The 65,000-nt window shown below is 42.2% G+C and overlaps 3 protein-coding genes across 3 annotated transcripts in view; 2 read left to right on the top strand and 1 right to left on the bottom strand.

Annotated features, from left to right (window-relative positions):
* clybl (citrate lyase beta like) overlaps nucleotides 1–8,845 on the top strand; it is an 81,003-nt gene extending 72,158 nt beyond the window's left edge. The window contains exons 7-8 of the mRNA XM_084084002.1: nucleotides 2,030–2,154; nucleotides 5,907–8,845. Coding sequence (XP_083940128.1) covers nucleotides 2,030–2,154; nucleotides 5,907–6,002 — 221 coding nt within the window. The 3' untranslated portion in view covers nucleotides 6,003–8,845. The remainder of the gene's footprint in view (nucleotides 1–2,029; nucleotides 2,155–5,906) is intronic.
* Nucleotides 8,846–24,098: 15,253 nt separating this feature from the next.
* zic5 (zic family member 5 (odd-paired homolog, Drosophila)) lies at nucleotides 24,099–27,087 on the bottom strand (the record flags this gene model as incomplete). Its single annotated transcript, XM_084083850.1, has 2 exons — nucleotides 24,099–24,538; nucleotides 26,040–27,087. The coding sequence occupies 2 exons, from the start codon at nucleotides 27,085–27,087 to the stop codon at nucleotides 24,099–24,101; spliced, it is 1,488 nt and encodes a 495-aa protein (XP_083939976.1).
* A 5,071-nt stretch (nucleotides 27,088–32,158) lies between these two features.
* Nucleotides 32,159–34,936, top strand: zic2a (zic family member 2 (odd-paired homolog, Drosophila), a; the record flags this gene model as incomplete). Its single annotated transcript, XM_084084430.1, has 3 exons — nucleotides 32,159–33,134; nucleotides 34,304–34,467; nucleotides 34,742–34,936. 3 exons carry the CDS (start codon nucleotides 32,159–32,161, stop codon nucleotides 34,934–34,936), a joined length of 1,335 nt encoding a protein of 444 aa, XP_083940556.1.
* Between the last annotated feature and the right edge of the window lie 30,064 nt (nucleotides 34,937–65,000).

Consider the following 65,000-nt stretch of genomic DNA (forward strand, 5'->3'; position numbering starts at 1 on the left):
GACTGGCCATGAGGTCTATTTGCAGAATTGCCCCTGTCGTCCAGTTTCCCCAGCAGCCCCCATAGCATAGAGCATAGCCCATAAGCATGTTGCTACTTACGCAATTTTCATGAATCTGTTAATAGTTGTCATCCATGCATTGGTTGTCCCACACAAAGTATCGCGAGGAGTGGACGGAGTAGAGCGTGATTTCACCCCACGTTGATATGTTTACAAATGGCTGGCTGGGAGACAGAAATTACGCTCTACTCCACTCCTCTCAAGACTTTGTGTGAGACAACCAAGGCATGGATGTATTCATGAAAAAAAATGCTCTATGCTATGGGGGCCGCTGGGAAAACTGGACGACAGGGGCAATTCTGCAAATAGACCCCATGGCCCGTCATTTGGGATCAATATAAGTAGGAAAAAAAGGTCATTTTAGTCGGAACTTGTCTTATAACATTTTGACCCATAATGGTAATTTTCTGTACTCTATAAGAGATCAATTAAACCTCAGTCAGATTTATTTTATTGCGCGGTTCATAATAATATTGTAACTCTGTTTTCAGAGGTTGCGATTGGGGATAATCTTTTCATTGAAAATAACTACTTATGTCATGTATATTTGATGTAGAAATGGTTTATTAGAGTGTGTTGATTATATAACTTGCTGTGAGGGTGTTTCTTGGGGGGTTAACTGGGGTGAGGGGAGAGGGCTCCTCTTGTTTCCTCTCCTTTCCTGGATTAACCACTTAAACCCCAGCATTCATATTCTGTGGGGAACATTAGCCAAAAATAGCTGATCTGCAAGCATTGTGGGTGTTTGACGAAGACATTTGGTGTTGATGGCAAAAAGCGGTCCAAGTACACAGCCAACTCGGGTCCAGTTTACTAAGTCTAGAGGGTTTAAGTGGTTAAATTCTGCTAGCGCAGGCCGCCTGCTCGGCCACCTTGAAGGATTTGCTGTCAGGAGACAGAGCTAAGCTCTAAACTGATGAGAACCTGCTGGCTGCCGCCAGGCCGTCGTTGTCGCCAGACGTTTCATAACCTTAACTTATCGCTGCAAGTTTGATCCGCAAATGTACACGGGATTATGTCTGTGGTGTTCGTCCAGATTTAACTGCTGTGAAGGAGCAGAGGGAAACTGAGGATTGTGTCAGATGGAGTCTGCCTTAACTCCTCGTTAGGCTCCTGTCTCAAATGAGACCCAGGTGACCGTTCCACCATTATCCGCTCAAAGGTTTGGAATGGAAGTCAATGGGGCAATGCATAAAATAATTTATGCTGGCGTCAGAAATTTGCGGTTGACAAGACCGATTTCTTCAAATTCATTTGTTTCTGTTCACGAGGTAATCCATATTTTAGCAAAGCTTAGGAAACGATGCGCAGTGAAAAAGTTAATTTGCTACTGTTTCACTGCAATTATTAAATGTAACAAAATTGTATCTTGTATATATTATGATGCTTGAATGTGTGTGTGCACGTTTACGTGCATCCATGTGTGTCCATATGCAAAATGCACTTGTGTGTGTGTGGGTGCATGCACAGCCTGGTTTCTCTCATGTCAGGGTCCTGTTCTAGATGGCGTCTGTGTTAGATTGAAGTGTAACTAAGCATGCAGCAAGGTTTCAGTGCTACAGCGGGGCCACACGGGGCTCAGAGGACAGCATAGAGGGGACACCTGATGTCACTTGTAATGCATAGTATCCTGTGGCCCTGCGGTGGCTCAATGACTCACCTTAATGCTGACTTAACACTTACTGTAGAGAGAGAGACACACACACACACACACACACACACACACACACACACACACACACACACACACACACACACACACACACACACACACACACACACACACACACACACACACACACACACACACAGAATACCTGCCGGCTGGAACCCAGGGAGAAATTACCCTCAGATAATCTAACTGTATTTCCCACAGCAATTGCCTCATGCTGTAACATATACTCTGTGTGTGTGTGTGTGTGTGTGTGTGTGTGTGTTGCGTGTTGCCTCTGGGTTTTGTTCTGTCTAGGTAAGCAGGTGATCCACCCTGGTCAGATCCAGGCTGTACAGGAGGAGTTTTCCCCGAGCGAGGAGAGGTTCCAGTGGGCCAAAGAGCTCATTGCAGCCTTTGACCATCATCAGAAGGAGGGGATGGTAATGTCAGCATATTTCACCAAGCAGTAATTTGCTGTCATTTTTACTCATTCTGCAGTGTTCATGGTTCCTGCTGACTTGCCTTTACTAACATGGATGTTTTGGATACAGTGGAAGCTCACAAATTAACCAAAAGACTAATAATAAAATAGTAGACAGATTTGTTCGGTAATTCAGATGTACAGTATAGATCAGGCTTTACGCTCCAGAGTTTCATCACTACGGTGCTGCTGGCCAGCTAACACACAGCAACAGCAGCGCAGCAAACATGTTACTACCTTTTTGATTCGTGAAGCCAGTTCCCTCCTTCTATTGATTGATTGAAATTGATTGATTGATTGATTGAAATTTGTATTAGGCAAAAGAATGTAAAACAACACAGTTACATTTATAATGCTTTTGTCTAAAAGGTCTGGCCAAAAAAGTCCTTGCGGGCTTGTTTCAGTCTATGTGACATTGAACGCTGGAAAAGCATCTTCTCCGACAAAGCAACTGCAATCCACGCAGAGAGGAAAACCATCCCAGCAGTCCTCCTTGATTTTAATGTCTGCCCTGACGTGATGCTGGGAGAACCCCTCCCTGAGAGAATGCTGAGAGAACGGAGACACAGATTTAACCCTAAATAATCAGTTGGTGTGTTTTTGGCCCACAAACCATGACAACAAAAAACTAATAAGAGTGTTCTGCCTGACACCAATGATAAGCTAAAACTGGCTCATGAAGAACAAGCAGAAGAAAAGTTGTTGGGTTATCACGCTGACACTGTGCTGTGAATTAAGCAACGCGGTTATCAACATTCAGGTTTTGGTATCCAGCATTTGATCATGTCAGTCAGCTATTATGGCAGTATTGTGACATCAGGCATGCCCCTATTTGGGCAAAATCATGCACTACTGTGACATAACCATTGCCTAACAATGTCAGCTGGTGCTGACGGAATGGATCTCCCTATATGGGCATAATCTGGGCACACACACCCACGAGAATCTTCAAATATTTGCGCTGACGTCTCACAGAATAAGCTGTTTGGCATTAGCAGAGAAGATTTGTCACATTTTTCATGGCCGCAACCCACATACTCGGCTGCGCTGATAATACAAATTTGGTTTGTTCTGTATCGTCCCTTTGTATGACATTTGGATCCCATCTGTCATTAGATCCCACTGCCCCGAGGAGATGGTAGGCCGATTTCAATTCATACATCAATTGTTCCAACAAAAAAGAAGTTTGTTTTCGTTAGCCTGGAGACCAGCCAAATCTGCAAGAGCTAGAAAGTGTCTGGCCAAACCAGGCTATGTTTTCTTTTGGTTTCATGTCGATCCCATAGAAACATGATCAACATGCCCACTCAATCACTGTGAATTTGCCAGGCAATAGCCTGGTCTATTCCCACATTGAGCCTATGGGGCTCAGTCAAACATTACACAGATGATGTGCTAGGGAGCTGGCAGCGTTAAATCCATTCCAAATCCAGTACAACGTTTTGGACATTTTGCGTTCAAACATACGCCCCTCCAGACAATGTCTACTGAGGTTCAGGCTTTCAGTGCATGTGTGAAAGCAGCTTAATATACATCGTACAGAGACAATGACAGCCTGCAGATGTATAAAAGATTAAGGTGCAAAGATTAAGCCTCTCTGGGACCATTATGAATCTGTCTGTTTTTCACCAGAGACAGCTTGAACAAAGAACACTCACCACATGTGTTTGTGAAAGGTAAAACAACGTTAAAGCCATATACACATTTGAAGAAATGATCTTGTATTGTTATTCTCCTCTGAGACTGTGTGAACGGCCTCTTGTAGATGTAATGCAATTCTGCTCATAGAATCGGTAAACTGAACCATCTCCTCCACAAAATCTAGCTTATCCAGGTCTCCTTACTACTAGATAAGCATCAGTTGTGCATGGTTCTTCTGCAGAGAGTGAGGATAGATTTTGGAGTCATTTGACTTTTATATGTGATAAATTTCTGCCTATAGTCATATTCATGAGTAACGACATTATGAGGTTGTCATTTGCAGTTGTATGGCCCACACATTTGTGTAACAAAAGTACAGGTACTGTGCTGTGTTTGCGTGCATTTGACTGTGTGCATTCTGCCGGGAGGACAGGAGTTGAACTTTCAATAAGCCTTATTGGCGTGTATGGGTCTTCACCTGGCTTCCTGTCCCTCAACTGTACGTGAGTCAATGTTATTGACAAAAAACAAGCGTAAGCACCACAATTTAATTTGCAAGAAGACAGACGTGATGTGGACAAGCTGGTGCAGTGATGGGCAAGGGGAACTTTTGAATTTGGTCCATGTGTCTGTTATCTTTAGTGCATTACATTTTTTTCTTTTTTTATGTTGGAACAAACTGCAATTCAACTACAATTACAATTCAAGGTACATTCATAATATATAATAATAGTCATTTACGTGTATACAGGCACTGTGTGTCAGGCAATTTTGACAGATGGCATGTTGATGACACAGGCCTTTCCTCCTTTGGGAGAATAAGACTGTTCCTTTGTGTACTCACTCGCACACCTCTGTGGTTCCACAGAATCTCTACTGTACACCCCTGTGTGTATACTCTCAGAGACAACATAGGAGGCTAGGGGGAGGTAGGCCAATTAAGTGTACAATATTATTGTTCCTAATTTAGTGCATGGTTGGATCCTGTGTGTGGAGCTCTGTGGGCTATCTGCTGAGGTAATACACAATCTGCCCACACCGCTCTCCCTGCCAGGCCTGCTCCCACTAAGCATCGCCCGAGGGACCCATCCTACCCATCCCTCTGCCACCAACAGCGTGTACTCTGTGTGACTGTGTGTGTGTGTGTGTGTGTGTGTGTGTGTGTGTGTGTGTGTGTGTGTGCGCTTGTGCACGCACGCACGCACGCTCGCTGTTGATGACAAGGATTTGAACAGAGAGCATGGTGGCTCGGGCATCAACTTAATGTTCTTCTCATGTTTAGTTTTTTTGTCTATGCATATTTGAACATGTTTCTATATATTTTGACTTTGCAGGACAGTTAGTAGTAGGTGGTAGAGCTTTTATATTATGTCATTAGACATACAGATATATTTGTATTCGTTTTTTGTCTATCTTAGTTTTTTTCTTTTTCTACTGCTGCAAATGTATGAGAAGTACTAGAACCCACAAATGTAATTCTTAACCTTAACCTTAAAAGGTGTATCAATAAAGAAACCTTGAACCTAGGTGAGGATGATCTGTTGAAGCTATTTAGTGTTTTCAGCAGATGCTGATTGTGTTCAAAGAATACAAGAATAATATAGCTAAATCATGTATTTAACAAAAAACTAGTCTTTGCTAATGAGATATTTTTTCAAGATTTCACTTTACACACACTTTACTTTACTGTACATCACCATATGCACACAAGGGATACTCTCCTTGATCCTTATATGAAAATCCTACATATTTTCATCTTTGCATGAATATGTTTGGGACAGTAATTTAAATGTTCCTTTATAGACTCTGAGTCCGTTGACCATATTCACATGGCAGCCATGTTGCGCTTATGTCATACTCTGGGGGGAGGGAAACCCCATTCCGACAGTGGGTGGGGTATCCCGCTCCATCCAAGTATGACGTAAAAGCAAAATGGCCACAGAGCGAATGGTCAATTTATGCTCTGGGAAATGCCTTCAGTTGAATCACCTGCATTTAACTCTGCTCTACCTTTCACTTGCTAATGTTGCTCTCTCTCTCTCTCCTCTGCTGTTCTGTGATCCTGTCCAGGGTGCGTTCACCTTCCGTGGCAGTATGATTGACATGCCCTCGCTGAAGCAGGCCCAGAACATCATAACGCTGTCTGCCGCTGTTCCGGGAAAATAAACCCAGAGAGAGAGACGGACGTGACAGGAGATCACATGACACCAGAATCTGTCAAAACAATGGGTCTCTTTAAGGAGAATACTGTGTGAGAAACTTAATGAACAATTCTGTCAGTAACAAATATAATGGGACACTGGAAACGGGTTGTAAACTTGTTAACAAAATGTTATATTTATGTTAATTGTGTGCTGATTCAGTTAATTCAGTTTTTAGTTTTTTTTTGTTTTGTCTTTGCTGCTAAGGTAAAAAAGAAAATATAAATGCAAATTCTATCATTTTCAATGAGTTAAGGACATGTAGCAACAATCAGACATCTGATGGCGCTCCTGTCAAAATGAAGTATCTGAGATTCTTCTGTGGGCACGGGCACTTTCTTGGCAAGCCATTTAATGTGCTTGCTGGCGTGTCATGTGGTGTGCGTATTGTGTTTTCTTCCAGTGTGTGTGTGTGTGTGTGTGTGTGTGTGTGCCTGTGCGTGCCTGTGCCTCCCACCTCTCCTGGGTCACGACGGATGCTCTCCCATCTCCAGGGTCCAGGCAGCTGAGCAAAAGGGTAAACAAACACAACAAGCCACTGTTGTCGTGCTATTCATCCATACCACGTTGGGCCCCAGCCTTAAAGCCAGGCCTCAGCGCTGGCCTCAGCCCCCATGCCCCCCCTGTCCCCCCTGCCCCAACTCAAAAAACATCAAAGTCCTGTTTGCTAAACAGCCTCAATGAATTTAGTTAAACCAACACGTTGTGTTTTTGTTTCAATCGAGCCATGTGGCTCTTTCTCCATCAGCAGCGTGCCTGTGTGGTTGCTGCACTACAGGCGTGTGGCACCAGACCTGCGGAACAGTGGCACATGCTGTAGCTTTGTCCTTTACCTGGTCCATCAGCGGGACAGAATTCTAAGTCTGTACAGTACACGCATCCTTCAAATTAAACCAAAATAACATGTTCCTGCTAGTTCCATTCAGCACAATTAATTCTTTTTTTCTGACTATCTGTGGCCCTGTAATTATTGACGTTTGTTTGGAGAAAAAAAAGGATGAATACATTGGAAGAAAAACGTCACCACCACACAGACCAGAGTCACGCATCATTGAAGTGCTTTTCGTGGTGCCAAGTTACAAATAAAATGACAATGTGTCTGGGTAAAGTGCTTGTGTTTGCCTGACTTTGAGAAACAGTGAAGTGGGTGTGATACTGGAGTGGGACAGATTAGTGGCCATGTTGCTCCAGCAGACCACGACCAACGCTTTGTCTCTCTGACTGCGGATGGGAGGATAATTGGGGAGGTGTTGAATGGTTAATAGTGCCATTGGTGACCATGGTAATGAAAGGCACTACACCACTCCACCCCACCCCACTCTCGTTCCTCTCTCTCTCTCTTTCTGTCTCTCTCTGTGTACTAGTCAGGCTACTGTATGATCTATTGTGTCTGGAGCAGGACTGCGGTCTGTGCCAGGCCAAGCCAGACAGAAAAGATCGAAACCACTCCTGCGTCCAGCTAAAGGCCAAACAATAAGCAGCCTCCTTGGCACTTGGCCACGTATCCCTCTCTAACCCCTGGTTCACTTTTCTCTCCTGCATTCATGCCCAATTTTAAAATGTATGTTTTTTGTTTTTAGCCCAGTCCCGGCCATTATTTTACTATGAACTTGATGCAAAGTGGGTTACTTTGTGAGACATTTAGTTAAAGCCTCAAACAGTGTTTCGGAAGAGCGCAAGTTCTGCGGAGTGTTATGTTTCAGAGGTTCCATATTATGTTGTGGTGTGAATAATTTAAACTGTGATATATGTACAGCATTTATTTTCCGGATTGAAACACTTGAAAGAACACATGAAGTAATGATTATAAGATAGCTTTACTTTTATAATTGTACATTCAGGTGGATCTTTGTTCTATAAGCATAGTATAACCCCTTAAAAGTCGGGAAGGTGATGTGGTTCAGAGTGAACAAGTTACACAAGTCAAAGCACATCATTAGGCTAAATTGTATTGAAGAAATTGTATTACACATTGGCTTTCATTAATTTATCATTTAAAATGGCATTTTAGCTAATGTTTCTGAGCCAACAAATCAAACCATTAATTCCAATTTGAACTGATCCTTGGACAACTGTCAAACCAAACAATCATCTGTATGTCACATGCAGGAAAAGGAAAAAGAAAAACCCATCCGTCAATTATTAAGCAACTTGAATCGGAATTATTAAAGGAATGTGTTTATTTCCTAATTCAGATTCATAGATTCAGAGTTAAGATACATTATTCTAAACAAAGTTTTTGATGCTAGTGACAACTTATTGATCAGATACTTAATAAATACAAGGGCTTTAAATTAAGAACAAAAGTCATGAGATCATGTTCAACCTGTTGTCCCCGTGTCATACATACAGTTGTAGTTGATATTAACAACACATTTTATAGTTCTCAACACATACTGTGACTTTTCAATACATTTCACAAAACAAAGTTATGATACAATGAATCTTTTCGTGGTTATAGGCCTACTCTACATGCAAGAAAGTCATGTGACCCAAAGAGTCCTTGATGTAAGAACATTTGCTTTGTAAAAATGTGCTACATAAATATAAACATAAATGATGTTACATCAGCTACAGTGTAGCCATGGATGAGGTGACAAGTGTGTTACCTTGCTCCAACATGTGCTAAGGAGAATCCGCTGATTGGGCAATATATCATCTTAAGCCCTTTCCTGGAGCAACAAACAGGTGTCATAAAAAACATGCAATTAAATATACAATCAAATACTTGACATTATTCCGAAATTGATCATCTAGGGATGATTAAACAATGTTTTTAATTGATCATCTAGGGATGATTAAACAATGTTTTAAATCACATCTGAGTGTAGTCAGTTTTTCTTTGAGACCCTTTTGGGGTTTATTTTCCCTTAAAATAAGTTGAAACCTTAAGATGATACGCCCCCCCCCCCCCCCCCCCCCTTAAGCTTTAGTACATCTCTCCACTGAAACTTTTTTGTTTCTTTCTTCTTATTAAAATTATACTGTTTCCGTTCAAATTCACTGATTTAGGCTACACATCTAGTTTCTCTCTTTTCGTAGCGTCTCAAGATAATTGTAACATTATATATCGGGAGAAAAAAGTCATTGATGTGAGTGACATCTTTGTAGATTAGTGGAATGTTTCTTTCTTTGTCTGCCTCTGCTGTGTAATTGACATTTCTATTTAGTGTGTAATCTTTTGAGTCCACTCGGCAAATTTATTTAAATACATTTCTCCGGTATTCCCTGAGAGTAAATTACAATTAACACGATTATAACCTCACAAAATTGTGACGGGAATCAATTAGGCTGCAAGCACTATTTCACAGCCCCGTAATGTGTTGGTGAAGATTGCTTTCATAAATTATGAGGTACAACGCATGCGGAGAAAATGCATGTATGCAAAACACTGTCAGAGGAAAATTAAAACGAAATGTTTTACATATTTTTCCATTAATCTAAATGGGACCCGTGTGGCAAAGATGGTTTTATTCTTCTAATTCCTCGCCCGGGGACGCCCAAATAATGACTTCATTGTTTTAATAGTGTGCTAATGACAATATATGACAAACTAATTTCAATGGAAGATTATTTCGGAGCAACGAAACCTTGCGTTATTGCAGATATTCGCCGTTTGAAAAGAAAAGTGGTAGGCTATTAGGCAAAATTGCTTAAAAGAAAAATGCGCATGGAGTTTGATCAAGAAATAACAGAAATGTTTTTTATTTCAATAGGCTATTTTATTGATTGTAAGTGATCAGAAAATCTCCAATTTACGTACACTTCTGTGATATATAGGCCTAGACATATTCAAGAAGCACTTTTTTTTTTTTTTTTTTTTTTACAAACCTTTAGCTTATTACTCTATTAATAATGATTACTTTTCGACATTTCGTATTCTGTATAGACAGGGAACTGTTTTAATATACAAATATTTTATTCAAAATAAGAAGGCCTATATTATAGGAAATTAATTCGTTTCACTTTCCTTTCTTCTGGAATGAAAACCATATTACTTAACCATATTGAATTTTAAACTGCAAAACGAGTTAGCTGCAATATAGAATCAACACACTAACATGCCCTAATTGAAATATTTTGTAAGAATGATACAGGTTTGTTATTGCAACACAACACGTTCTAACTTGTCTGTTTAGTAATGCATGGTTTTCCCCCCGTTTATTATTTTACACAAAATAACACCTATCATTTTGAATTAGCCAACCAGGTCATACTGTCAACGTTCTCATTTTTTGCTCACGTCATATTCCTGAATACAAATAAACACTTGGATAGGCCTATAACTTGTGAATGTGCACTTTTTTTTCCTCCAGTAATTACAATTTACATTTAGCAGACGCTCTTATCCGGCTTTACAAGTGCAAGATCAGAGTAAATGGCATGAAACGCATCTTTTCCAGTGGTGATGGGCACATGACCGCCCATGTCCAGCCTCTCTTTCATTCAATTTGCATGCCGACTGGTTGAGTGATCTGGCACATGTGGACCATTACCAACTTCATTTGAGAAGATCTATTGTCTGACGGTTCGTGACAGTCAGAGGGAGCAGGACACACGAGGACAGAGACCATTATGTCCGGGGCATGGCTGTCTGCTCCTGCCGCCGGCCTATATATACAAAATCCTATGTGTCCTAAAACTCCTAAAGTCATCGTGGTGGGATGCATCCATTTGATTTCTGTGTAATCTACCACTAGACCTATACAACTGGTTCGGGGCCTAACTCGGCCTTGCACGCCTGCGTTGGATCGTTTGCGCAAGGATAGTTGTTCTCAACCTTTTCTGTATCAGGGCCGGAGGGCCCACTTGAAAATCTTTCATTCACGGCCCATCCAGTCAGTGACCACTTAACACGGCATGGCAGCCGTGCATTCTCAGAACATGTTAATGGATTGTGGAGCAACATACAGTAGTGTATCACAAAGAAAACGTTTTAAATAAAAATACTATGTCATTTAAAAAATGTTTTATGTTATATTATCATTAAAAGTGGTTTGCCAGTTATTTTGGGCCCCACTTGCAATACCCTCGCGGCCCGGCCCACTGGTTGAGAATCACTGCGCAGTGCGCACAGTGTCCTTTAGCCTTGCTTTAGCTACTTGGGCCTTGTCTGGTATGTTGAAACAATTCTTCATTGTCAGTGGAGTTGCTTATCGACGTGTGAAGTTCTTGGGGAGTATAGACTGGAATGGTCTCTCTCTAGTCTACTCGGCCGGCCCCCGGCCGGGTGCTTTGGGGCTGACAACCTCTACTCTCTTCTCCTTAACGGGGACAGATCAAAGGCTGACCCGGCCCCGACGGAGACCCACTAAAACCCGGCCGCTTTTGTCTGCTGTTGCTAGGAGGCTAGTAAAGTGAGGCAGGGTGTCGGGGCCATAGTAATGAGACTCGTTACAGTGTGACGGACTGACTGACGAAGTCGCTCCAACGTTTCATTTTTACGTTGTGGTTGTGGTGTCAGTGGTTCTCAACCTTTTCAGGCCGCGACCCCCCAAAATAATCATATTTGAACTGGGGAACCCCCCCACCCTGACAAGCACTTGGAACACACACACACACACACACACACAAAATCACGTGGGGAGTCCCCCGGGGTCCAGACCCATAGGTTGAGAACCACTGGTGTTTAGAGCTGTAGGCCTATTGTATAGCCTACTGGTTTTCAGATCTGGCTGGGCCCACATCTACTACTGGAATATGGCTATCTATGGCCAAGGGGTGTTTATCGATTGATTTACTTATAGCCAACTACCTTCATAACCTAATTAGATTAAAGTCTGTCCCGAACACTACATGGAGACTTTAGGCGGGGAAAACATTGAGGAAGACCGACTGTGATGTGTACACAGTAAAATCCTCACATTTTGTAATTGTTTAGACACATTTTTAATTTCGAGAAAGTAGTGCCATAAAAGGGGGAAATTAAATATATGACAGTATGAATGAGAACTATGAGAAAAATATATATAGGCAAAGGTTTTCTTTCTTGAACGTCTTACCATATTAGGCTATATAGACTATTAAACAGTAGGCCCATACGAGACACTTATGACGGGACAGGGGCGCTTGCAGCGTGCGTGTTTGTTATTCTGTTCCACATGCTGTTGCGCGCTACTATAACGCAGTAAACGCACCAGACAAGATATATGTAAGTTGTTCAGGGTGAAAAACAAACCAGCAGCACCTCATAAAGTGAATGGATCTGTGGTCTTTTTCACACCCAGTGCTTCTCAACCTGTGGGTCGGAACTCGGAACCCCCAGGAGCATCCCCACATGATTTTAAGGGGGGGGGGGGGGGGGGCGACACAGATGAGTTTCCATATTTTGTTGGATATTACTACCTATTTGACCAATTTTATCTGGGCTTATTTACACGTCAAATAAGTTCTTAAAGAAACTTTAAACACCACATCACCTGTCCTGCAGAGTGTAGCCTATATGTAGCCTCTAAACAGCAGATAAAAGGTCAAAGGGCCAGTGTGTTATTTGACTAAATACACCCAATAAAAGCATCCAAACTGTTCAGCCCACATTGTTAGAATGAAGGTGTTCACGCCTTAAACACACTGACAAGCTTCACTGAAGGTCACATCCGTCGCCTTTAACCATCCAGCCTAAAAGGACAAATACACCACATTTAGAGCAATGCTGTCATACATCATTTCTCATTTCTCTCACTCTGACAATAAAAAAAACAATTCGGCCTCAGCTCACCACACGCGCACAATCTCTCTCTCTCTTTTCTCTCTCTCTCTCTCTCTCTCTCTCTCTCTCTCTCTCTCTCTCTCTCTCTCTCTCTCTCTCTCTCTCTCTCTCTCTCTCCCCCTCTCCCACTCTCTCTCTCAGAACAGGTGGAGGCCGGGCGCGCGGCATGGGCACCTGCACGCTCAGCTGCGCGCGCCTTGTTATTGCTGCCGCTGCAGCGACGGGCGCGAACAGCGATGCTCCGCCAACAATCACTGTCCCGCACTATTCCCTTCCAATGCAGAGTTGTGGGCAGCGTTGCCATGTCCGCTCGTTATAAGCGACTTTGGGCTTTTTTTCTGTAAAGTTGCTTATCGGTGCATGGTTGCGTTTATTTTGGGCTTAAGTTGTTTCTAAAATGTAGTTGCTTATTTTGGGTTTCCTATGTTGTTTAAACCAGTTTCATTTCAGGGACCCCCATACAAGATTTGTGGTGTTAAAATGATTTTTAAAGATTCAAGATTTTTTGGGAAAATGGGAGCTCTAGCGCTTGTTTTTTTTGCTTCTTTTGGGCTTGTTTTCATAGACCCGGTTGCTTGTTTCTTTCGCAAAACCTGGCAACACTGGTTATGTGCGCTCCACTCATTTCCACTTTGTGTCTAGTGCAGGCTGTTTAGTTGTGCTTGTCTCCTTCTTTCAGGTCGACAACAGGTTAAGGGGAATGCAGACAGAAAAGATAATGATTTGGGTTCCTGTCCCCATTTCGCTGCCTCAGCGGCATGTGCATGCAGTCATGGTAATAATGCCACAAACTTGACTGTTTCGTCGCAACATGTTGCATTATACGACGGGGGGCATGGTTTAATGGTGTAGTTACTGTAGTATAGTTTAGTTATGTTCTTTATTTTGGTGAGAACTCTTCGTGGAAAATATGCCTTTAGTTTCAGCTAGTTTGAGAACGAATTGGACATGTTTTTTCCCCCTCCTTTTCTTCGTAAGCCTGTGTATGCCCCTCTTGGTTGTCAATGGCAATTGTTTGTCGTGCTCCAGACCTAACCTCCAATATGATACCATCTAATCCAATTAAACATGATAACCCTGAACTCGTGCGCAGGACACCTATATTATTCTTTTCTTTTCTCCGTCGAGTTGCTGACAAGCACTCTTGGTTTCTGTATGAAAGAGAGAGTCAAGAGCCCTCCTTAATCCCGAGCAGAGGCAGAAGTGATTGAAAAGTGAAAGGAGTAAGGATTCCCTTGTAGAAGTAGGCTACTTGAAAATGAGATAGCAGGTCTCTTGTATGGGCCTATACTCCTGCACTCATGTTGAACAATTCTCTATGGCCCTGGATCGTATAATTGCGTGTTAAGTTTGTGAAGGATAACACGATTTTATTTAATCCATGACACTTTATTAATATTATAGTAGGCCTATGTATAATTTGTCTTACTTTGCAGGTGTTTAATGCAAAACTATTTGGGATAGGGAGAACACCCACTATTTGGGTTTTGGATCAAATAGATTCTCATCCAAATCCAATTATAAATTAGACAGGACTTAATATATTCGTTTGTTTGGTTTCTGTTCCTGTCATGAAAGTATGATAAAAAATGTCCCCAGGAGGGAGGGGAAAAAGTTGTTGGATAACCATTTTTTTCAATGCTTCTATGCGACTTTTAGAGACATTTGCTGCCATACGTAATATGCTAAGCATTACATGTAACATCATTTAAATCTTTTTTTTTTAATGGCATAATTTTTAGGTGTTAAATGAAACTGATTCGATATTGTTTTTGACGAAATGGCTTCATGCCCTCGTTGGAGCCAAGCAGCAGCCTACATAACATATTGTAGATGTTCCGAAATGACAGGTAATTGACATTAATCCGCTCTCTCTGAGACTCAGGGGGGAACTAAAGTAAATGGGGATACGGTTAATGAAGCACCACTTGCCCTTTGAATCTCGGTCAAAGATATGCAGCGGGGAAGTTTGGTCGAACTTCATTCGTTTACACACATGCATCGACGATGATGTGGACACATTATGTGGCCCATATTACTGTTTGGCCTATACAGTAGGGACCTGCAATAGCAAACAAATGCAGAGGAAATTATAATTAACAAAAAATTTATTTGGAACGAATATTAATGCCATTTCAATCGCTGCATTTACCAAGAAGTAAAAGCAGTGACGGTAAATTTGCAGAGCCTATACTTTTAAAGTGATGATTAACTATTATAATATGCGCATTGTTTGCTATTAGGATATAGGCCTAGTGAATGAAGTAAAGCAGGTTATCATCCTTATTATAATTCATATTAGGACTCTTCCCTATAGGAGTTGTGACAGGCAGACAGGGGCCAGGTGGGAACGGGAGACTTTCAGTTAAGGAGTCGCACCTCCTCGCTCCTCTGCACGCAGCTCGGTGCTCCAGGAGTCAGCGTAATGAGGGTACCTGTGGGGGCCTCCTGGATGGAAAGGTTTCCTAACCTCGCCACGGCCAGTCAGCACCGCTGCACCACCACCTTCACTCCACGGCTCCCCCGGGCAGCGCCTTGCCGCAGCCCCCTTTCACCGACAGTTCACATTCAATGCACAACTTCTGTTCTGACAACTATAATGATCTGCATGGTGATGCTGAAAAAATGGAAGGAGGGGTTGTTGGTTAGCATTGTCCTATAGGAAAATAAAAGGAATTTCCATGAGGGCCTGCATGGCACTTTGCATCAGGACCAATTCCAAGGGGCTTTATGAGGCTGAGTTCACAAAACAGGGATCACAAAACCCAATGATATAAGTCACACTTTACAGTCTAGAACCGTGAAATTAGCTATAAACTTAGGAAGGCACATTGCCATACCCTAAAAACAGAAAAGAGAGGAGTTATTATCCTGGAATGATCTGTGGTTACTTTTCATATTGACCAGAGTAATCACTTTACAACTTTGCAATTAACATATATGATATATCATGGTTTGTACTGTTTCACTTGAGAAATAAATCTCGTGTTATCTTTACCTTTTTTCCCCCCAGGAACCATCAGTCATGTTAAGCAAATATTGCTGTCTCTCTAGGCTTTGTGTCACTAAGATGGATCGGCAGTGATAGTTTGTGAGATATACTGTCATTTACTATGGCAAGTGTCAGGGAAGGGCCAAAAGGTGCCCATCCCCAGCGGAGCTGGCCTAATTATACAATTAGTCTTGTGATTGGGACAGTCCAGAGCTAAGTGTCCTATGGGACAACCAGACACATTATGGCTGTCATCGGTTTCTTCACAACAAGTAAAAGAGCCTGCCCTAATACGTAAGCTGCTCGTCCTTAGATGGGGGACAGGGTTATTGGATATTTTATTTAGCATTTGAAATATTGCTCATCATTGTGATGTATTACCTACAGGTTGGGACTGAGCATTGGAGTGAGACTCATGTTGACTCCACAATAGACCAAGATGGACTATAGAAGGCGAGGTAAGAGGTGGAAAGGTGGACGATGATCTGGATAAGTGCATGCTTTTCACTGGACAACATTCATAACGTAGGTCATCTCGCTATTAAATCATTCATCTCTTAAGCCTTGTCCGGGGCTTCCATAAACTAAAATAACATCTCTTTGAAGACACCAGGCCAGTTGGAGACCCCATATCTCAATCCTATTGCCTATCCAGCCATATTTCCTTTCTGGCTTATCCCTGGTCAGTTGGAAACATCAAGACACCATATTTCCTTCTGCCCAACCAGAGCCATATCTTTTATTGCCAATCCAAAGTCAGTTAGAGAGGATGGGCGTGAGTCTTATGATGTTTCCTATCCACCAAGCCACATCCATGAAGTCAGGGGGAGGTCTTGGCTCTGCATGGTTGGGGAGACAGTGGACAGCCACACAGGATACTTTGCTGCACTGGCTTATCACATATGGGATTAGGGCTCCAGGAATGGACTGGTATAAGGGAAGTATTTGGTGACCACACTTAACCAATTTGCCCATGATAAACAATTTAGAAGGCCCACAATGTGAAATCAATCAAATATCTGCGGGTAAGAGCTTGGGGAAACTCATATCTTACTCATACGTTCACTGTTCCTGTGGACTGTTCCTTCTCACTTTTGCTTTATTTATAAGGATGTGTTTTATGCCTTTATTTTTCTCTATCCTTACCTGCCTTTGCCTTTCACCTCTGTCTCCTTTCTTAAAGGATAGTCCATTCCCCTTTCCAGCTGTGAGAGAATGATTCCTCCCATTCTGAATGCTGACCTTTTCTGCAATAAAACAGGATGCATTCAGGGATGACCCTCTGATGTTGCAGGTATGATAGTTCCACACAAATCTTCCATGAGATACCAATCTGTGTCTATCTATAGAGATGCGCTTGGACTGTGATGTTGGCACAAATTTGGCCCATCACAGTATGAGTCCTTAGATTAAAGAAGGTTAAAGAATTGGGTTGCAAGGATTTCAGGAAGTCATAAAAGGTGAAGAAAGTAAATAATGTTCAATTGTATTTTTCCTTTGGCCATTTTTCACATCAAACGCAATAATCATAATATCATATTAGATTTTAAGACCAATATCATGGGAATATGATGAACTTAATTGATATACTATTATTTTTGTATGTTTTAATAATGTATCACCATTCTCATCTTTCAACTATATGCTCACATATGCCAACCAACCTGCATCAAATAAAACAACAGGTGCCCACATTGTTCTTGAATCTCTGCTATATAGGCTACTTGGCTAAAGTAGTTAATTATACCCTGCATTAATTGTTTTCAAACTCTATACAGAACATTATTAAGTGTTCTGCCCCCCCAAAAAAGGCACATTTTCTGGATGATTCTTCTACAATCATCAATGGGAATTAGTCTAAATATTACGCTGGACCTCCCCAACACACACACACACACACACACACACACACACACACACACACACACACACACACACACACACACACACACACACACACACACACACCTGGCCAGCCTAGTTTCCTGTTACATTCAATGTTACATCTTGCATTTAGGGGCTTTTAGGAAAGCCCTGTCACTCAATGAGAGACTACCAGGGCAGTGCACTTACGCTTATCTGCACTTTAGTTTCTACCTTCTGGCCGGTGGGCTGTATAAGGGCCAGGTAGCAGGGCCTGGCTCATGTGGTTGTCCGTGGACGACCTTGGTCTCCTCACCTACTGCCTTGGAGTGGCTCCCAGTCCTCGGATGGGGCTTTGGACCAGCACCAAGTCTCTACCCCCACAGATGTTCCTGAGCCGCCAGATATTATGTCAGTTCTCTGAGATGGAGACAGGCAGGATTAGAGTGATGTATCTTGCTCTTCTGTAGAGCAGTGGATGAATGTAAAGTAGACACTAGACAGTAGTGTGAGTATATGGAAAACACATTTTCTTAATCCCCCAAAACTCTCAATGAAATATAAATATATGTATATATATACATTGTTTTTTACTTTTTCTTTCCTTAACAAAGAAAATCTTAGTTTTCATGGTCTTGCCTTCACATTGTATATTCAGAGACAGCCAGCCACAAAATGACAGTACAATCCAGAATGTTCATTTACTCTGACAGTGGAAAAAAATGCACTTGTATACTACTTTAGTAGTAGTTAAATTACAATTCTTCATTTTGCTGTCCACCTATTTTACCCACTACTCAGCAACAGCAGAAAAAAGCAGAACATTTCAAATTAAACCAAATGCTTAAACACAAGTTAAGAAATGTAAAAATAAAAACCTTGGGTTTCTGAAAAATGTGTTATACATTTTTTTTACAAATGAATGCAAATCAAAGAATAAATAGCTGCAGAGGAATGTAACAATTTGGAAAATATTATTACTTTGATTTATTATTGTAAATATTTTGTGTAGATAATAACCGGAGCACTGAGAGACCTATATCATGTGAGCCTGGTGCTTTTGCAGTTTGTTTGTTTTTACATGTTACTGTCTCCAGGAAATACAATATTGTAGCCTATAGTTGATAAAAAAAATTAACAACATAAATTTAAAGGTGTTAACTCTCTGTAGAATGACATGTTGCAATATGCACAGTACAACATTCTAAAAGTGTTCATTTAACTTGTGTCCATTCTTACAAATGAACACTGGAATTTACTGTGAAAGTGCTTTACGTTTAGGGTTTGTAAATCAATTTAATTAAATAAATTGTCAATGTGTCTATGGAGCAATATACAAAGAAAATAAATGTTTTTTTTAAGGCTTTGGGATTTTTTTTACCTTACACAACATAGTTTAAAATGACAGCTGGGGTATAGAATAGCCTTTTGTAATCTATGTATTTGTTGAAATATGATAATAGAATTAGGGAATTAATGTATCCTAAAATTAGACTATACTTTTATATGGGGGCTTTCCCCATAGCCACGTATACATGCCAGAGGAAACGAGCCTTTTCCAGAGATAATTACAAATAAATTATGATAGGCTCACTAAGTAATTGATTTAATGAAGTTCCCATGAAACTATTAAAAACGGGGTACAGGTCAGTCGAGTGAACCCCCAGTGAGCCCATTGTCAGGTGTTAACTCCCGCTCTCCTTTCGGAAAGACATCGGGGCTAATAGGTGAATCCACAGCTGCTGAAGTTGGGGCTGTGATGAGCACATTTTTCCTACAAACGTCCGAACAGTCCGCACCAGGCAGTCTTCGCCCAACTTCCAAAGTAAAGGGACAAAAGCTACTTAATTCTACCGGTGCGACAAACATCCATCGTATTAAGACTAAAGTTCATGCCCAAATATATCAAAGTTGTAAGTCGATTGTAACTAAACTTGCATATTCCCCTTACGCTTATCGTGCATACTCACTGTTCGCTGAGCAGAAAGAAACAGCTTTTGTCGGCTGGGCTTGCACAGAAAACGTCTTGTTCCGATAGCAGTCTTGTGGTTCAGAATGAGGCTGAACGTAGCGTGTGCAACTGGAACTGGTTTTCGTTTTCTCACTTGTTCGCGAAACTTATAAGATAGCCAGGTAGGGTGCTTGGAAATGTTGGCAATTTGCCTAGATAATGACAATCTGCAGTTTCATCGGGCACTCTATCACACTGCGACAGATAATCTAAGTAAATTATGAAATGGCATACGATATAATATAATACTATATTGTGCAAATGTTGTTTGTTGTTGTAATGAGCACGATGTTTTCCTGGTGTTTCTCCAGGTGTGTGTGTGTGTGTGTGTGTGTGTGTGTGTGTGTGTGTGTGTGTGTGTGTGTGTCCTTGATAACAGGTGATATAGATTATAGTTAACACTGGGCTATAGGCATATTTTATGATTTTGTAATCAAATATGTTCTAACAAGTGGCTTCCCAATTTGTTTGGAAGTATAGGCCAATCATTGATTGAATCAATAGTGTAAAGGTCTGCATCATTCCACACTCCAATTAGATGTGTTCCTTATGTTGTTGCAAAGGTAAACGAAATGTTGTGTATATATATATAATTTCAAATATATATATATATATATATATATATATATATATATATATATATATATATATATATATATATATAATGTATTTATTATATTTTGAATAATAACAGTTTTTCTTTACCATTTACAGTGGTCATTTGTTGTTTGTTTTCCACAACAACTCATTTCAATTAAATTAGCAACAGATTGGCATCATGCATTGATTATTTTCCCAACATATTGCCCCTAGGTAGGTAGGTAGGTAGTTAGTTAATCTTATTAATCCCGGGGGAAATTTCACTGTTACAGCAGCAATAGTAAAAGCAGCAAAAGTAAACTTTACACTAACACAAATGGGTTCTCCTCCCCATTCTTTTTCTCTCATATTTTGAGCCTTTTATTCCTGTAGTCAAGTTCAACTCTTTATAGTTGTTGAAATGGAATCAGAGACATTTGATCTTCGGGGATTGTGCCAAAGCTGTCACAAGGTGCTGCTGTTCTGCTGATATTCGTTTTTGGGGGTTTCCCCCACCTGCTTTCTACAAAAATATGACCCAAAAAATGGCTATAAAGTGACAGAGAAGAGATGCTTTTGTTGCAACAACAATAACACCTTTCTCACGGCAAGCCAAGGAACGCTTGGCACAGGTGCATTGGCGCACCAGCCTTGACTACCCACATTATAACAAACTAACCTTTGTAGCCCAAAATGATCACCCCACAAAACAGTCCTATGTGCATTGTTCTAACAGTATTCAGGAGATGGATAATGCTTGTAAAATCTGACAAGACAGCATTTGTTTGGGTTCTACGGTCGTCTGAGAAATTATCATTCAGTCCCTTAAATGGTGGAATGAGAGAGCGAGCATCGTTTTCACTGCGACTTCTGCTTTGTCCTTTCCAAAGTGGCGTCTGCATGTCTGACTCTGCCAGTTACTGATTTGCAGGCAGTATGTTAAGGTGGCCCATGTAAGTGATTTCCACGGGCATCCCACTAAAGGAGAACAAATCGCTGACAAAGGAGTGCCTTTCCTATTCAGCAGCGTCGTTAGGACAACCAAAAAGTATTTCTCAGATAATAAGTTCTACTTCAAAGCGTTTCTCATTGAAGGGTGACTGCTTCACTCCTTTTATTAAGTCCCCCCTTTCATGCCAAAGGGGCTATCTCTTTGGTTATTTTTCATCGTGTTTATTTTGTAACATTCATGGAGCACTTGTTTCTAAATAGAACCTACAATATAGGTTACTCTATAGGCCCTTGTCCCAAGAAAGAGTTCATGAGCAATAAAAAGGAACTCAGGACTCGTTTTGAATAACACGTCATCAATGTGTGGGAAAAAAACGTTATGATGGCAATAAAAGCTACCATAAGCCCATAGCCTTTATAATGTAACTGCTATAATAAAGGCTATACAGTATAGTGGCCTTGAAATAAATTAGGCTAATTTGGTTCTTGTTCATATGAAGTTTGTTGATCTTTTAATTGTCATGCATGAAAGAATACTACATTGCATGCATGTATGCTTAGTCAGAGTGTTCTTCAGGTTAACCCAATTCAAATATTGCACACATTTTTGGGCATAATGATTTAGGCTCACCATATTCACTCCTCATTCTCACCAGCAGCCAAGACGGCTGAATGCTACCCATCATGCAGGCCCATGTTGTTTACCTGTCAACATAGGCATAGCCTTGTGATAACATATATCAGACATTTAGGGAGAAGGTGTGCCGTACGCTTTGATTATAGTTAATTTAGTGGCAAGCTAATGGTTTTCAACCAGACATATTCAAATGTAAGCGTCTCACCACCCAATTGCCTTAGAAATCCTAACGCACCATGAAGACTGTCAACGCGACCAGCCTTCCGCTCAGAAGTAGCAGCCTTTGAAGTGGTGCAGGACTCGCGTTGGTCAATTTTAATTCTATAGACGGGACAGGGAACACTTTGAAAGTGAGATTGTGCGTTTTAATGGAGGAAATAAGAGGGGGGACTTGTTTCATACACTCCATACAAGGTCTTGCTTATTGTCAGATAGCTTTTATCTTTTATTTTTCCCATGAATGATTCATGCCTCGGCAGCTTTGTGCATGTCCCGCCTTTCAGAGGTAGCGCCATCAGGGGGCTAGAAGTTCCCCCATTAGACCAGTGATTGGTTTATACCATGCTAGTCTCTATTTGGGCCGTTACATATTTGTGAGATAACAGTGAAAAGTGTGTAGAAATGTCAAGGTATGAATTTTAAGTAAGGCCATTTTTTATGACTTATCACTTCATTTAACAATTATATAAATATTTAGGAAGCCTATATTTGTTTGCTTGTTTTCCCTGCAAGTCACTGAGAAACAGTGATTTTGTATTGTGTTTTGTTATTTAAAATGTGTCAATCATACACCTTACAGTCTAACTAGATTGTTGAATGGCCAGACTATTCTGTCTCTGATGTCATATTGGCTGTTCAAAAAATATTTATAAACCAGTAATTTGACTAAATGAGACTGGCTGGCTCCTCCAGTCTACTATTCAGGCTACTTGTTATGCCCTAGGTGTGATTATTTAGCTTTACCACTATGTAAAATTAGATTTTGAACATCAAGGGTCTGCACAGTCATACTGTAACTGATTCGTCATTTTTTATATATATATAATATCCAACAGATTCAACGGCACCATGCACCTCAAAGAGAAAGACAGATTACTACAAAAAGGGCATGCGAGAAGGGACTTTTCACATTACACAGCCTATTCAAGTAAAAATTATTTTCTTTTACAGAACACAATAAAAAGCATCAGTATACTACATGTCACCAAAACTGATATTATTATTCTTTGGTGTGTCTGTAATTCCAGTACAACAATGATACCAGCAAATAAATTACAATGTACAAAACGACATTTTCGTAATTAAAACTACGACATTCACGAGCATCAATACAATTACATATATACAAATCCTTCAGGGACAAAGCCTGTCAGTGTACACATTTAGGGTCTCGAGGGACTTATTCGTACTCTTTAACGAGCATAGCACTGGCGTATTCTTTTTTTATTTTATTTTTTGCATAAAATATAGTCTTAAATAGTTTTTAAATATTACAAAATTCCATCCAAACAAATGTATAAATCTCGAAAGTCATGTGTGAACGTTTAAGACACTCAAATGCTTGGATATATATTTATTTTCCTCGTGAACGAACGACCAGTGTTTGTACCACATGTATATAAGTAGTCCCAATCACATGGAATATTAAAACTTCAAAGTGATATTAGCTACTGAATATGAACTATTCACTGCCACTTAAGGGTTTACAAACGATGCCAATTGTTTTCCCTTGGAATGTTTGGAGTTTGACTGACAGTGACTGATAAGCAACTTATTAATTTTGCAAGGGAATGGCGGGAGATCATTTTGGACCAAATGTCAGTTTAGGAGTATAGGACACCAGTCACCAGTCGAGCTTACATGTTTTGAAAATGTGGTTTGTGGTTAAATTGTCTAGCTGTCTAACATGGTTCCTCCAAACGTCATGGGTCTCTCAAATAATAAAGCTTTTCTTTAACAAGGAATATAGGCTAACTCCTTTAAAAGTTTTTTTTTACCGATCCAATTCCAATGTAGGCTATATAGTGTCAAGTAGCTGAAAGTTGTGATCTATACATTCACTGTTGTAAGGAAAGGAGCAGGGCACACATTGCAGTTGCTCCCCATATTATTAGACCTACATCCACAACGATAATTAAGTTATTATTACACGGTTTAGCACAACCTTGTAATATTACATAGGCTAGTTGTGGTCTACCGTTGATATTTAAATCATTGATATGCCATTGGTCAATTTCCCACATGCACATGGGCCAGTATAGGCCTACACATTTAAACAGAACAACATGGGCAACACTTGTATAGCTGTAAACATCTTCATCAGAGCATTGTTCTTGGGTCTGTGTTTCTGAAAGAGTCCTCGTCGTCTGAATCTGACGTTGCCACCTCGCTGGAGGGGGTGTGAAGGTGGTTGGGTCCTCCGCTCCCCTGGCACACGTACCACTCATTGAGGTTGGTAACCTGAGGCGAGAGGTTCGCGGATCGGTTCCTGTGCGGTTCAGAGTTGGGCGAAAGGGGGTCTCCTATAGTGTTTGTGGAGGAAATGTAGGCGGCGTTCGTGGAGGGAGGCGGTGGAGACTTGCAATGTACTTTCATGTGCTTTCGCAGTGAGCTCGGGTGCGTGTAGGACTTGTCACAGCCGCGGACCTTGCAGTAGTAAGGCTTGTCACTAGTGTGAACGTGAGAGTGCTTCTTCCGGTCGCTGCTGTTGGCGAATTTCCTGTCACAGCCATCAAACTCGCATTTGAAAGGCTTCTCTCCTTGAATGGAGGGAAACAAAGATTGATCAGTGCATTGCCATAAAATGTAATTTCTGACACACAGATACACATTGTGTAGTAGCTATTCATATATGCTCGATTACAACGTTTATGCTAAACACTATACACATCATATCATTAGATACGTACGCCTGGCCAACCAATCTGTTGGGCCCCTCACTGCTTCTTAGCATACCGCGTTTAATACTTAATGTCATGAAGGCCAATTACTCAATAAATGGTTGCTGTGGCAGCCCACTTCCTGTACATCATAGTTTATTTATTCATATATGTGCCACAGCCACATTTACAAGCAGGCTCCTGTCTGAGCACGTGGACCATGTCAGAGGACCTCTTGGCTATACTCAGAGCACCACCACGGCCACAACGAGCCGTTTATGTGCCCCATGAAGTGGAATTAATACGGGCATGCTTCACACACAAATACACCTTCACGAGGCAAAACAGTCGAATATACAACCATTCAAAATGTGCTGCTGCAAGTATGCTTTGTAATAGAATGGCTCAAAAGTCGAAACAGAAGGGTATTTCTTTTCCATTGTTGAACTTCTGATCCTTAATAATTAATCACTATAGAGAATGCATACTTATTCGTGGCATAGCCTACGACTTTGCAACGAGACAGTTCAAAACACAGTCTCAAGCCACTGTTCAAAAGAAGTCCATGCCCCAAAAAGCTCTTGAGGACCAGCAGATCTAGTAAGTAACATAGGCCTATATATACACAGGTTTGGTAGTTAACACACTACAGTTAAAAGTTTAGCTATTTTGCATAGCACGTGCGACTCTTCACAACATTTCATTGTGTTGTTACTATGGGCTGCACTGACGCCATTGTTGTGGTTAGACCATCATAGCCTATCTGAATGCATAAAGCCAGCAGCACAGCAAAGTTTGCACAAAACTACGCGAAGGAGTAAACAATAGGCCTAAGTAAATAGTTTAGTTATATTTCATTTGTCTTTAACAGTTCGAGTGCTAAATTGTGCTGCTTATACATATTTTAATCCAACGTCATAGGAATAACAGCAGTATGCACAGACCTTTTAATCACAAACTCCCCCCACCCCATAAACCAGATGTGTAAACGTCTAGACTATTATGGATAACTCCATTTACGCTTAGCATTGAGGCGCACTGTTTTAGATGTACGTAAGCACGTTTTACAAATCCTATGCGATAATCCCCTCACGCCTACTATCTACGAGTAAAGTTTATGATTCAGAGAGGAAATGATGCATGTTTACTCGCGTGAGGCGATACATTGTCAGAAATGTGTCATTTACTTTTTAAAAAACGCATTTGTTCGTTATTACGCACAATTACGCACCGTCATACTCTGTTCGTGGACAGTCAGAATGTCAACAACAGGGAGACAACAAACTCAAGTGCTACAATAGCCTACATTACAGACGGTAGTCTGTGGACGGTTATACACGCAGCTCTATGCTGTTAGATCGCTTCTGTCTAGGTTACTGACCTGTATGAGTCCTCTTGTGAATCTTAAGATTCTCCGATCGAGCGAAGACTTTTCCACAACCTGGGAAAGGACATGGGAACGGCTTTTCTCCTGTATGTACTCGGATGTGATTGATCAGTTTGTACTTTGCTTTAAAAGCTTTCCCCTCGCGCGGACATTCCTCCCAGAAACAGACATGAGAGCTCTGCTCAGGTCCCCCGACGTGCTCTACGGTGACATGGTTGACCAGTTCGTGCATCGTGCTGTAAGTTTTCGAGCAGGGCTTTTTCGAAGTTTGTTGTTCCTGGTCGATCCATTTGCAGATTAACTCTTGCTTTATGGGCTGCCTCATGTATCTCAAAAACGCCCCCGCCGCTCCGTGCGGAGCAGAAGCGATGTTCACATTGAGGTTCATGGAGTTGTAGCTGTGGAGAGAAGAGGGTCCATAATGTTCTGGCCTGTGCCCGAAGTGCTCCGGCCTGCCGTAGATGTCCCCCGGTATACCCAGGCGCATCTGCCCGTTGAGGGCATGGTGGTGATGGGCACCTGGGGACGCCTGGTCATGAAGTCCAGTGAAAAGTGGATGGGCCCCACTTTCCGCGTGCCCATAAGCACCTGTTGGGGAGATGAACATGCCATGGTGATGAGGGGAGGAGGCGGAACTATGCTGTTCGCCAAGTGCATGCATAGCAGAGGCTGATAGTTCTCTCCTGAGGATGAGGTCCCTGCTGCTCGAGTAGCCTGAGTGGGGGTGAGCCACGGGGAAACCAACTGTGGTCTGAACACAACTGAAAGATGCCGCGGTCTGAGCTTCGGGATGGCTCTGAATGTGCTGAGATGGGCTAAGTTTGAGAGCATTTGTCTGTGCCATGTGCTCTGGTCCAAATGGAGTGAGTGCCACTCCAGGGTCGTTGCCCAGCTCCCCAGGGTGGAGGTGGGCATGGTGGGAGAGAGGGTGATGCCCCCCTAGCCCCGGGAAGCCTGTCATATTCTGATGAGGCAGGGGTTGAGTCGCTGCCAAATCCGCTAATCTTATCGCCGGATTCCTCTTGCTTAAAGGGGGTTCCATAACTACACTGTCAAGTCCATCCACACTCACCGCTATTGTTTTTACCCACACCACGCAATCTAAAACATTAGAATATATGTTTATAAGGGTCTATAACTTCTTTTGTCCTGCTTCTAACTCTGCTTGCTCCTTTTCCCACTCTGTCCTCAAGCGATTGGCAGAACATACAACAGTTGGAGGACACAGTAGGGAATACAGTTTAGAAATGGCACTGCGGGTATTGGACGGATTTCGGTGACTGGCAGTTAAGAGAACGAAGCGATTGGCTGTCGTTCAGCGCAGGGTCTCAGCAGGGTTCCGCCCCCTCACTCTCTTTATCGCTGTTGACTCCAAAAAGTTGTACTCACAAAGTTACCAACAAATCTGTTTGTGCCGCTTATAGTAGTGGTGTATGTAAACGACAGAAACATTAGTGGATTTAAGGACTATGAGTGATTTTTTTTGTATTTTGTATTTTTTTTGTCCAATATTTTAGGGGTATCGTGGTGACATTTCCAACCACTAGCCTTTTGGAGGTATATCAAAATGATTAGCCTAAAATAGTAAAACATGAAAAAATGCATTCATCGCACCTACTGACGACATGAGGGCTGTGTTGGCAATTGTCATTTTCATTACCATTTTGTCTTTTGTGGTTTCCCAGAAGAATTTGTCAATATCTGCTGCACATAATCTTTTTTGTAATGTGCAATATTTACATTACTTCAAATTAATTAAATACATATCATACCTGACATAGTTTTCCCATTGTAAAATCTGACATTTAAGCATTAAAATAATGATTTCATTTTTATGCCATGTTGATGAGTTAATGGCCATTTTGACATATGTAAGCCTCTTAATATGTGCTCTGCATTATGATAATTATTATAATAATGTTCAACCTATGCCTTGATGTTGCTCGTGACTCTTAGTAGGCTTAATAGGCTATAAGAAGCTTTACATTTTAAACTCAGTTTTGTGATAATGTGATAACTGTATGGTTGAGACGGGGCAAACTGAAAAAGCCACAATAATTGACTTCAGAATCTTTCTTTTATTATACATGAATAATAATAAAACGTATGTTGACATAATTTAAATCTTGATCACAATAATTTACAAATGATACTTTTCACTATACCAATACATTGGTAATGAGTGAAAATAAATACACTTTGTAAAACGTGCACGGTGGCATGACCCAGAAGAGCTGCCATCAATGATCATCACAGAATGTCCATGGGTGAAGTGTGAACAAAGTTTTTGAACTATGTAGATATATAGCCTAAAAGTTGACTTTTATTTTAAACATCACGCCCCCTTTTCTCAGCAGGTGTATCTGTTATCGATTTAATGTCTTAATTTAAAGACCCTTTTGGAATCCATTTCTGATATAGCCGCAGCCAACCTTAAATAGTTGGACATTGATGTTCAAAGGTCTGATAACTTTAAAAGAGCTCACCTTAAAATGTGCAACAGCTGTCTATAAATCTCCAACTTGTGAGTTTGTGTTGCACTTAGTAGGCAAGGCTATATCAGGTGTGAGGGAGGGTTAGCACAATACTGTCTGGATAAAATGATTTAATTCACCAGACTATTGCATATATAGAGTTCACCAGCTAGCCTACATTAAAATAAATAAACAAATGTTTAACTGCAGCTTTTCCACTTGGAAGAATTAAACCAATAATATAGCCTAATAATGTTCCATTAGCCTATAGGCTACTTACCTATAAACTAGTTTGTCAGTTTTGTTTATATGCGCATTTTTACCCTCTGATATGTGATTAATTGTTTATGACTGTTTGGCTACATGGACCCGTCCAGTTAAACGGTAAATAAATTAGCAATCAACATTTTCAACCACAAAATTAAGTTATGATCAAGTCCCTATATAGCCAATTAAGAAAAATATATTTTTGAGTGATTTTCCCAGCTACTCAGGGGAATAAATTTGTGTCAATATTATGATATTGTATCATATGCCTACATTTTTAGAACATATTAAAGTATAAAGCTTCATGTTAGCATGAGGCACATGTTTTAACATCTTCGTCAATCAATTAGTTAAAATGGAGAGGGAAACGCCAGAGCAAACTCAACAACTAATGAATGGGTTCATCTCCCTTAACTTTTAGTTTTAACATCACCCAAAGCATGTCGATGTCTTCCAAGGAGTAAGGGGGATGCCTTAAACGTTTCCCCCTTTAAAACAAAGACGCTTTGTCATAAAAAGGGTTATTTTACCAAAAGTGTCAAGAGGGCAACATATGTGGTCTTAAGGGGTCATGGGTCAAACATCCATGAAACACAAGGTCACGGAAACCACACAAGTAACCTTCCAATGCGTCAACATATTGATATTGTCAAATAATAGAGAAGTGAAATACGCCCCGCTTCTCTCACCCTTGGCCTGCGTTAGGCACAGCGCCATTATAGAACTCTCTTAATGTACAAGCCTTCATGTTATTCACTTTAATTTATAATTGTACATTTTCCAGTTCTGAAATAGCCGCATGCTTTAGATTATATAATAAATAATATTTAATGCGTACGATTGGTTTAGAGCAGTTTTGTCGTCCCGACGTCCCCTATGCCATGCCCTAAAACCTGTTGAAATAGTGGTCTTTGGGGATTTCATTATGTTAGCCCCCTTCTTCTCGTAGCAGAAGGGAAACCCACAGCCATGTGCCTCTGGCCGATTGAGTTTTCTTTCTTTTTAATTTTCTTTTTCTTTTTTTCCTATCGGGAAGGTTTTGTGGTTTTCTACAGAAATAAAGCAGTTCTTATAGAGGTCGGCAGACGTGACTTTGAACTTGGATCAGCTCCTAAGTTTCCTGTGGTGCGGGTTGAAATAGACTTGGAAGAATGGCGTGTATGCTCAGGCTGCCCCACTTTGAGACACGGAATTTCAAAAGTTGTAGGCCTTATACGTTCAACTCGGCTTCCCGTTATTTACCGCCTGGAGCACCGAAGGGTTGAGAGAGGCAAGAGAAAGTTTGTTGTGTGTTGGAACAACTGGAGTGCTCAAGGGACTTTAATTTGATGAAAGTGTAAGTAAACCTCCTTTCAGTTAAATGTAAACATTTGAATGGGCAGCTGTTGTACATAGCATTTAAACGGAGATTCGTGTGCTTTGAATGGAAGATTGCCAGTGAGCCCTTGCTTTGAGATATTGACGCTCTACTTCAAATATGAGGTCTCACATAAAACAAACTGGAGAGCTTAACTGTACAAAATAGGCTAGTGGTTTAACTTGTAATAACAGAGTAGCCACTTCGGTTGCAACATGGAATATGTTTTAAAGAACCAATACAGCAGCACCACTTCAAACCACTCTTATTCACTGACTTACAACTTTTATTTAGACATTATTATATCAACCGTGTTAGTTCAAGAGAGCCTTGAGCCTTAATCATTACTTGTAAATTGTTTTCTGAGCGCACTTCACAGTCATAACATGAGACTTAATTAGGTGTAGCTGAGTTGAAAAGCTCTGGAGATTCACAGCAGGTTGATGGAGAACCAATAGTCTGTGGATCCAAAAGAGTCACCGAGAACCACTGACGGTTGAGCCATTATAGCACCTCGTCCCATCGTGGTTCTACTGAACCACAGAACCACAGAAGACACATGATGCCTTATGGAGCCCCGCGGGGTGGTGTGGAACCACGAACGCGTCTTCTAGTCAAACAGAATCCTTTCTTCAAATAGGAATGCTTTTACAGCGTTTACCACAATTTCACCCACAAAGAGCGTCTTAAGAACCACATGTTCATCGTGTAGTACTATACAGATCATCAACAACATTTAATCAGTTTTAGACTATTTTGGTTTGGAAATTTGATTTTCACACAGAGGAAAGCCATTTTTCTTATTGACTATCCATATAGCTGAGACGCGACAGGGAGGTTATGCGTCATGATATTCGTTCCATGTAATATGTCTTAGATAAACACTGTAGGCTACGAAATTGGGGCTTGATGTATCCAGTTTTATGGGATATCCAGTAACAAAGATTTATTACGGAAATCTGTTATGTTGTTAAAGCTTAAGTTGCTTTTAAATGATATTAACAGTCCATGGATTGTTTCATTTTAGATGACATTGTGATTAATTGCCAGGGCTCAATTTGCATACTTTAATGGTGTCTTTCCATAAACATTTCCATGAATGCAAGATTTGTAAGCAAAGATAAAATGCAGTACAAAATATAAGGAGTTGTATCATGTTTGGGTTATGCAAACAAAATAGCGTCAATTGTCAACGTCACCTCGAAGTTATTTGCTTATATTAAGGCTATTTATGTATTTCTTTCGAAAATAGTAGTCTATATGTCAGCGCCCTTCTGATATCACCAGACGTCGCATTCGCATTATCTATACATTAACCCATTACCCACTGGAGGAAAAAAAACAATTGTGTTTTCTGATATCTCTTTCTTTCCCCGAAAATCCTCTTCTAAAAAGTAGGCGGTAATTATTAGTGGAAAATGGCGATCATCTATTAGTCGCCAAAGCGGTACCTGCTATTGGAGGGGCACCTGGGATTGATGAGCCGCAGTGGCCAATGAGACTGCGTGGAATGAATGCACGGGCTCCAGTTAAAGGGGGCGTAAGAGGAGGTAGTGCCAGTCCACGGAGAAACAGGGACCGTCCGCGATAAACACAGGCGAGCGAGAGAAATAAACATAGCAGTCGGAACAACAATTCTGAGATGCTTCAGCACCCTCTCTCAGTGAATGCGAAGGACACCTAGTAAGATCATTATTTAATTTTTTTAAATGTATTTTAAAAACAACCAACTGTCACTGTTTCGAGAGGAAAGGGCTAAAGGAAACTCTTCACTTCATTACGTTGGGATTTTTGAGTCATAAGTTAACTACAAGTGAATTCAGACGCCGATAGCAAAGCCAGGCTATTTTTCCTCATGAGCGGATCGCCGTTTTGAATTACGCCTGATATGATGTTTCCAACGTTGGAAGTTGAAGCGTTGCGTGTCAGCATTACCATTTGAATTTCTTCCCGTTACTTCGTAGCCTAAACCAGTACTGATTCGAGCAACAAAAAAAAATACGCTAACTGAAAACATGTTACTGGATGCTGGTCACCAGTTTCCTGGACTGGGAGTAGGCTCGTTTGCCAGACATCACTCAGCAAGCGAGATGCAGGAGAGAGACTTGAGTTTGGCACAAAATAGCTTTGTAGACTCGGCACACATGGGTGCATTTAAGCTGAACCATGATCTTTCTCCGGGACAGAGCTCTGCCTTCAGCGCCCAGGCGCCGGGCTACCCCGCTGCGGCTTTGGGGGCTCACGCCGCTCATGTCACCTCGTATGCAAGCTCTCCTTTCAACTCCACCAGGGACTTTCTTTTTCGCAGCCGTGGCTTCGGAGAGTCCTCTCCGGCGAGCAGCCAGCATACTATTTTTGGCCCCACGGCGGGATCCCTCCATCACTCCCACACAGACAGTCAAGGCCACATTCTGTTCCCTGGGATCCACGATCAGCATGGGTCCCATGGATCCACGAACGTACTCAACGGCCAAATGCGGCTGGGACTACCGGGAGAAGTTTTTGGACGGTCCGACCAGTACCACCAGGTCTCCAGCCCGAGGACCGATCCATACTCGGCCGCACAGCTCCACAACCACCAGTACGGCTCCATGAATATGAACATGGGGATGAACATGGCAGCCCATCACCACCCTGGTGCCTTTTTTCGCTACATGAGGCAACAGTGCATCAAGCAGGAGCTCATCTGCAAATGGATCGACCAGGAGCAGCTCAGCAACCCCAAGAAGTCGTGTAACAAAACTTTTAGCACCATGCACGAGTTAGTCACGCACGTCTCAGTGGAGCATGTCGGGGGACCGGAGCAGAGTAACCACATCTGCTTCTGGGAGGAGTGCGCCCGCGAGAGCAAACCATTCAAGGCGAAATACAAACTGGTGAACCACATTCGGGTGCACACTGGCGAGAAGCCTTTTCCATGTCCCTTCCCTGGATGTGGGAAGGTCTTCGCACGGTCGGAAAACTTGAAGATACACAAGCGAACACACACAGGTAAACATTGTTCAATTTGTTTTGAAGATTGCATAATGCATTTTCCTTAATAGGCCCATTGAATCGAGCATGTGCATAGATACAAAAGGTTTACTGTGTTATTGTCATACAATTATGGAGTAGATACACACATTGTGTTAAAAATCACAACCAATTCAAGCAATCTAATTACATGTGGCTATTTTAGCCCTCCAAGAACATTATTCTGTCAAATAATATTTAGTACCGTAGTAGGGCTAACATAAGAATAGTTATCTGTCACGGGCCGCATATATTGGGTTTGTTTAATTCTAAGAGAGAGTGGTGTCGCAACTATGTGTAGTAAATTATGTAACCCAGTCTGTGGAGGTTTTGTGCTTCGTAAACTTTAAAAATGGGTCAAAGGCGACACGAGGGCTGTGCTCTGCTCGCATCGCGTGCGCCGTGGAGCGCAGCCTCGTAGTAAATCTCATCAATTGGTTTAATGTTTACGCCAGACTGCGCTTTTACAATTCATGCCGCAGCTCCCCCTCCCGTTTTATCCCATTTATCCATCGATAAATACTGAATATTTATCGATTTTTAAAAATGTATATATAGGCTATATTATATTTTCGCTATTGTTTTGGAGTTGCTTTATTCGTCTTATGTGAATTTGAGCCAACCTAAACTCTCATCGAGTGTCTTTTGTTATCGTAGGCATTGCTTTGAGGCCAGGTGCAACCAAACTATTTTCTTGGGGTATTCGTTGTGGTTTGGTGCCATCTAATTGGACAGGTGTTAATTAAATGTGTATTGTTTCCCAACAAATGGTGAGCATTATCTATAGGCCTATCGGCCGAATACGTTTACAATAGCAAAAACCTACATGGATCATTTAGGCAAAATATGGGAGCACAACTCATTTATGTTCGGTTATAATGAGCTGCAGTTTCGAAGTTTAATTTCATGTTTGGTTGCCTCTTGTGAGGCTTCTTTGAATTATTCTAGTCTTCATTTAACGTCCACAATATACAGTAGCATTCAAATGGTCAACTTTGTACGGTTGAACGTCATTAGCCAACTGTACAACTGTAATGCTATGCAAGGGGCCTCTCTGAATAACAGTGTTGATGTCTCTAACCATCTATTGTTATTTTTTTTTTTAACGTATGTGTCTTTCTTTTTTTCCTTTTTTCTTTTTTTTGCAGGAGAGAAACCGTTCCAGTGTGAGTTTGAGGGCTGCGACAGGAGATTTGCTAACAGCAGCGACCGAAAGAAACATATGCATGTTCACACGTCGGACAAGCCATATCTTTGCAAAATGTGTGACAAGTCATATACGCATCCAAGCTCTCTCCGCAAGCACATGAAGGTAAATAAATAACTGAGAGAGACAGAAACAGGCAGTGTGACTGACTGACTGACAGAATGAGTGAGTGAGTGGGTGGATGCGGGTATAGTGACCACAATGTATTCATGATAGTGTTATGTGTATTTTGGGAACTCATCAGCTTAGCCTATGGTTAAACCATATCCCATGCTCCTCCTTTAAATACATGAATTACTAGGCTATTGTTTTCTGGGCCCATATATCATTGTATTCATGTCTATCTGTATTTTTGTCCCCTTTCCCCCTGTTTTCCCAGGTCCATGAAGCTTCTCCACCACCACCACCATCTGACTCATCACCGGCAGCCAGTTCTGGTTATGAATCCTCTACACCACCAGGCCTGGTGTCTCCAACCACTGAGACTCACAACAACCTGTCCCCCGCCTCAGCTGTGCACAATACCAGCAGTCACAGTGGCCTATCCTCCAATTTCAGTGAATGGTATGTTTAGGACAAAGCTGAAATGAACCAACACAGTTCATTTCACAGCACTGGACATAGAAGATTGGAACACGGACACACAGAAACAATTTTGGAAATCATTTCAATTCACCAGGGAAGATGACAATTGCCACCAGAGTTTGTAATATAGTTAATGTGTATTCAATACTGTAAATAATTACTAAACACTCTCTTTCCCATTGGTTGTGATAGAATTTGTCAGTCTTTGGTGTATAGATGTTCCTTCAATGGTAGCTATTTCTCTAACTGGACTTTTAGTGCACATACTACGATAAAATTGTACCATAATGTTGAATATTGTGATCCTAAGGCAAATTGATTGTACTATACTAAACATCTATAAACTGGAAAGCGTGCCAAAGTCAACATTTAACTCAAAACAGACCACACTATTTTGCTTGTGAATGTATATTTTAGTTTGCTGGGCTTAACTTGTGATGTTTTGTGCTTTGCAAGTTCGAATTGTGAAATACTATCTCGAAGATTATGAAGAAAATAAACGTTGTGCCGTTCGAATTTCTGTAACTACACCCTTACTTTTGTAAATATCAACTGCCATATTTATCCATTTGTAATTAAATTATGGTATTTACTTGCTACAGATGAAACAATATTTATAAAGAATGTTTCTTTACTATAAATATGTACAATTATGAGCTAAACATGGGCAGTTGTTTTGTTGTGTTTTGTTCAAAGTTTTAAGAGGTGTTTTCTTCCTTATTGTGATAAGAATTTTACTGCATACAAATATAATAAAAGGTGTTGCAAGTGTTAAATATTCCCTTTGTTTTTTTTTCTTAATTCCATTTGTTTACATGTTTAGGTTTTCCTTGTTTTCTATCATGTAACTATGGCAGAAATGTTTAAAAACATTGGCAGATGCAGGTCTCAGACATTGAAATAGTTTATTCAAGGAAAAGTTTGCCCTTTAAAAAAAAATTATATATATATGTGTGTTTGTTTCAAGCTTTGCAAAGTGTGGCAATGGCTGTTGCCTGTTGGTGCTTAAATGTCATAACTGCTACATCATGACCAAAAGTATGTTTTGAAATTTAAATGAGTCATCACTTGTAGCTGGATGTTACAAAGTAGGCTAACAAACTTGGGGTTTCCTGGAAATACTTTGTTTAGAATGATAAAAGCTCAAATACGAATTTAAACAAGATAGTTATTGTTTTGGGCCCAATATTTTGAGATATATGGCTGACATCCATTTTCAGTGCTTGTTGAGATGGATGCATAGCACTCTGCTTTTGGAGGAAATGGCACATTTTCCAGCCTATAGATTTTTTTTTAATATCATTTATTTCAATCTAATTCTTCATCTGCAGACAGACCTCTGCATAGGCCTATACCGAAAATGCAAATAGCCTCCCCCTCCCCCACATTGGTCATTTGAGAGTAGGGGAGTTGCGCCAAACAGCCGTGAACTTGAACTTGACTGGGGCTGTAGTAGCCCTATACACTGAAAAACGAGCAAGCCATTATACGCCCATGATAGGCAATTGTACAGTTCATAGACAGTTGTCATATAGATTGTGCATGACAGCGAATGCTGTGTAAATCAGATGAATTTTAGGCTTAAACTTTTGTCTTGGATATAGGCAGAAAGAAAGTCTGTGTGAGATATGTTTTTTTTCATGCGAGAGGACGTGCTATTTGCTTCTGCGGGAGATGAGCTGTTTTCAGTGTCTGTAAACTGCACAGTGCTGCCGGTGTCGGTGTCTCCTATGTTGAGAAAAGCATGGGTCATCTTATTGTGTTGGGGGACGGACGGGCGTCCGAATCGGTAGCCTATATGGATTAATAACGGTGAACAGTTAAGAAGAATATTATGGGACTTCATAGTGGTTCATATGAGCTATACGGGCAACCACGACGATTCGCTTGGTAACAAAGTATTTCATCTGTAGCCTGTAGCCATACCAGCTTTTGTTATTATTTGGCTTACAGCAGTGGTTCTCTAAACGTGGGAGCCTGCAGGGACCCTCAGTGTTCCTTGAGGGGGTACCAAATGGACCCTACAGGGTCTGTAACTCTGAGAGTGTACAAATGGAACCAAATGGACCCGTTTCCCGGGTCATTTGGTTCCATTTGTACACTCTTAGAGTTACGGTGGTCCTTGAAATTAAATAGTTTGAGAACCACGGGCTTATAGAGGCTTGACAACAGAAATAACGGAATATGAACTTCATATGTAATCAGGGTCCTAATGGCCTTTCATGCGCGAGGGTTTCTCACGAGCATGGCTCGGTGTTGTGACCTCTCTCGCGGAGGATGATATGACCTGTGGGGAGTGGAAAAGGTCAGCCCCACGCGGCGCGTCGATGCCGTTTCCTCCTCGGCACATGCTGTTCTGATATTGATCCACAGAGAAGGGAAAGGCTTTTAGAAAATACTACTATTCTTCAAGGAGAAGAGTCACCTGCTACACTGGGCTTTATACGATATGATTCCGTTTGGACACAATTATCACAGACGCACGGTCACCTCCTCAAGCTGGACGATTTAGATTTCCTATTTCAGGGACTTAAATGGAGTCAACAGTATAAATCGGACAAAGGGAACAAAACGGCATCAACTAAAATACATGGGCGCTACATACAACCCTCTCTAATAAATATTAGTAATTTCATGCGTATAGCCTACTAAACACACACTGTGTCCAGACTAGTCCACACGCCGTTTGTGTGCGTGTGTGTGTGTGTGTGTGTGTGTGTGTGTGTGTGTGTGTGTGTGTGTGTGTGTGTGTGTGTGTGTGTGTGTGTGTGTGTGTGTGTGTGTGTGTGAGTGACTGTGAGAGAGAGAGAGAGAGAGAGAGAGAGAGAGAGAGAGAGAGATATGCCTGTGGGTAGGGAGGCTTGTATCAATCTCGAGGGCTCACTTTAGTAGATTTGCGTCATAACTAGACTAATGGTCCGCCCATAACCATAACTATAATCCAGGAGGCCATGATGCACGAGGAGCACAATAGCTGGTATTGATTGAAGAAATTAGTAGCACGAGTCACGACCAACGTACGTTGCCTCTTGTGTTTTAACAATGGTATAGTCAATTTCATTATTTTCATAGCGCAACCACGACCCATTAAACACGCAGGCACACACGCACGCACGCACGCACGCACGCACGCACGCACGCACGCACGCACACACACACACACACACACACACACACACACACACACACACACACACACACACACACACACACACACACACACACACACACACACACACACACACACACACACACACTTTCTCTCAACCTCAAAACTTGCTATTGATTTTAATGCTATTGTAAAATGTGTTTTCAACATGATTGTTTTCCACCTTTTTCTTGTGTTGCCTCTATTGAAAAATACAACGAAAACACAGACCTAGGCATAGGAAGCACAATGTCTGGGCATGATTCAGTGTGTCCTCATAAAATATTGTTGGCAATCTTTCATATTTCACACATTAAATAATGGGGCACAGAACACATATTTTCCCCCTCTAGACCTAGGATAGATAGTTTTAGCCTGTTGATTTAGAAAAGCCTGTTTTAGTTTCAGATTAGATAAACGTGTTTTGGGTTGTAGATGTCTGTGTTCCAAACATTTTATAGTTTATGCTTATGATACAGTTTACACAGGCCTAATAATAATAAGTTATGTGCGGCGTGTATTGTAGCCTTCCTCAGCAATGAAAAAAAATACTGCATTGGTTATTTATTTATGTAATATATATATATATATATATAAAACTATTTTTCACATTTCAAATTAGCATTGTATTAATTAATAAATAGTATTATAGCTATTTAAGCTACACATTTTGCAAAGTTTTAATAATTGTTTTTATTTCTACACTGGCCGAATTATAAGTGGCATGCCGGTCTTTATTGAGAAAACAAATTACATGTGGAGTATTTATTTGCACTGAAAATTAACGAACGTCTTGTAGGCTACTTTTGACCATTTATTTCCTGGAAGATAAACCTGTTGAGTGCTTCAATACATAAGTCAAAAGTCGTGACTTAATATTTCTGTAGACTTATTTTAGATCTTATTTCGTTTTACACTAAACTCACAAGACTCACAACAAAGAAAATGCTAATTAATTAACTTCAGGAAAACGCAGCCGTTTCAAATGAATGGAAATGGGTCATTGAATGCAGGCCTATAATATTCCCCTTTACATGACGGCCATGCCATTGGATTAGTTCACATTTTGTCAAATAAATCTGTTGATAGCCTATTGCAAATTTGTTTATTCGAAATGGTCCACACACCATTTTTGTGTGGACTAAAAAAAAATGGGAAAAAAGTGTGGACTGAAAATAAATAAATACTTATATATATATATATATATATATATATATATATATATATATATATATATATATATATATATATATATATATATATATATATATATATATATATATATAGTCTTCTTTTCTTAACAAAATGGGCAAGAATATATTATTAGAATATGATGGTCACCTGTTGAGGCAAAATGCATGTCACATGAATGGTATGCCTATTTTTGACATAATTTTATTTTTTTAACCAAAATAGATTCATTATGTCGGACTTCTTTTGTACTGGTTCCTTCCTCATTCCAGCATGCAAAGTTAACAGCTTTGTAGTACGATTCAAGATAATAATAGGACCAGCCCAGGACAAGTTTATGGATATGGGAGTGCGGGTTATATGCGCACATCACTTGTGATTTTGGCATTCAAATATACATGCCAGAAGTCTTCAACAGGGGGTCCGGGACCCCTAGGGGTCCGGGTCCTCTAGTTACTACAGGGGGGCCGCCAATTTTTTGTGTGACATGACATTTTTTTTTACATTAACCACTTGAACCCTAGGCCTATAGCATCCCTTTTCTGATGAGAAATTTAGCCAAAAATAGCAGATCTACAAGCTCACAATGGTGATGAGCTTGTAGATTGGCAAAGAGGTATAGGTGTAGAAGTAAAAAAAAAAAGAGCAGTCCAAGTAAAAAAATAAAAAAAACTTTGATCTAAAACACAATTTCTACAATATAGAGGGGGTCCCTGGCCTGAAAAACGTTGAAGACCCCTGATATTATGCATTTCGGAGTCAGCTTATTGACCCAAACAGATGCCACTTTATATGTAAAAAAAAAAGACAATTAAATAAATAAATAAAATAATACACACTCTCGTCGCTCCCTCCCTCGACGCCCCCCCCCCCCCCCCCCCGCCCCCCCCCCCCCCCCCCCCCCCGCCCCCCCCCCCCCGAGTCTGACATGTTGAGTAACCTATGTACAGTCTGCCTTCCTGTGTAACGCAGCCCCCGTGGCCTTTCATGTGAGCTCAGCGGCTGCCTGCCTTTCTCACACACAGATGAATGTGTTTCTGTGAAAGAGCCGGAATGGCTGTCACTTGTCCTCCTCCTGGCATGGAGGAGAAACAAACAAAACTCCCTATACTCCTGTATATGAGGAAACTGGCTGCAGGCAGGCGCCTCCCATCGGACACAAACACCACAGAGTCATGGCGCACAAATATAGCCTCCAAAGCGTATAACACATAGAACAGTGGTTCTCAACCTTTTCAGGCAGTGACCCCCCCCCCAAAATAATCATATTTGAACTGGGGACCCCCCAAAATAATCATATTTGAACTGGGGACCCCCCAAAATAATCATATTTGAACTGAGGACCCCCTAAACTAATCATATTTGAATTGGGGACCCCCCAAAATAATCATATTTGAACTGAGGACCCCCCACAATAATCATGTTTGAACTGGGACCCCCCATCCTGATAAATACTTGGGAGGTAGGAGTTGAGGCATTCAATTATAGTTTGACACATAAATATTGTGAAACAGCCGATCTACAAGCTCACAACACCTGGTATTGTGAGCTTGTAGGCTATTTTCACAATGTTTGCCTCATTCTTATATAATGTGACAATTTGGCCAATGTTTGACCAGTTTTTATAGAATAGTTTGTTGATTACTTTATGCAGTATAATTGTCTTTTTCTTTTGTTTCCTTCTTTTTTTTAAGGAATAAAAAATGTCTTAATTGTCACTTCACTGTCATCTGGGGTCTGGGGACCCCCAAAAATCATGTGGGGACCCCCTGGGGGTCCCGACCCACAGGTTGAGAACCCCTGCGTCTTGCGGAGACAAGGGAATACACGTGGAGAGGTGCAGAGTAAATTGCTCGATGTGGACCAATAAGGTGGATTCATTGTTTTGCCTGAAAAAAAGAAAAAAGAAGAAGAAATAGGCTAATTCCACTAATCCCTGACGAACGTATACCAATCTCCCCTGCTAGCACTTTGCGGCGAGGGTCTCTTGTGATTAAACGCCACCATCTTGCCCATAGACCCCTTTTCATCATATAAACATGAAATAGTATAGGGTAAACATGCTACCATTATATATGTCAGACCTTGTTTTGAACTGTATTTTCCTTTTTTTTTTGCAGACTACTAGTAAAGTATTCAATCAATTTAGCTTACAACTCCAAAGTTCAGTTTCATTTATTGTAGAACCTTTACAGTGAGCAAACATGCACAATAGCTAAAGCTCCGCGGAAACGTAATTAGTAGCATCATTGGTAAACCGTAACACCTGTGTTTACCCCATTATTTCATGTCAAAATAGCAGCTGTGAAAAGGGTACATAAGTATTCACCACCACTAGGAACGCACGTTGAATATGCGGTGTTTTCAGGGTTATAGGCTATTCTTTCTGCGACAGACAGCCGAGGCCCTCCAGGACAGGACAGGAGCAGGTGGGCCATCAAAGGCAGATCATCGGTGAGCGGAACAGAAACGCCAACAAACATGGTGGGGATAATTCTTTTGATGTTTAAAAAAAAAAATGTTTCAGTTATTTTATTCTTAACAAATGATGGGAGTCGGGACACACATAAAACACTGTGGCAAATGCAAAAGCTTATCCTTTTCCCTCCCTCTTATTAGCTTTGCTTTCATTTTAATCAGAGAAGATCAACATTAGCAGCTATACTGATGAGAAGAAGCACATATATAAAGCATATCGTGATATATACAGTGTGCTGAATGGGGTAGCCTGCGTTTGAATACCCCCCCCCCCCCCCCCCCCCCCACACACACACACACACACACACACACACACTTCCTGGCTCCAACCTTTCCAAACACACTGAGCCAAGGAAATTTTCAATTTCCCAACACCTGTAAACGCGATGTTTCACCTCAGTTCCTTTGATCTTCAAACAGGCCAGTGCTGTGCCCTGAGGGACAGTGTGCATAGTAGAGGTGACTAGATGGGTGTGTGTTCTGTGTTTTTATATGTACTCTGGGAAGTCATGGAACATACCTAGTGGCCATTTTGTCTCTCAGTTTGTTTTTCTCCCCTGCATGTTGGTAAATTCCTCTGTGCGGTGTTGTGGTCCAGACACCGGCGGTCCAAGACAAGTTTGAGACCACATCCAAAATCAAGATTAAGGAAAACCAATGCGAACCATTCAAAATATGTTAATGCCCCATTAAAATGCCACAATGACAGTATCAAGACCAAAATAGATTTTTGACCTATTATTGATTAGCAGACTAACTTGATTTATCAGAAAGACATCTGCAATCATTGTCAGAGACCAGGTTAAGGTTACCATGGTAAATTCGTAATGAGACTGAGAGCACCAGTGCTTAAGTTCAACTGAGTGCATCTAATGTGAAATAATTCTGAAAACACAAACATGTGATTTTATAAGCTTTGTTTAACCAGGAAGTCACAACGAGCTTAAAGGAGTAGTTCACCCCCCAAAAAACGTATTTTTCTATCAATTACACACTCCATGAAGCCTTGAATTCATCGAGATTTTTTTAGTTTTTGTCGTATTCCTAAGCCAATAATTGGATGACCAGCTGAGACTCAAATGCAGGTCAATTGAGTCTCCTACCGGAGAGTCCACCGGTCATCAAATTATTGGCTTAGGAATGCGACAAAAACTAAAATATATCCATGAATTCAAGGCATCATGGGGTGTGTAATTGATAGAAAATAACTAATGTTTTAGGTGAACTACTCCTTTAAGGAGGCATGGCCAGGGCAGGGCCAAAGCAGTATAAAACAAACAAAAACAACAATATCAACAGAAGCACTGAAAAATGACACAAACTTAAATGATAAAATATAACAAAAAAAAATCAAATGCAACAGCAGGGTTTAAAAACAAGAGCAGGATACAGACAGTCCGTTATCCGCCAAAGGCCGATTGTCTGTGAAAAGTTCTTGAATTTCTTTATTGAGAAGACAGCTTTGAACAAAAACAAATGACAGCCAACTGACTAAGTAAACCAGACAAGATTGTAATTATGTATGTATAGCAGGATACTCAATGGCATTTGATTTGGGTTTCTCTGACAGGAGAAGACACTTGTGACAGGGTGAGATGAAGCCAGAAGTTTACTAATAGCATGTTGTAAAGATGTGAGAACCTTGAGCTGTATAATCTTAACAAACATTGAAACTCAGTCGATGCTGTTTTTACTGATCTCTCCCTCTGAACCTTCTCTGAGACACTTGAATGGTTTCTCAAGGTCTGTTTTCAGAACAACAATTCATGCCAGCTATAGCCCAGGAACACGTTGTACCTGCCCCCTGCTGTCACTCATATTCAATTCAAGAGTGATCAGAAAACACAACTCACTGCTAATATTCAAATAGATTTATATGACTTGACACAGGAATGAGTGGAAAATACCCCCTACCACTTTGAGTGTGCATGCACGAGCGCGCGTGTGCACGCACACACACACACACACACACACACACACACACACACACACACACACACACACACACACACACACACACACACACACACACACACACACTATCCACCCAACCATCTGTCGCCTGCTTAGTTTTTCCCCCCTTCAGAATCTGTTCATTGATTTGTTCAAGCCTTACAGACAACCCTTGACATCAACTTAATCTAAAGGAAGACAGAAGGATGTGCTTTCAGCAATGTAGTTTCCCCATTGCTTTGAGGATTTACTTCATGATGTGTGCTGACATGATTGTGTTGCATGTTTCATGTCTTTTAAGCACATCAGTGGTACAAAAACAAAAGGGCTGTCTGTCGTCCACAGGTTCTTCTAATAAGGCAGAAATGAAAGAGGACAGGGATCAAACCCGTTACGGACCCCGCGAAGCAGACTCCTGTTCAGTAAGTCATTATCACTCTGATCTTTATATCATTTTGATTGTCTGCGTCTCTCCAGAGGGCTCCGCTCACCTGAAAATACAGACAAATAAACAAAACAAAAAATAAACATCATGACATAGGTTTTGTCACATGTGAAACAGCAGCATTCAACATTCACAGCGTTTCCATCAAAACCAGTGCGTGCTTGTTGGTCAGAATAAATCATCTGTGCCATCTGTAATTCTTTAAAAGTTCCCAAATATTGTTTTTATTTGAAGCCTATTCGATCATCAGTTCATTTTCCTGTACGTCTCTCTCTGTGGGGTGCCTCTCAGATTGCACCCCGTGGACATTGTCAGTTCTCTCTGAGGAAGGCTTTGACTGCTTGCCTTCGGTTCTTCAGTTAGTGGGCTGGAAGGAGCTAATTTGATTGACTTTCAGCTCCAAGTTTTTCCACACTGGAAGCTACTACCAGTCCCCTGACAGCTAGAGACCTTTCTGGTCAGTGAATGTATCGACGGGCAGTCAGTTAGCACCTGACACATGTCAATGTCCGGACCAACAGACCTGTTAAAGTCAGGGTTATATTAGCTGCATGAACAAGTGATACGGTTCAGGTTATTTTTTCATTTTTTTCATTTGGCTGGTATATTGCTCAGATGTAAACAGTATATTAGCAGGTATGATTAAGAGATTAACTAGCACTTATTACTATTTTGTTATGTTATGTTTTATTTGAACATACATTGCACCTTAAAGGCACCTTAACAGTATCAAATTAACATTGGCCCACATTAAAAGTTTGATACCCCATTAGTGAGATAAACTGGCTATATCAGCCATTAATTTGCTTTGTTGTTTTTCCATCAGCCCACCTCCAAATTAATCCCAGCCATTTGTCATTGAAATCTTAAGCCAACCCCCTGTCAACAAATCTCTCCTTGGTTCCAGATAAAACAAAGGATTGCTGACAAAGGTTTCCAACTTTTAGAGATCCATTTGCGTTTGTAGATGTAGAGGTGATAGAGGTGTTTAAAAAAGCAAGATGGTATAGTGAGCGTTAATGCAAGCAGCATCTCTTTGTTTGCTGATAGGCACTTAGTATTTCTGGGAATATCACATTTAACATGGCCCTGTGCAGCCACACCATTACTCTCATAGCTGGTTTCATCATTGCACTAATTTCAGTAGCAATCTTTATCAGTGCATAACAACTGGTATCATGCTGATGAACTGTAGTGTACCTGTGTGATAAAGTGCATGTAGGCATGTGTGAGCAATATTCTATGCATTTGCGTTTCGGTGTGCGGTGTCAGTGCACACATTTGTATCAAATCTACCACACATTTGTCAGCATGCTGTTGCTGCTGCTGTTGCTTTTTTTGTCAAGTTCATGCATGCCATTTCTGAGTAATCCATATTTGCCTGGCAGAACATGAATATAAACATGACTCCAAAACGTTCGACATACGCTCCTTCAGCGCTCCACTCAAGACTGACATCCCCTCCTGTCTCGTGCTTGTCTCGGCTCACCTGCAAAGGAGGTGTTGATGGGTGTACGGGGCTCTGTTTGATGGGAGTCGGCTAAGTTTACTTCCCACCCAGAGTCTCCCGAGCCGGGGGGAGCCGAGGCACCACCAGCCCCCGTGGAACCCCCCCTCCTGGACTGGGGCTGCCAGGCGGGAGCCTCCATCCCGCCAACACTTGACAAATAAATCAGACGCACTGCTGACAGCCGCTTACAGTGTAGCGCGAGGATGGGGAATAGCATGAAAAGAGGGGTATTCATGACAGGTATTTTCATGGTTGGAGGAAAAAAAAAAGAGCAGATTTGGGGGGAGTGGCAAAAACAGGTTGCTGCTACAACACACATGAGGTTGAATGAGGAAAAAGATACCCCTAGTGTTCAATATGTGGGACGTGTCGTGGCTGGCTGTTGATAAAAGGGTATCTTGCCGTATCCAGAAGCTACAAGGATGACACATTGAGATGCATATCCGCGTTTTGTTAGACAGATGCCACAGAGAGCTTTACCAAGAATAACAGCTCTGCTCGCCTCCTTGTGCTTAAACACTCGACACTCTCAGGCTCCCTGACTGCCTGAGATATGCCGTATTTAATGGAAAGGCCACGCACAGGGTGGTGCAAAGCTAAGGGTGGAATTACTAAAGCATTAACCCTGTTCCCTTTGGGAGCAGGGCCCTAATCAGGAAGCTGGGGTGATAGAGTCGAGAGCTAGTGGAGAATTATGACGATTATGACATGTTAGCACATGTCTGAGGGTGGAGTGGACAGACAGACGATGAGTTCATCAGTGGCTGGATTAGCTGGCTCCCATGCTGATCGGTAACTATCACCCAGGCCTCGCTACGTCCCCGCGCTCAATGGCCTCTCATTAGCAGTGAGAGGTGAGTAATGGCCTATGTATATATAGATTTTACTGATTTGTATAATCTAGCCATGCCGAGATTGTGTTAGTGATTATGAATATGATTAATATGGAGATGCAGATGATCGTTTGTTTTAAGCGTCGTTGTGGATTCCAGGTGGAATGTTTTGATGTTTTTTAATCTACTTGCGCCTTTAGAACTGTAGTGAACCTTATCGCACTCGCTGAACCGTAAGTTTCCGCCAAATAGGTGGACATGTTCTGTTGTCCCTTAAGTCACACGTCACAGAGCATGCGATGTGGAGAACAGCTCTCTGTCTGTTTGTGACTTTGCTATGTGACTTTGTGATTATAAAAAACACAACACAGAAAGATAACCTTTGAAGGAGCCTTTTCCGACACAGAGCGACTCGCTCGTCTGTCAACGTGTGTGAAAACATTTCATGCTTCCTGACCTCGAGTGACCCTGCAGTGTCAGAGAAAAATGCACTGTAAGCTGGTAGCCATGTCAGGTCCCTGCATGGGGTCCTTACTTGTGCTATAATCCCAGCCGTGGCCTCCTAACCTTCTATGGTTCACCATACTTGCCACTGGTCTCTCTACTCTCTCTGCCTGACAGTGGAACATGGCAAAACAAATGGAGACCTTGAAAACCATAAGGCTTGGCTTGTTGCCCTCTAAGTTGTGCTTTAAAAAAAAACAGAGGTAGCTTCATGGGCAGTTTTGTCTCTGTAGATCTGTTTGTGTTTTGTGTTAAAAAATACAATATCTGTAGCAGACTTGACTTTCTAAATTTACATGTAGCCGAGGGATAATATTGATTTGCTGCTCAGAGAGTCTGTCTTGTCTTATCTTTGATATGAGGGCTGCAGTTTTTTCACTCAGGTGACGTTTCCCCACCTGTTAGAAAGTCTGCTCGAGGTGTGTTTGTGTGCTTGACATTAAAGTATGTCTTTGGTTACAGATTTGTCTTTTATTGTGTTTTTTTACAGATTGCTTTAAAAGATACCTGGAGGTTGTTTGCTAAATCTGTTTTTAATGTCTCTAACAGAATGTCTTTAGGGTAGATGGGATGCATCTACCCATTGTTTGTGGTGTTTTGTTTCCATGGGAAGGCTAATGTTAATTCAAAGCTGTGTTAACAAATTAGTTAATCCTCCATTCTTTGTATTAGAGACGATTGTGATGATTGATCGTATGATTAAAATCTGCAGTCATATTTATCATTCTAACAACCTCTGTGAACTTGAATTCACTTCTCTCTTATCTCCCACCATCCCCCCTTCTTTCACTAATAAAGCCGCGTTCCCTGCTGATGGAAAATTGTCAGTTTACCTCGAGCTACGGGGGGCCTGGCAATCAGTCCTTAAAAAAGCAGTGCCAGGTTAACCTGCTGTGATAGGGGACTCAAGGGACAGGGCCCCACCTCTGCTTGACATGCAGTGGCTCTGCTCACCAATGAGGGACAGGCCTACCATACATTAGAGTGTTACCAGTCTCCTCAGCTTACAACAGCCATCTCATAAGACCTGTGCATGATCAAAATCAATTAAACATCTAGCGTTTCTCTCCTTTTACGCCAGCAGCATCATAGTAGAAAACGGAAGGCTCAAGTAATGTGGCGTGTTGATAGAGCATACCCCTCCAAACCGTTGTATGATTGACGAAATAACTCACAGAATTGCCTTTTTATTCAACACAAGGTTGCTAAATTTCTTTTTTTCCTCTTTTTTTATTGAAGTCCTGCCATATTGATAAAGGACTGTCTTTCCACATCCCCATTTCATATAAACGCAAATGCTTGATTGTTGTGATTGTCTTTTTTCAGTCTCGTACTTCCTGGTTGCAGAGCCAACAATAGCAGCATGCATTGGCAACACAAAGGAAAGCTTTTGAGAATCAATCTCCCCATCTCCTGGAAGAACTGTTAATGGGACACTTACAGTATGGGGGTTCACAAGTCTGTGATGGAGATGCACACAATAGACAGAAGCATTTTTACACCTCCCCAATGAACCAGGCTGAATATAGGGAATTGCCTGGCAAGTAGACAGTAATCCAGTGCCTGAAGTGGTGTTTTACCAGAGCACTCCGAGGCATTTCTGATCCAGATGGTTCCTTAACCATCAGCAATGCAGCACGGTTGGGAGTGCGAGAATTGAGCAATTTTCCATGTTTAGATTCACGTCTGCACATTTTACAAGAATATTTGTGCCACAATATGCACAATATCATTGGACGCTTTGCTTTCGTGTAAGAAGCAACAGCCTGTGAATCAATATTCATGCCCAGCACACTGACCATATCAACATTATATTTAGAGCAGAATCCTAGAAAATGGTGCTCTTATATGCAACTACAGTATATAGCCAGAAGGCTGTACCTGGCCCCGTGTCAGGAGCCAAAGTGTCATCTGGTACCTAATTGCATTCCTCATGTACCCCCCTAATACACGCACGCACGCACGCACGCACGCACGCACGCACGCACGCACGCACGCACGCACGCACGCACTTTCTTGTACTTGCACCCGCACCCCCCCCCCCCCCCCCCCCCCCGCCCCTTCACTCCCTCTCAACTCTTCCCCGTTAATAACTTCAGAAATTGGAATCTATGCAGTGCCATTGTTTACCAGTAATTACATGAATATACAACAAGGGAGTATAGGCTTTATATACTACCCAGTATTCATTAATACTGTGTGTGGGAAGTTTTATTACAAATTAAGTTAAAACATCAGGATCACTTCAGTATTCCAAAGTCCAAAATAGGAAACACTTTTATTCTAGAGTTGAAGTTTGTACCAAGAAATGTAGCTATTATTTTTGTGGTTTCACTATTGGGACAGCATCTCCAATACCACCAAGACTGACTGCCAGTGCAGAGCAGAAGTGCACTCCACTTCTGGGGGAGCTCCAAACATAATATTCAAATACATATTCGAGGCAAAGATCACCTGGACAAGCCCAACTTGTTTTTTAAGAGCTTTTCTTTTTCGTATACTGTCTCGGTGCATTCCTAGTTCAGTGCACTGTGAGTGGGACTTCATATGTATGGCGTTAGGACTGGCTGTCCACACTGTTATTTGCAAGTGTTAGGATTGGATTTGTGTATCAGACATCCTCAACCCATCCGCATTGGTTGCTCTGGTCGTGACATCATAGGTGTTAAGTAATGCTTAATTTAAACGATGGTGTCGCTCGCCGGAAATGTAAGATGTATTGGACAAGCTCACAACACGTGGCATCATGACACGTGAGCTTGTAGATCAGCTATTTGAGTGACACTGTTATAGTATAAATCAAGTTTCAGTGTCCGAATGTCCAGACCGAGACAGAGACACGTATTTAGAAATCCGATTTTAATTGAATTTCAAATCACTAATGTTGTTCAAATCTGATTCACAAAAAAGCTTTTTGGTCTCTCAGACTTGATAATCCAATTTGATTCCAATCTGAATAGGTAAAAATCCGATTTAGGCTGCCAGTCTGAACATAGCCAAAGTGGAGGCAATGATCATTTTAGCACCTAGGTGAAAAGGAACGAGGAGAACAACTGGTCCATAAAGCCTCCATAGGCTGCTGCTCCCATGCAGTTGATGATAGTAATCCCCAGGAATGCCTCCCCCGTGTGCTGTTGTCTGTCACTTAATTAGCCTCCAGTTTTAACACCACATGCTCCTCAAGTTGTTTGTGTGTGTGTGTGTGTGTGTGTGTGTGTGTGTGTGTGTGTGTGTGTGTGTGTGTGTGTGTGTGTGTGTGTGTGTGTGTGTGTGTGTGTGTGTGTGTGTGTGTGTGTGTGTGTGTGTGTGTGTGTGTTTGTGTTTCAGAGAAAGATAAATGGAGAAAGAGAGAGCGAGTGTGTGTGTATATGTGTGTGTGTGCGAGTGTTCATACGTGTTTGCGCACGCTTTACATATGACAATACATGTGCCTGTATGTGCAATTGTTGTTTTTGTTGTTTTTTTACTTGATTTGTCTTCTTCCGTTGTGTTTGTTCATAGTAAATATTTGTCTCTGCATTTAACCCATCCTAACTATTAGGAACAGTGGGCAACTATTGAACAGCTCCCCTGAAGTAGTTAGGGTTCAGTGTCTTGCTCAAAGACACTTTGATAGTTTCCACTAAAAACCTAAGAAGAGCCAGGGATCGAACAGGATTCCAATTCCCAAAAGGCCGCTCTAGATCCTGAGCCACTGCCACCCTACATCTATTCACACCTGTGGGATGGAAAGTGAGAGACTTCAGAGTGTTGGAGAGCGATGTCTAATTGTTTATTATTAATTACTCCAACTGCTAAACTGTCACATCTTGTGATATTTGTGAAACTGTGAAATCTATGGGAAAAAGAAGCTTGCACGTTGTCTGAAAATCTTGTCACAAATGCACACCCCTATGACCGGAATATATGTATCAACATATCACATTTTTTATCATATGATACAAGAATGAATATCGCAGACTTTGAAGAATGCATTTAAGACTTGCGCCGTCCATCTCTCTTTTTCTCCTACTTCAAATGAATTGATATTTAGCTCCTTTGGCCCCTGGCTCTAATTTGTGAGTGAGGCTGACCCGACGCTGTGTTGGGATATTCATCGCATCCCTTTCAGTCAATTCATTTAATTATGCCGCTCTGCCCAGGGTGCTTGCACAGAGCAGCGTCTGAATCTGCATGTATAAACAATGTCAGCAGCCATTGCAACTTAGCACAGGGTCCAGGCAATCCTCACTCAGTTCCTGCTATGGCTACACAGTAAAATCCTAAAATGTTTATTTAAAGCCTAACTAACTAACTTTTCTTTTATAAATAAAATGTAATTTTGTGCAATCTGTATTGTAGAGTTGTATTGTATGTTAATACAATATAATTTATACAATTGGGTTGGTTGTATTTTGTCTCCCTGCTCTTCTATTGAGACATTTAGATTGTGTCAAAGGTCATGTTTCACCTAGACACAGGATCTGACACAAAGTTTGACCTGATGGTCAAGATTAAATGTATCCCCTGAGCAAGCAGGCCGGCTCTATTATCTCAATGGTAAAAATGTCAGCACTTGCGCAGGAAACCGGGTTCAAATCCTGGGTAGAAGAGGAAAGTTACATAGTGCTGCTTTAACTCTGAATGTGTACGAAATGTAACACATTTGTACACTCAGAGTTACAAATGGATACATGTGTATACATTTTATATATATATATCTGACAAAGTGTGTGTATACTGTATGTGCATGGGTGTGGACCTACTGTATGTGTTCGACCATGTGTACACGTTTACATGCACGCGCGTGGGAAGAAAAAAAGGATGGCATCCGCGTGGCTTTGTGGTGTAAGTTAATCCATGTGTGTGGAGTAGGTGGCGGGAGGCCTCCTCTGCAGAAGAACTCTTGTTAATTAGCAGGAAACAGCCACTGGTTGGGTACGCTGTGGAGAGGAGAGGAGTGTGTAACCATTAAAAGGCTCCCCTTGTACTTTTTAGATGTCATAAAACACGTTGCTCTTACGCTCATCGGTGACAAGTATTTTTTTCTCTCTCTTCCTCCTCGTGTTTGCATCTTGTGTGTCAGAGATGGTATAATCTGTTCCTCCTCCTCTGCATCAGTATGGTCGTGCAGTTCTGTTCTTCCAGTTACAGATCTATACACCAAATTGTGTCGCAAAACAACTGTCAGTAACAGATTAAAGATTGGGGTTTGGAAGCCAGTCAAGTACGGGGGGGGCGAGATGGTCCGGTTGAGGGCCACCCCTTCCCCTCCCAGTGATGCCGGCCCTGGTCATGGGCTGTGTCCAAAATCACTCACTACTCACTAGATAGCACACTATATTATTGGGATTATTTGTAGTGGTGATTATTATAATCTCTATAGTGGACTCATTTTATCCCACAATGCACTGTGACAAGTATGGTACAACGGATGGTCAGTATCGCAAACCCTATATACCGTCATGCATTGCCCTAAAAGAAAAAATGCTGATGTTTATCTGGCACGTTTGATTTGTGTGACTGCAACGGCAAGCTGAGTAGAATTTGTATTTTATTTTATTTTAAAGATGAATTAACTATGTAGCCCCCTACATAGAACTCTCTATATAAGGAGCAGTGAATGAGAGGAGGAGAGGACAGCACAAGCTGTGAGTCTGAAAGAGGCCAGACTCAGCTCTCAGCCAGGGGAGCTGCTTGGGCATAAGACAAACTAAAAACCTGGGAAAACACTTGAAAGAGGTGACATGGGAGACAGAGAGATGGAAATGGAAATGACTGAGAGAGAGAGAGAGATGGAGGATGCTAAAAGTTGAAGGAAAAGGAGATGTGCCAACTGTGGGATGTAGCAAGCCGGAGGAAATTCGTCTTATAGCGTGATGCAAATGAACGTCTTTATGGGGGAGGGGGGTAAGCAAGCAGCACAAGGATCGAAGAGGGTGGAAGGGATGCTACTGTGAATGTCCTCACTGTATGAGAGAGAGGGAGAGAGGGAGAGAGAGAGAGAGAGAGAGAGGGAGAGAGAGAGCGATGAAGACTGAGAGGATGGAGGAAAGCAGATGGCCTGCATGGGGCGGAGACTTATTCACAAGGTTATAATGGTGAAATTAAATCACGAGGACCCAAAATGATAATGCTACATACTCCATCTTTGCCTTATGACCACTCTACAGCACACTCACTCACCTCTTACTGTACCACATGCCACAGTGTTGAGCCCACAGATAGGGTACTTTAGTACTTTAGTCACTAAAGAGTCATGAGTGCAGTCACTCTCTCTTTCACTCTTTCCACATATGGAAAGGTATAGATTACGGAAGAATTCTTCCAGGCAAAATGTATTATTTAACAAAATATGTGTGTGTGTGTGGGGGGGTGTACAACAAAATCACTGCGGGTGGTAATGAAGACCAAAAAGAGAATTGGAAGCGACTTGTGTTAACTGAGATTATGCTCTGTGCCTAAACTACGGTGCAGGAATTTCACCGTCTCTGCCTTTCATGTCAAGGATGAAAATGAGATGTGTTGAACTAAGACTAGCAGTGTTAACACGCTCATAAACAAACAAAAACGCCATATGAATACCCAATTAGTGCTTCTGGTAAAGGCCTAATGGCAGAAAAGGAATGTTTTTGGAAAAGGTTGAAAGTAATAAAAACTACCGCCTGGCATCTCGCCATGGTTCCATTTGCCTCTCCCCTCGGTTCACCGCGAACAATGATTTATGTGCCGCAAAGATTCGACACCGTTTTATAACTGGGATACGCACTTAATGTTAAATCTGGCAAATACAGAATGCACATAAATTTGCTGTTACTATAGCAAGGCAATACGATTTGTGTGTCGTCTAATTTGAGATGTGAGATGAAAGCATTTTCTCGGACAAAGATAGTTTAAAGTTTTTTCTGCTTCTTTTGACTACATGGGGCCTCTGCTCTGTAGCATTTAAATGATCCCCAATCTCTGTCTCCAGTCAGCAGTGCATCTGCTGTGTGTGTGTGTGTGTGTTTGTATATAACTGTGCACACCATGTGCACTTTCTTTTATTCTAGGCTGGTTGCAGCCAGAAATGTACTGCGGACCAACTCAGAGATGAAATGTGCTGACCATTGTACATGGTTAATTACCTGTACGTATGCTTCCCTGTTGCACTCAGTGATTTGATGCAACTTTGAGCCTGCGCTGTCATATTTGCCTTTGCATTAGCTGAGAGACTTGCGTGTCAAACTGTCCGTCTTGCTTCTGTGAAGTTAACCTGTCTCTCCAGAGGTGTTCTCATTTGGCAGATGGTAGTAATTATCAAGGGTCACAAGCACGCACGCACGCACGCACGCGCACACAGTGAGAGCACGCAGTTCTGACACCGTTGTTTTAATTCTCCCTTGTTGGATATTATCTCCAACACACAAGTATAATTTCTATTTCTGTGCGAGGACTGTCGAGCCCATTCTATTCTGATAAAATCCACTTGAAACCTTGCACCTCCAGAGAAATGTGGATTGAATATCACTTATATCTTTTCCCCCACCATTTCACTTCTCTCGCTCTCTTGCCCTTTCTTCTCCCCTATTCTTGGTATCTCCATCTCTTTCACTGTCTCTCATGCATTCACACAGACACAAACGCATTATTTTGACATAGTCATGAACACACACACACATGCATGTAGCCAGGCATACAGGGCATACTACGCACGCAAATTCACACGCAGGCACAGCGCGGGGTGCTCCTTCCATTCCGACATCTCGCCACTCCGACTAGTGGCTTCCGCGTGCGGTTAGGGTTAGGGTTAGGGTTAGGTATAGGGTTCGTTAACGTCGGAAAGGCGACATGTCGGAAAGGCGAAATGCACCCGCACAGCGCATATGCATGCACACACAGGTAATATTCTTAGCCGTGTTTAAATGTCTCCCACTTAACAGTGGCTGGAGTTCCTGACTCTATGCATTAACCTTTGCAGTGGTATTTAATTAAAGGTCCACACCTGCAACCCCCCCCCCCCCCATCCTCCCCCTCCCCCTCTTCTTCTTCCTCCCCCTCCTCCTCTTCTTCAATGGAGCCAGGGCTAACTAAAGGCATGCTGCATGACTGTGGCAATTAGCTTGACCTTAAAAACGCCATGGCTGCCCTCTCACGAACCCCTTACATCCCCACTCCCCTTTGCTCTCTACACCACCGGCTTGCCCTGTCCTTCACCACTGACCCTGCTGTGCCCAGGCTGTGCCACACTCAGTGGGGTCTAACAGATTTCGGTGGCCCACGCTGTTCCACGGGCCCTGGAGGGCCACATCAGGAACCTACGAGAGGTCACCTGGGTCTCCGGGGCCCTCAAGGAGTCGTGGCGAATGTCTGCGAACCCGGGTTGTCGCCACTCGAATGAGGACCACAAGAAAAGCTTGGTGTACAGCCGTACGTAGTAAAATCCTCAGTGTTCATTTATTCATTTGCAGTGGTGGACAATGTACTCAAACAATTACTTGAGTGATTTGGAATAGATACTAACATTCAAAGTTTTACTTGAATACTTAAGAACCACTATGATACACAACGAAAAGAGACGCATATAAAAACTTCTGCTGAAATGGAATTGAATCAACAAAAATGACCCCCCCCCCCCCCCTCACACTGAGGATTTTACCGTGCAACAGTTTAGCACCTCAAGGATCACTCACACAACAGCATGCGTCAAGACGTTGGATTCCTGGCAGTTTGTTTACATTTGTCTTTGGTAGTGTGGCTCTTGTCACATTAAGGGGGGAAAGTTTCTAGATTTGTCTTTCTTATAAATGGCTTGTCATTGAAGCTTAGTCTTCAGTGACACTGAGGTGTTGGAGTACCAAGATGTGCAAGCATAGTCAAAAAGTGGCTGAATCAGGGCCCCTGAGAGGGTCCTGAGGGCTGACAAAAGAGGAAACTCTGCCCATACATTTGGTTCTCTGGTTTACTCTTTTGACCACCTTTGTCGCCATGCTTTCACCTGTTCTTCATAGCTAACAAGAAGTTCATGGACAACTGAATTATGTGCTTAAATCAATATCTTCTGCAGGGAATATTTTCGGCTAGACTTTTCAAGTAAATCTGCACTTAAACCCTACTTTGTTGACCAGGGTCCCCCAGGGGTCCCCTCCTTTTCCCCCCTCTACATCAAATCTCTTGGCTGAAAATAGCAAATCTACATGCTCACAGTGTGTCGCAACGCGATGCGTAATGAGCGAATATGTTCGCCTATAATGACATTCCCAGGATAGGGAAGGGCTGCAAGGTTTCATGTGGTGAAGTCCTTGGTAAAGCATGTGACTTTGACAGTCAGTCATATGACATTACCATGTCCATTGTCCACTTGCATGCATTGTGCATTGCAGACAGAAACTGATCAGTGATCATCCCTGCTCAGGATACATCTGTGGTAGAGTACTCGGACTTACTTGAGTTATGAATGACGTACAGTAATGGCACAGTGCGGCAGCTGCTTCCAGATAAACCAGATAGATGGCTTGAAAAGAGTCGTCACATGCACATGATTAGTCACTCAAATGTGGACACATGCACATATCCACGCACACACACACACACACACACACACACACACACACACACACACACACACACACACACACACACACACACACACACACACACACACACACACACACACACACACACACACACACACACACACACACACACACACACACACACACACACGCCAACCTCCTTCGACCCCCTGTGAGGTCAGGAGCGCCAGTGCCCCCTGTGGTTCTTTGCCCTATAGTATCATGCTGGGCTGATATTTCTGTTAGCTTGGATGACTCTTTGACATGGTGTTTATTTGGATTAGCAACTTGTTTCCGTTCAAATCAATATGTGGGGCATGGGGAACGGAGAGGGTGAATTGAAGACGGGAGCGAAGCGTCAGGACTGAGCGCCGATCAGCCCTGACGTGAAGAACATGTGTTGACAGTGGTGAGCTGGAGCGGAGCGAGAGAGAGGGCCGGAGGGATGGATGAATGAGAGGAGGAGGGAAAGGAGGGAGGGGAGATGATCTTGGATCTCGGCCGAGCGTGCCTCCATATTTTGTGTTTCATGTTTCTTTATTTTTTTCCCCCTCATTTTTTTGTCAAAGATTACAGTGCATACAGTGGAAAAAATGCTTTGCGCTATGAAAGATGAATATACGTCGCATGAGACAGCCTCTGCTTCAATCTTAGCACACTCACACGCACACACACACACACACACACACACACACACACACACACACACACACACACAGACACACACACACACACACACACACACACACACACACACACACACACACACACACACACAGTGGAATTGATTAATTAACGGGAAAAATGCAGGTTTTTCCTTCCACTGACTACAATAAGCTATGAAATGAGAAAAAGAAACCCCAAGGTGATGCCTCCCTCTCTCCTCCCAGACAGCCTCCAAACAAAGGAAAAAGACGAGATACATTTTTCTCTTTTTTTTTGTCTGACTGATGGGATAAACAGGAAAAAGAGTGTTTCCCTGGATCACTTAGCTCCCAGCACCGCTGAGGGAAAAGCTAATAAAGTGTCATCAGAGTGAAATGAGAGTTAAGTGGAGGAGAAAGAGATGAATATTCACATTAATTTACCTGACAGCTGGGGGACTGGCAGTCAGTCATGGCTGCATTGATATGCATTGCATTACACGACCGCTCGCCCCCTCCGCGTTGACAATCAACAGCTTTAACACCTTTGTCTTAATTTAATTAAAGGTGCGATTGTCAGGGTGAAAACTTCATTTGCACACGCATGCCCCCCACACACCCACCCTGTGTTCATCAAACACAAACACACTCACTCACACACAAACATGAATACACACACACACACACACACACACACACACACACACACATAAGGGTCATTGGGAAATGGAGAACGTCTAATTGTCTCTGTATTGATAATTAGATCAGGTAAACGGCAGAAGAGAATGTAGGGAGAACCCTCACCATGAACAGGGAGGCACAATATCCATCATCAAACTTTGGAAAGTGTCTCTCTTCAGAGAGAGGCCTTGAGGCTCTTCCTCCAAGCCTGGGTAGATAAAGTTGCCCGGCGGCACAGAGCTTTCACCCCTTCTAGAGAACTTACTAGAGGGAAAAATCTAAATTAACCCAGACCAGTGGGTTTCACACTTATCCCACTTCAATGTGTGCCAAAGGGCTATTGGTGATACGCTCAAGTGGTTCTGCTGATTTGGGGTTTGGTGCTGGGCAGTGAAAGTCCCGCCACATGGCACACTAACGTTAGATGTCTGCAGTGTTAGTTAGTGGAGCGGTTTGGAAGGGAGACATTTAGCAGAACCAGGAAGAAAGAAGTGGTGGGTCATTGCGTTTCAAAGCCTTTTATCCTCATTGCAATGGCAGCATGCTAATAACATACTATGGTTTCATCCCGCTTTCGATCCTGAGATTATGTTATTGTACCATACGATGGCCATTAGCATTGACATCATATTTATATGGTTTCACGAGATAACTCGACATACGGAGCGATAGAAACAGATGCAACACAAATGAAGCAAGTACTATCAAACAGATTTTAAAATACACGGTTATCTTTTAATCTGTGTTTGAAAGGTGGCCTCAGTAGCATCTGGGAAACATGAAAGGGAGATGCACAGGGAGGGAGAGGGAGGTGATGAAAGTGTGGTCAGATTTTCTAAGCGAGGTGGATCGCCGGGCTCTCATCCTTTCCCTCTTTCATCACAGAGATCACTGACTGATTCAGACCTTAATGACCATAACAACACTGATCGGAGCTCTGATCTGTGGTCAGTTTTGCTGCATTCCCAGACAGTGGTTCTGGTCGCCATATATTTGTAGGTCCAGTTTAGTTAAGCACCGGTTGTCCGTCTTTTCGAATTGGGCAAAAGATGTGTGGCGAGCTAAGGTGAAGATAACAGTTGAAATTAAGTTGAGAAGTTTCAGTGCGTGTTAATCAGGGAGCATAGTGGCATCAGCTCTAATGAGCCCCATTCCTCACCAGGGTTGGATGTGAGAATCAATAGATTTGTCTGAATAAATATGTGCACACATACACTAGCTTGTGCTTGCACATACTCACATACACACAGATGTGCACACGCGCACCTATACACATGAAATGAGTGTAAGTTAATTAGAGGAGGATTGGCGGTCAGCAGTCAAGAGTACAAACATAAGAATATGTGACTGTTAAGTGTTTACATGTTGTGTGCCACAGTGGATAGGAAAGCTATCCAAACATTCTATGGACGAGGTGTACTGGCTCCCTGGATCCAAGCTGAGGCATTATATTGGACAAAAAGAAAAAAGAGAGCTTAGCTTAGCATGTTGTTTTTGGTAATATGCTGTCCCAGTTCAGCCAGAGCCACGGCATGTTTCCAAGCTTCTATCCCTGCAGTAGTGGAAAAGGGCTGAGTAGTGCCGTGCTTATTAGAGCCTGGGTCAGAGGCTTAGCCTTTCACTGACAGCTCAGGCACCTGCACTAATACGCTTCTCTCCTCAGTTCATTCACGTCTCTCTCTCCGCAGAAAATGCGAGACGGGCTATGTAATCTGCCGGCGCATGGAGTTAGCCTGGCTTAGTCTACTATTAATGTGTGTTTTAAAGAGGATTTATGCAATTGTTAATACAGTGGAAAGTATTCACCAGTGGAAAATGATTGGACCAGTGCTTTAAAAAGTTATTAGTGTGACGGAGCTGAAAATTACTTTTGCAAATGTCCCATGAATTAAAGTATGAATAGTGTGTGTGTGTGTGTGTGTGTGTGTGTGTATGTGTATGTGTGTGTGTGTGTGTGTGTGTGTGTGTGTGTGTGTGTGCATACGTGCGTGCGCACATGCATGCGTGCGTGCATGGGTGTGCGCATGCATGCGTGCTTATGTGAGTGTAAGATATGTTTAAATATAGACACAAACCAATTCCTGCTATCTCTAACCCAATGTTTATGACCAGTGTCTATAATTGGGGATGAAAAATAATAACTTTGGATACTATATTGTATGTTTACATGTATAGAATGAATTTTAGACTAGCTCACTCCGTTTCTAATACTTTCTTCACGAAACTCCAGATTTTCTTTTATTTATGGAACAATAATTACTTTTACATAATAATCATTACTCTATTTACTCTAATTAGCTCCACCCAGCAAAAGCTTTGCTACAGTGCTGAATTACCTGATATCAAATATAATGTAATAATGAATTCAAATCATTCATGGGGTAAGATGAAACCTTTATGTGTTTGGTCTCTCACCTGAGGCCTACCATAATCTAAGATAACTATGAAATGAGTTGACCTGAAACAATGTCTTTGTGAGATAAAAAACACTGAAAACCTTCAAGGGACAAAATAATATTATTATAATATAATATTATTATTTGAATGTGAATGTAATTTATTTAGCATGATATCACGTTTAACATTCTAGTCTGAAGTCTGTCTAGATTCTCAACAGGACAAGGGTCCCTGTCATCTGCCACACATGTACACACACACGCACGCACGCACACACACACACACACACACACACACACACACACACACACACACACACACACACACACACACACACACACACACACACACACACACACACACACACACACACACACACACACACACACACGTTCCCCAGGGAAGCCTCCCTTACGCTTCCCAATTCTCACCTACTTCGGCTTTCTGTCATGTGTCTTTCATATGTCACAACATTCACATGTTACACTTTACCTCAATTTGATGTGTGAGATGCAGTCAAACACACACCCCAAACATCCCCCCCGCTCCTCCGTAAAATAAAAAAAATCTTCCCCACCATTGTAAAATTTCACTTCCCCCGCAAACCAATATCCATTCTTTAAAGAACAAACACAAATCAGAGAGGAGCCTGGTGTCTTGCTTTTTAGCTCACATCCCACAAGTTTCCAGCTGGCAGGGTAATGATTACCTTTAAAGAGTATGAAAATGGCAGCTTAAACCAAACACCAAAAACCAAAAGTCTTTTCTCTTCTCCCCTCCTCCTCATCCTCCTCTTCCTTCCGTTCCCCTCCCTCCCCACACCAGGTGAGCTCTGCTGTTCTCCCCAATCTCCTTTTTTTGGTCCTTTTGTAAAGTCTGTCCATCCCAGAGGACTTGGTTTCCTGCAGGTTTGCAATAGCAGAGGGGTGCGCATGGAGAGAGGAACAATGCACCCTTCTCCATGGCACTCTGTGCCCCCCTGAAGGAGCCCCTTCTTTGGGATTGTAATGTAATGAGTGGCCACTGAAACAAAGGGCTCCTGATGGACCTCGACAGTTCTGTGGCTCCCCAGGACCACAGCATTGTTATTAGGATCCCCAGGAGTGTTTGTGCACAGGCACACTCCAACTTCCTGCCTCTTCACAAGGAACAACACCAGCTCAAAAGGAGCTGAGGAGCCTGAAAGGCCTTATCTAGCAAAAATGCTAATTACTAATAGTAAAGCCTCATTTATATTTCATAACGCTGTAACTCATGCGATGTGGGGACATGCCTGCAACCGTCTGAAATAAGTTGTCTCTCTGTGCCTTCACACGTGCACGCATTATGTGCTTGCGGGGCAGCCTGGGGGGGCGCCGTGGCCCTATTCTTTATAGAGTGTCTGCATTGATGGATGACACAGGTCACTTATAGTTTAAGCTTTAGCGGCGCAGAAGCCATTATTGCCCTCTCCATCTCTGCCCTCGTATTGTCCTTGTCCATGATGACAATAGGCCACCAGTGGCTCTGACACTCATCACCTGTTAGCGAGACTCATCCATATGAAAATGCCACTCAGCCTTGTCCTCTGGCCTGCAGGGATAGGCTAACATGGGTGTGGATGCGGATTTGGACAATGATGGCGCGTCGCATGGGACACGGTTATAACTGAGGAACAGTCTGTAAAGATCACAGTTTTGCTCAACAAAAGGAATTGGATTAGGAGATGAAACTGTATGGAAATTCTTTGGGTGGGGGGCGGGGGGTTCTGTCTGTGTTTATTTTTTATTTTTTTATTCTATCACTTTGGACATTTTCACATTGTTATGCTCTTCTTCACCACACCCCCCCCCCACCCCCCTCCCTCTGGCATGGCTAAATGAAGTGCAAAAAGAATTAGCTGCACAGCAATTGCTTATAAAACTGTACAGTGTACACAGTAAACCCTAAACCCCTCAACGTTAGTTTAACTCTGAGAGAGTGCAAATGGAACCAAGTGGACCTGGTCCGAACACCAAGGGTTTTACTGTGTAGGCACATCAGTCACTGACAAGTGTGTTAGGTCAAAATGTCATGTTGTTTGTAAGCTGTGAGAAAGAGAGGGGGGTGGGTGGGGTGGGGGGGACATGCAGTTATGTGTTGTTTCATTTGCCAGTGGGCCATTATTTTTGCGTGTTTGTGTGTGCACTGTGCAAGTGTGTGTGTGCACATGTTGTGGGGGGCAGCTCTGTTGTGTGAGCTGACAGCTCCCCTCCCTCCCCGTGTTGAGCCTGGCAGATGTAGAGGTGTCACTATGTTGATTAATTGTTTATGGTCACCTGTCTGCGTGTCTGCCTGTCTGCCATGTCGCCGTGTGCCGGGGGGATTCGGGGTTGGTGGGGACGGGATGGGGCTAGTGGGGGACAGCCGAGAGGTGAGACAAGGGGAGACGACAAGAGTGTGTGCTTGTGTGTGTGTGTGCGTGTGAGCTTGCGATTGTGTAAATGCCGCCACGCGATCAACCCGGTGTCTTCAGCCATGTCTGTCTGAACAGCAGTGTCGTCGTGTTGAACACGCATCACAGCTAGCCAGGGCCTGGCAGGGCCCTGTGTTCTTCTGCTGCCTGCCGCAGTCCCTGGTACTGATATCATGTGCAGAGGAGAGTAGAGAGAGTATTTTCACACAACTGGGTTTTATTTAGCTCACATTTTCCTGCTGGGTGAATTAGAATACCCAAAGAGTGTGATGTTTGTTTAAGGGGGAAAAAAAGAACAGATTTTAAAGTCTAAACTAGCGAGTCAAAGGTGTGGGTGCTAATCTAATAAATGGTGGAGTGGGTTTTTGACCACGGTGATGTATCACTGTGCTCAGAGGCTCCATCCGACATTTATTCTTAATAAACTACACTGGCATCTCTAATGCTCTCCAACACTTGTGACTGACATTTTACAAAATCTCATACGAGAGCAAAGAGCTTAGCAAATTGCGCTCGTTAAAACGTCGATTAAATTCTTCCGCAATGCTTTTTGGTATTCCCCTGACTTTTTTATTATATTCTTTTCCCCCCAGTAGTGTCTTTCGTCTGAGTTATCTGCTTTAGGAGCTCGGGGACGTAAGAGCCAAGGCAGGAGCTGTTGAGACTGTGACTGTATGAGTCAGTACAGTACTGCACGCTTCTTCCCTCATGTAGAGACTGTGACTGTATGAGTCAGTACAGTACTGCACGCTTCTTCCCTCATGTAGAGACTGTGACTGTATGAGTCAGTACAGTACTGCACGCTTCTTCCCTCATGTAGAGACTGTGAATGTATGAGTCAGTACAGTATGCTACTGCCCTCATGTAGAGATTGTGACTGTACGAGTCAGTACAGCAGGCTACCATACGCTTGTTCTGCCCTCATGTAGAGTGACTGTACAAGTCAGTACAGTAGGCTACTATACTCTTATGCCTTCATAGAGACTGACTGTACAAGTCAGTACAGTATACATTTCTGCCCTCATGTAGAGACTGTGACTGTACGAGTCAGTACAGTACTATACACATCTGCCTTCATGTAGAGTGAGTGTACAATTCAGTACAGTAGCCTATACTCTTCTGTTTTCATGTAATTTAGATACTAACTGTACAAGTCAGTGCAGTGCTATACGCTTCTGCCCTCATGTCGAGATCTCTGCATCACTGACAACGCATATCCCATTCAGTTTGAATGGCCTTTGATTTAGCCCATATTATCCATTACTTATTATTCATTGGCCACTAGGTTTTCTTTCCTTCCATCCATTCGAATCAATATTGCAGAACCCAGTTGTGAGTGTGGGTTGGGGTTTTCTTCAAAGTGGTGATTCTTCCGCCATCTGCGACCCCCCCCCCCCTTTCTCTTTCTCTCTGTCTCTGTCTCTCTCTCTCTCTCTCTCTCTGTCTCTGTCTCTGTCTCTGTCTCTCTCTCTCTCTCTCTCTCTCTCTCTCTCTCTCTCTCTCTCTCTCTCTCTCTCTCCCCCACTGTTTTTGTCTCCCCCTCTCCCCCTCTATCTCTCTGCTCGTTTTAAACCAGCCCTTAGTAACAAGGCACCGAGCACCAATCTGTGCCGTGATTCGGCCAAACCCTGCCTGCCGACTGGGAAGAAACAGCATCAAAACTATTCTGTGTTGCCATGGAAATAGAGACCTCAATAAGTTCATCTTTTTCATGTGTGTGTGTTTTTTGGGAGGGGGTGCTTGCTTGGCATCTGGTTGGTTGGTTGGTTGGTTGGCTAGATGGCTGGTAGCACTGCGAGCTGTTCTTTTTGGATGTTTTCTCATCCCACAAGTGTGTGTGTGTGTGTGTGTGTGTGTGTGTGTGTGTGTGTGTGTGTGTGTGTGTGTGTGTGTGTGTGTGTGTGTGTGTGTGTGTGTGTGTGTGTGTGTGTGTGTGTGTGTGTGTGTGTGTATTTTGTCACAGGTCTGTAGGTTAATTAGTTTGTGGTTTCCCTGATCATTCCTGTCTCATTCCACCAGTGTGTATGTGGTTGTGTGTGTCTATTTTGTCTATGTGTCAATGCTTATACATACATTATCTCCACACTGGCATGGGAGCCAAGACTGTAGCTTCTGGTGTTGAATAAGAATGAGAGGCGATAAACACACACACACACACACACACACACACACACACACACACACACACACACACACACACACACACACACACACACACACACACACACACACACACACACACACACACACACACACACACACACACACACACACACACACACACACACACACACACACACAC

This window comes from Gymnoscopelus microlampas (assembly GCF_963454915.1).
Source record: "Gymnoscopelus microlampas genome assembly, chromosome: 17".
Taxonomy (NCBI): Eukaryota; Metazoa; Chordata; class Actinopteri; order Myctophiformes; family Myctophidae; genus Gymnoscopelus; species Gymnoscopelus microlampas.